General features: G+C 47.7%; 1 protein-coding gene across 3 annotated transcripts; it reads right to left on the bottom strand.

Moving 5' to 3' along the window:
• Positions 1-9457: 9457 nt before the first annotated feature.
• runx3 (RUNX family transcription factor 3) lies at positions 9458-54884 on the bottom strand. 3 transcript variants are annotated; one of them, XM_056426927.1, is made up of 7 exons: positions 54809-54884; positions 37474-37712; positions 36583-36739; positions 35166-35270; positions 23070-23216; positions 17202-17276; positions 9458-12658 (listed from the first exon to the last, which is right to left on the bottom strand). In XM_056426927.1, exons 1-7 carry the CDS (start codon positions 54864-54866, stop codon positions 12177-12179), a joined length of 1263 nt encoding a protein of 420 aa, XP_056282902.1. In that variant the 5' UTR covers positions 54867-54884; the 3' UTR covers positions 9458-12176. The 3 variants fall into 3 exon arrangements, with proteins under 3 accessions (XP_056282902.1, XP_056282903.1, XP_056282904.1); XM_056426928.1 differs by lacking the exon at positions 17202-17276; XM_056426929.1 differs by lacking the exon at positions 23070-23216.
• Between the last annotated feature and the right edge of the window lie 14395 nt (positions 54885-69279).

Below are 69279 nucleotides of genomic sequence, written 5' to 3'. Positions count from 1 at the left end.
GTAAGTCGTGCAGTGCGTGAAACGTGTCCAATGTTGCCATCCAAGTGGAGCTCATATAGTGGCGTCCATTGTGGCACCAATCCACCCCAACGGATTCTCACACACCACCGAATAACAGCCCTGGCTTATCTGCCCCGCTCCACTGCCTGCAGTCAACCAGTCAGGGTGGGTTTGCTGTGTGTGTGCTCACATTGTTTATTTTAGCCGTCATTAAATATGTGGTGGGGTGGCTTTCTGTCTCCGGGGCTCAGCGGCTACTGTGGTGGGGAGATAGGGGACTGTGGTGGTGGTGGTACCCCACCCCCACCCCTCCCCGCCCACAAAAAGCTGTCTCACCCCCTTTCCCCCTGCGTGCCACTCACCCCATGTGGGTCCTGCAGTCGCACTCTGTGGCAGGCCTGCGGTCTGCTGCGGCTGCCGGCTGGTAAAGAGGCGCACCGAGGGTTCAAGGACGCGCGCGTCAAAGAAAGGAGAGGTGCAGTCCCCCGCACGCGCCACTAGAGGGTGCTCATGCCACAGTGAGCCGCCCAAGGAGGGGGCACTCTGAACGCTGCCGGGCACTATTCTCCCGGGGTTTTTTGTTCTTATCTCCTTTACATGCTCAGCACTTTTTCACAGGAAGCACGAGGGAGTTTTTTTGTTGTTGCTTGTGCGCGCGCGTGTGTGTGCGTGCGTGTGTGTGTGAAAGGGATAAGGAGAGATGTGTGTCTTAAAGTAAGTGGTTCTAAAGACCAAAAAGGGCAACTAAATGAGTCCTCATCAGCTGTGTACTTGAGAGATATGGTGAGACATCAGGTTTTTATTGCCTCCAGGGGCCTTTGTGGAGGTTGTTTAGTCTCTTTATAAGACTACAATAGTGGCCTGTTATATTTAGTCTGCGCCGGAAAAAACTATTAGACATAAAAGACTTTGCTCTTTCAGCACCCCCCCCCCCCCCCCTCACACACACACACACACACGCCTTAGCTGCACACAGAGGAAGATTTACCTCACAGTTTATGTTGTGTTAGTGTGTCAAAGCCCGTGGCGAGTATCTGTCTGGTATGTGGTGAATTATTGCTTTGTGTGTGTGTGTGTGTGTGTGTGTGTGTGTGTGTGTGTGCATCCATGTAACACGACATGTCTGCATGTGTGTGGGTTTTCATGACCAAACTATACTCCTGTTGTTCCTTTTTTTTTCTCTTTTTTTTTTTTAAGGAATCAGGAAACGTCTGTTAGGTGTGCTGATAATCCCAGGTGTGTGTGTGTGTGTGCCTGAATGGCTTTGTGCTAAAGTGAACTAGCAGGTTCCCTTTCAGAGCCGTGCAGCATATCTAGAGGGAAAGAGAGGAGGTCTTTGAAGTTTTTGGGTTCTGCCATCCGTCTCCAGCTCGCTGGCTTTCTTTTCATGCCAGCCGCTGCAGAGGCCAGGCTCGTTAAAGAGAAACGCCCCGACGGGCTCCTCCCCGCCTTGTCGCCATGGCAAAACGACAACAGTAACTGTACGCTCACGTGACCCCTGCTGACAGTAACGCTCCTCTCTCTGGTTTGGTTTTTGGGCTTTTTGCCCCGTTGGCGATGTCTTAAAACAGGCTCAGCCCGAACAAGTGGACACGCGGTGGAAACACGCGGGCAGGGAGGCCTCGGGCCGAAAGATAACCAACGTGCAGGCCGCTGACGCTAATGGACGTCTACGCGCCCACGCTGCAGGTGCTGCCGGCCCGCCGTCCTCTGGTTACTCTCTGATCTAAACCAAAGTGTCTCCTTTACTCGCCAGCAGTCAGAGAGGATGCTGGGACATTTTGCTTGAACACTAAAGGAGGAAAGGAGGGTGAGGAGGAGGAGGAGGAGGAGGAGGGGAGATATCGATTGCCCTGAGCTGCTCCTTCATAGCCTGCGTGCATGGTTTGTGTTGGCTGAGCTCCGGCCTAATGGCTTTTAGACTTCCATTAGGTGGTTGCAGGCAGCGTGGTTTAAGTAAGTAACAAAAGGCTCTGTCAGAATGCTTTAAGCATTAATAGGACCGTCCGTGTTACCTCTCCAGCCCGTCAGCTCATCAGGAACGCACAAGACGTGATCACGAGGCCAAGAAGGCTGGTTTACTGGCGTCCTCGCCAGCGTTTCCTTGGCTTTGCTGTTCTTTGGTCAGCCTCGAGCCCGATTAGCTTTTAGTCTTTTGGGATTTCGTTTTTTCGATTGAGCAGTGAAATCCGTGGCTCACTCACCCCGTAAAAAAACCTGCGGGCTTGTGCGCAGTAAAAATAAGTCCTGACAGACGTGCGAGGAAGCGCCAGGAGTCGTGAGCGTTCGTACGGTTCACTTAACGAGGAGAGACCCACGGCTCCAGACTGGGGAAGGGGCTCCGAGGGAACGGTGCCGTTTGGGGTTGTACGGCAACAGAACCGCGCGCCTGAACCCGCCATGAAAAGGCCCAGTCTGTTGTTTATTTGTTTTTGTTTGTTTGTTGTTGAGCTGTTTGCTGTTCTGCTCCTAAAACCATCTTGTTTTTATAAAAGTTGTTTATTAGGAGCGAGGTCACTGTCGATCGCTGAGGCCTACACAATTATTGGGGAGGTTTGGCTTTGATGGCTGGATTTGGATATGCAGAGTGGCTGTGCATATCTAATATGAGCAGACACATATTCCCAGATATGCTCAAACACATGCACATATAGACTCAGACCGGATCCCATTAGCTTGGTTCCGTCTCCCCGGCCCGTGTGTTTGTGGCTCCTCTGGATATCGTGTGGTGGTCTGCCTGTCCTCACTGTGTCTCTGCAATCCCTCAAAGTCCGGGGCTTTAATCCACCGATGACCATATTTTTCCGCCGTGATGACTGTCCCCTTTGCCGGGAAGGCACCACGGTGTGTGTGTGTGTGTGTGTGTGCGCACGTGTGACATTTTTCTGGAAGAGCTCCTGTGTGTTCTCTCTGCACCGGCGCTGTGCTCCGTCTCTGCTGCCCGCATGCCCCAGAATCTTGCTTTGGTTGGAAGTGCGTCTTGTTTTTATTTCCAGCCATCATAAAGAAGACACACTCCTCTCCTGTCTCCCCATCCCGTATTAACAAGCTGTGTTTGGCCCCGGACTCACCATAACAGGCCCGCTCCGCGTTGCCTCTGGCTACAGTCAAAATCAACACCTCCTCTACCCCAGACTGAGACTTTTCAACGTACGGAAACAGTTTCCCCCCCAAACATCTGCAGGTTTCAATCTAGATCCGACTTGACGTGATGCAATAACACGCCGAATGTCACCTCCCTTTAATTTATGTGTTTAGCTGTGCATTCGTTTACAGAGCAGACCACGGGTGCCGCCTGAATATCTCGGAGCCGCTCCAAGACCATCGGATCTCCACCGGCCCTTCTTATTGGCCGGCTGCTCTCAGGTCTGCCAACTAACCAGGAAACAATCGAGGGCCAGAACAATGCGCTGGCTGCGGATCAGTAGGGCCCCGTCTCGCAGACGCTACGTCTTATTTCCTTCTTGATTACTCATGGCTGCCTGATGAGCGGCACACTCACACTCCTCTCTGTCTGCCTGTGAGAGACATCACAAAGAAAAAGGCATTTTTTGTGTGCGTGTGTGTGTGTGTGTGTGTGTGTGTGTCTGAGACTGGTTTTGATTTGGAGGCTGGAATGTCTTTGTGATAATGTCCCAAGATTGGTTGGCAGTGGGTGTGATGGATGCGGGGGAGAGAAAAGGAGACACTGGGGCGGGGGGGGGTTTAGAGTTATGATGCATTTATGCTCATGACTCGGACACGTTCAGGTGTTAGAGGCTATACATTTCGTGAATATTGTTAGGTTGGGTTTTGCTGGTGAGCTTTTCTGTGCTGATTTATGTCGGTTTCCACTGATGGCCCATAAACAGCCTTTAAACGGGGGAGTCGTGGTGCTGGCACTGACATCCAAACTGTATTACCACCCAAGCATGCAGATGGGCTGCTGTGGGCTCGGTCCCCTTCGTCCGGCCCTCAGTCGCTCCCACCACTGCTCGTTATCCCCTGCCCCCTTTCCCCGCCAGGCCGGAGGTAGGAAATCAAACCAATTACGGTTGTATTTAAAGAAAATTGGAGCAGGGCCGGAAAAGTGGAGGCATTTTCCAAAAACCACAAAAAGAAAACTGCCTTAAAATACGGAGGGACCGTGGAGCCGAGTGAAATGTCTCTGAAAACGCAAAAAAGAAATAGATTGTTTGATTTGGTGAAGAAGCAGTGGGTATCTTCTTCATTTAAATAACGCATCTCGGGGGCAGTCATGCATTTTATCAACTAAATGTCCACCAAAAAACCTCCATAACTCCTTTCAGCGTCCTCAATAATCTGTTCCCGTGAGTGAGACTGATGGTTTCTGCTTCTCTGGCGGACCAGTTTGATGGATGGTTTTTTTATGGGCCGACTGTGTTTATGTTCAGGTCTGCCGTGTCCCGCTGCGAGTTAGGTCCTCCTTTCGCTCGCTCTGCTGCTGCAGACCCTGTTGAGGTTTAGTCCAGGGCCACCGTGATGCACACACACACACACACACACACACACACACACCTGCAGGCTTCAAACTGGGGGAGGATTCTTTGCACGCGTGCCCATGATCCTTTTGGCCAGTCACAGTCTGGCGGCCATCTTTACAGCCAGAAAGCTTGTCTGAGATCAGCGTTGTAGTCGCCACCCCCTTGATCTGATGTATTCTCTTTGCTTTACCTCGCTCTCTGATCCTCCTCCTCGCTGTCATCTCTCAGGAAAACCCCCTCATTACCAGGCCCTGGATGTAAATGTTTCATTTCCCACCCACCCCACAAGTCCTCTTTGTTCCACGGGCCATTTGGCTTGTTGTATTTCAGCACTTAAAAGCAATTATTCCTAAATATGAACGCTCCCCAGCCGACGTCTCCAGACACTCACAAGATACTTTTCTTCCTTCATCTTTTCTTTGCCTCGTGGGCAAAAACAAAAGGAGGATAAATTGAGGTGTCTGGTGTCTGTAGATCAACACGCATGAGACGTCTCGCTGCTGTAACCTCACGCACACACACACCTTCACACACACTCATAACCAATGACATGCCTTTGTCCGTGCAGGTGCATGCACAGAGGAGACAAAAAACACACACACAGACACGCACTCACACACACACACACAACTGTTTACTTCACACACGCTAAAGAGTGTAAGATGAGCTCCCATTAAGGATGAAAACAAACCAGTGAGTGGGAGGTGTCCCCCGAGGAGCTCCACAGTCGCTATAGTGGAATCATGGGAACTGCCGAGCAGAGGCCTGCAGGCCTAAACACACACACACACACACACACAGACACACACTCACCTCACCTCACCTGTCGAACAATAACAATAGCCGACACTTTATTTAATGCGTGTCAGCAGAAGCTTTGTTTCATTCCGACTTGGCTTCGATTGTCTCGACGGCTCAAAGCAGCAAAGAAAGCGCCCGTGACAGGATGACTCATGGCATAAGACAGTCGAGGACACACACGTCTTGTGTTGAGTAACACTTGAAAGGAACGGGGAATGTTGTTAATGTTGTCGCTCCGACAGCCAGCCAAAGGCCAGAGGAGGCTGTCGCTCGGTGGCGCTTCACTCTTTCTTTTTCTTCTCCTTCACAGCCGACACGATGGACGGTTGACGGCTCATGTGGGACGGACACAGAACTCGGGGACAATTGAAGCCTTCCAAAGTAGAGAGTGGGAGCGAGCCAGCAGAGGACGGGCGAGCTGTTCGTGGCTGTTCGAGGTTCCCACGTGATCCGAAACAGACTCGAGCAATCATCCTCGTTTTACGTGCGTACATGGATGATGAAAAAAAAGAAAAGGAAGGGAGATAGAAAGATAGAAAGTGTGTATGTGAACCGCCTATTTTGCGTGTTCCCCTGCTTGAGCAGGAAGTGCACAGAGACCTGGTCCACAGGGATCTCCGTTTCCCCTTCTCGCCGCCTTGCTCCGCCCCCCCCCGACTCAGGACCCCGACGTGATGGGGGCGAGCCTGGCAGAGAGCTACAGTGTGTGGTGTTTATGTGCTCTCTTTATGCGTTTGTGTGTGTGTTTGTGTGTGTGTGTGTGTGTTAATTTCCGGTTTTATTGAGGAAGCAGCGTTCGCATGTACTGAACGTTATTCAGATTTTCTCTGTGAGAAAAAGAGGACAGGGAAGAAGAAGGAAGAAAAAAAAGAAGAAAAAGATTTAGTGAATTCTCATGAATCTTTATGGGAAACAACCACCATTGTTTCTGGGAATCTGCCCTCGAGAAGAACACATCTTTTGGTTCTCGGGTGCAAATGCAAAGACTAAATTAGACTTTGAGAAAGCGTGTCATTTCATTATTTCAGCCAAAGAATATTCCTAAAACACTACGAGCTATTATCCTCAAAATATCAAATGTTCTTTCATTCTCTACTAATTCAATTATGACCAGATTGGTTAGACCCAGCGCGCTGTGGTCATTATGCAACAACACGCCGTCAGGGCATCTAAATGAAAGTTAGCTGCAGTGGTCTTCGCCAGAATAGCCTCTAACCATGGTCTGGCCCACAGGTCCACCATGATGCGCTCCGTCGGGTTTCTGCGAATGAATGCATTAAGTCTTTCTTCTGGTCTCAACTCATTTACATGTTTTGGTTTCCGATGACGAGATGAGGATAACGCAGCACTTCACACACTCTGCGGGCCCTTCTTTGTTCCACTGCTCCCTCAATTAACCAACAGCTTCAGCTCTTGTAGTCGTGACTCCTAAATCTACAGTAACTCTGTGTTTGCCATTTATTCAGATCATTTCACAATCTCCGTCTCACACGCGATGGTGACCTTACGTTCGCTCTCCAGTGACCCGATAGTGGGAGATCCTCTGGGTCCGGAGCGGGGCCGGACCCCGGGCCCCACGGAGAGAGGCGCTCTCCCCACTGTGGGAACTTGCTCGTCTCTGGAGACCCCGAGCGCGGATGAGAAACCACCTTCGCTGAACGAGGAGAACCCTCTTTCTCCTCCTCTCTCTCCATCTCTCCGCATGGCGCTCCCTGTCAGCGAAGGCAGCGCTGGTCATCAGTGTGAGAACGGTTGCATCACAGCTCCCCGCCCCACCCCCACCCCTGGCCCCTGTGTTTCTCGGTCAATCTGTGGGAACCCTGATTCTGGACGGCAGCCTCTGTTCCCACCACCAAGTCTGGTTAGAAAATAGACTTCTGGTCACCCAAACCGAGCCGGTTCTAGCCCGCTCCTTCTCACGGGTTAGGGGGGAGGAGAGGTCAGCGGCTGCAGAGGAGGCCCTAATGGGTTTCGTATGCAGGTACCGCAGAATCGACACGGGATTCTACATCCATGAGAAACGAGAGGGCTTTTAAGGATTCTGTGCGCTTTCCAAAACACTCCCTCTCTGTCCATTCTCCTCAGTTTCCTGCGTCTCTTCTCGTCTGTCTCTCATTTGAATGTATAAATAGGGCTTTAATCTATCATCTTTCTGATTAATTGAAGATAAAGCGGTGTCGGGGACAACGCTCGATTTAGTCGAGAGAAAAAAGAGGAGACACTGCGCTGTTCACCAGAACCCATGATTGACTTTGCCAAAGTATTTTTGCCCTCAATGATTCTCATTGTCTTCGTCTTCCCGTTCCTGTGACGCTCACAATCATGCCCCCAGTTCTCTTTATGTTTCATCCACTTAAAAAGCAATTTTCTCGGCCGTCCCATAAACCAATTCATCATGCCGTTGACTACAATTACATCCAGACAGGCGGCCTCATCCAGGCCAGCGCTTCCCCTCTTTCCTGTAGAGTTACAGCTTTCGGAAGAAGAAGAAGAACAGCATAGCGGGGAACAGAGAGAAGAGGGGGAAGGAAAGAAAAAAAAAATGCACGACAAAGACGGAGCCAGATGAGAGCTCCTCTGCTCCCCACATGTGGACGGGAGAGTCGGGTCTCACAGAGTGTGCGAAGACAGCTGGAAAATTCCCCTGAGCTCGGCCTAATTGAAAGCTTATCTTCTTCTCTTTGTGCTTCCTGAGCGGTGGGGGATCGGAGGGGAAGAGCGACTCTTGTGATGAGACCTGGAGGAAATAGTTGGTAATGTTTAAGCAGATCTGTCGTACGCTCGGTGGAGCTCCGGCTGTCTGGGTGGAGGCTGGTGTGAGATCTGTCGGCAGGGGATTGTGTGTGTGTGTGTGTGTGTGAGTGTGTGTGAGTGTATTGTGCGTGAGTGGAAATGCTTTGAGTGTGCAGAGTTAATTGAATACAGTGTGTATCAAGGCTGTGTGTGTGTGCGTCCCGAGGCTTTGTTGTCCTGCCAACACTGCCCCCATAGAAGGCCCGGCGCAGACACAGCCGAAGCCATACAGAAAGAAAGAAAGAAAAAGAAAAGGAAAGAAAGGCGGGATAGGTTGAATGAGAGGAGGGGATGAAAGGGACGAGGAAGGAGAGTAGATGCACTACAGGAGAGGATAAAGAGGGAGAATAAAAGAGCGACTAATTTGAAGAAGGAAAAACAAAGCGTTTAGAAGTGAAAGCCCCTTTCATGGTTACAGGGACAGGTGGCATTAGTTTAAGAGGGAGGGATTGTGGGTATTGTGTGTCGGGTTAACCACATGAGACATCTGAGATCAGACCACCGCACAAGGTAGAGCATCTCAAGTGTTGAACCTCGTGGCTCGCCCTCCAACGGTCCACACGGATGCCATCAGCGCCGCGTAGATTAACGAGGGCACGCAGGCATCGCCGGGTTGAAAGAGACGGACGGCATTCCAGACCCCCCCCCCCCCCCCCCCTATTGTTTCAGACGAGTGACGACTCGCCGGCGTGCGCTAACACGGAGGCCGCCGTGCAGGGCACGCTGGATTCCTGAGCGGCGCTTTATTTACGCTCTGGGTACCACCGCGTTGACAGCCGGGGCATTTTTTTTCTCGAAACCCCAGAAAAGTCTGGGTAATGGCCAGAGAGAAGATGGCTAATGGGAGAGAAGAGGAGGATTATTAAAAGGAGGGGGGGGGGGGGGGGTGGCGTGTACCGCATGAGGCCAAAGAAGACAGCGGAAGAACAGAATTTGTTGGATCAGAATGTGCTGGCATCAAATCGGGTCCCACGAATGTTTATTACGTTTTTTTATTTATTTATTATTTTATTTTCCCGCTCGTTCGTCAGTCGATGTGACGGTGACGGGATGAGATGATTCACACCCTGCGCCTCCACGTTTAATGTTTTCACGCTCGACACCTGCGCCCTGTTAAACCAGGGGCATTGAATGTAGAAATTAACTGTTATGGTACGCAATAATTTTTTTAATAGTAAATCGAATAAAGTTGAAGAATGTGGCCGTAAATGCTGAAGCTAAATCTAACGTTGGTGTGATTTTTCTCGAGAGGGCGCCTTTTAAAAGTGGAAAGAAAAAAAACGATGTCTTGTCATAGCTCTCTCCTGGAGTTTCTTTAAACGTGTAAAAAAAAAAAGTATTCCCTTTTGTTAAATAAACAGCAGCTGTGAAGACAAAAGTGAGACACATGTTTTTTAATTAAAATGATTAAAAACTACATTATCCGCAAACTTTACAAGCACTCGATATGGAAGCATAAACGATGCCATTACATACATAGATGAGATTCTTAAATTAACATATCAGTTTTCAGATGTACATGCTTTGAGCTTAAAAAGGAAAAATGAAAGGAGCAAGATGAATTAACATGTCGGTATATGAAAAGGAAAAACAATAGAGAAAATAAAACGTAACATTGTGCTCTTTAATCCAATAACAATGACATCACTTGTACATTTTGGCGCCCTAGTTTTGCATAAAGAAAGATATCGGAGATCAATCCAGACTCCGTTTGCCGAACCTCGTTCCCATCATCACCCTGACAGTATCACAGGCAGTTGTGAAGATCTTTGGTTTTTTTACTTTTTAAGGAACCACACACGTTTTACAAAGTCCACGCGTGGTTTCTCTAGCTGCATGATTGTTGCCCATAATAAAGAAAGGTCCTCTCCTCAGGGAGACATGCTGCTCCTCCACATCAACAGGAGACAGGAGCGAGACGTCGTTACTGATTGTTTCTCATAAGAAAAAGGGAATTAAGGCAAAGGGTCTTTATTTGAGCTCTACAAAACCATACATTCCTTTTTTTCTTGTTTTTTTTTTAACCTGAGCTGTAAGTACAAGCCTTTTTGGATCACTATTCACTTTGAAATTAAATCTCACTTTTTGTAGCAACTAAATCTTTCCAAGTCATGGACACTTGTGGAAGTGTTTTTTCTTTTTAAAGGAGATATCAGACACCTGATAGCAGCTGAAAATGCTTTCACACAGCTCATCTGTGCCGGCGTATGAATTATTGGCAGAGCCATGAGCCTCTGGCACCGCTGATCAGTAAATTAGACCCAAAAAGAGAGAATCAGGGCCATAAAGGCTTCAAAGCGCTCACTGATTTGACAGAACAAAGGGACCTGTGCACAACAAGGGAAGTTTTTTTTTCTTTTTCTTTTCTTTTTTTGCATAACTGCCCTTGGTGCTGGTAAGAAGATACCACTCTGACCCCACCTCCTCCTATCCCTTCATCCTCACACTCCTCCTCCTCCAGGAATAGAGGGATCACATGGTTAACTGCAGGGGAAAGGCCCTTAGGACGGGGGGAATGTGCACACACACACACCTGTGGTGCAGGAATGTGTGTGTGGGTGGGTGGGTGTATGTCATTAATATCATTATTAATTACTTGGGGAAGGATTTGTTCAAAGGGAAACTTAAAGTGTGTTCAGCAGATCAAGTGAAGGAATATGTTTTAGTTAGGAAGAGTTTTAGATATTTGTAAATACATAACCAAAAAACAAAAACAAAAATGAAAACTCAAACATAGTGCAAAAATTAAGCAAATGGCTTATTTAGCGCAGGAAGGCAATGAGGGAACTCGTTTAAAGGATTAGGGCTGCAGATACACCATCTCACGAACAGACTCTGGTGGGCGTGGTTCATAAGGAATAAAGGTTTTTAGTGCATCAAAGCTACATTGGAAGACAAAATAATTACATTAAAGGCTTTTTGTTTTTTTCATAATTTAGTCGCAATATATTACACAGATTCCAAATTTATACTTAACAACAAAATAAGGCATATTTACTGCATACATATATATATATATATACATATACATATATATATATATAAAAAGGAAAGGTAGAGAGAAATGCTTACGGATTTTTGGGTATATGCGCACATTTCCTCACAATTTGGCTCAAATAAATATCAAAAGTAAGTCATCCAGTTCAAAAATACCAGACCAGAACTCAACCTTTTTTTCCCCTCTTTTTTCATTTTTTTTCAGAAAGGGCTTGGGTAAGAAATGTAAGGAAAAAGTAAAAGAGTAGAGACGCAACAGGACTGAAATATTCCTGCAGGAAAAAAAGAGACCAATAACTACCCCTCTGCGTTAGTCTTTACATTCCTCCGTCGTCCGGTCGCAATGATGACGCAGCAGAGGAGGATTAATATCTTAAACCTGTCGAAAAGGCTCTTCTCTCAAATCGAGTGGGCACACACGCGGCACCGGAGGCTATTGTGTCCATTTGGATAATAAATTAGGCATCGAAGGTACCGCACGAGAGCCGTGAGCACGGGGACCAGACCCGGTGCAACTGAAGAGGTTTACACAAACACAATATTCAACTCCCGTGCCTCACGAAGGATGTCGGAGTCGCTCGGGGAGGCATCGGAAACATCGGACTGCTCTTCTGCTCCGTCCGTTTGACGAGTGCCTGCTGCTGTTTTCCAGTTCATCAGCTGCACTGATTGATCAAACCGCCATTGTCTTTTTGTTCTTTTGTCTTTTACTGAGTACCTGTTTGGCTCAAATGATCCTGAAATGGGACTATATGGCATCTCCGGGTTTACCAACGTCTATTTACAGTTTCGGACTTCTTAACTTCTCTGGCTTTTGTAGTCCTGTTTTCGTGTGTGTGTGTTTGTTAGTGCAGGAGTTTTCTCAAATTGTACAAAATACACAGAAGTCTCGCGAGAGTTGGTAGAACAGAGAGTCTCGAGTCTTTGAAGCGAGTGCCGGAGAACTAAAAGACAAACATGCAGCATTTCTATTTATTTAATTAGTTTTGCTTCTTTTTTTGGGGGGGGCTTTCGGTGTTCATGTTTTTTTTTGTTCATCGTCCTCTTTACTTTTCCTCCCTCACCTCTCCTGCACCCTGTGATTGTCTAGGCGCCCGTCAGTCAGTACGGCCTCCACACGGACTCATCCAAGCGGCCCGAGGTGCTCATGGTGGTGGGGGAGTTGCTGTGGCTGCCGTCGGCCTCCACGCCCTCGCTCTGGTTGTTCAGCCCCGGGTTCATCAGGCTGTTGGTGCCTCCGGGGCCCGTGGCCCCCGAGCAGGACAGCAGGCGGGTGGGGGAGCGCTCGCCCCCGGTGTTCCCCGGCGCCACCATGGAGAACTGGTAGGATCCAGAGCCCGTGCCGTAATACAGGTAGGAGTTGGACTGGAAGTTCTGGCTTTGGTTGTTTGAGTAGGGCGGCGGCAGATAGGTGTGGTATCGAGAGGAGGCTGACATGCTGAGGCCGCTGATGCCGCTGCTGGAGGTGTTGGTGGAGTAAGGGAAGGCCCCCGGGTAGTGCATGCGAGGGTCTGAGAAGCGGGGGTCCGTCAGCGGCGACAGAGACGGGAAGGTGGTCCTCTGGTTGAAGAGGTCGGTCGTCCCTGGAGGCACAAAGAGAGAAGAAGGACAAGGTTGAGTCCACCGACATTCAGCCGTGAATGAAAACTGCTGCTGTGATTATGAAACAAGGCCCCCCCCCCCCCCCATCTCCACAACAGCAAATCTCTCCAAACCCACAATTCAGAGCTCGGATTTCCTGCGATACGTCTGTTCATTGCTCAAAGTAATGAACTGAGACATTTTTTGCTTAATAACAGTCATCAAGCAGTGACAGCCCATCATCCCACAGTCCCGCGCTCAGGCCCGATATGAACAGGCCCCCTCGCCACATCCCTCAAAACCTCTCCTTCAAAAGGAGAGCGACGTACGTTACCGCGTCTCTCGATGAAGAGAGGCATTGTCGGTTCTGTGGGGTGTTTTGTATAAACACAGACGGCTTGTTGCTCTGATGTGCAATTCATAAATCATAGTTGGAGGCAGACGGTCCCAATCGAAGACAGTCGGGGAGACAAGGAAAAAGGAAAAAGGGGAAAAAAAGCGAAGGGATAGACACAAAGAGGGAAAATAACCTAGAAAGTGTGTTCCTCCGCTCTGATGGGTATCGCAGTCCAAGAGCTGTCAGAGTTAACTGCTAGGTGTAATCTCACAGGTAACAGAGCACTGTGAGCCCGGCTGTTCGGACTTCAATTTCACTGCACACTCACTAATTTACTCAGCTGACAAAGGGGGAAAAAAGGGAAATGGCTCCGGGGTTCGACTTGGCAGCTTGCTTTTTCTAAAATATCGGGACGCGACTGTCAAAAAAACGTAGTTCCTTCTCCTCTAACTTATATGAACCCATTCACAGTTCTGCAGGATACCCACGTAACTCAGAAGGTATATTATCTTTCATCTATTTATTGCACCACATTACAATGATCGCTTTGTGGTGTGACAAGTCAGACGTGTCGTGTCTTGAGGGTGAGGGGGGGCTCATGCTCATGACACTCGAGATATTTCTGGAGAACAAACGCTCATATACTTTAAACGCCCCGAACCTGGCTGTACAGTATGAGTTCCTGTCAGCACACACACACACACACACACACACCTCCTTCCACACCTGCTGCTTGTAACCACACACACACACAAATACAGACACACACACACACCTCCGTCCATGGTCATTTGTTTGTCGGCCTGCAGCATTCATGGGTGCACATGACTGCAAGTGTAAAATGTGGATTTGGATGGCAGAGAAAAGAAAGCTTGTATTTGTGAAAAAGCAAGCGCTTGCACGCCATCGCCCCGAGGGGGGAGAATGCCAAAATTGCGTGCCACAGTCTTGTTGAAATGTCTTTTCCCTATGTCTGGAGAACTGGGTCCATTTTCAGCTGCAACAAAAAAAAAACTGTTCCTTTGCAATTTCCATGGCCCATGCTATACTCTTTCTTTCTTTTTTCTTTTTTAGGTTGCAACAACACACTTCTGCAGTTGAATTTCCTCTTCTTTTTGGAATGAGGGAGTTTGGTGGTGGTGGGGGGGCTGTTTCTTTTTCCAGAGTCTACCCGGCACCGGAGTCGGGCTCCGTATCTGATTTCACGCGAGGAAAATCCGAGCCTTCAGCTGCTGTTGATTCGGGTGAAGTGGAGTCGGCCCACTAATTCCTACCGGACTCTCTCTCTCTCTCTGTCTGTCTGTCTGTCTTTACTAAATGTAGGTGGGGGGGGGGGGGGGGAGGGACTCGATGGTTCTGGCTCTGCCGCGGGCCCACCCCGCTTTATGATCTCCATTTAATTGGAGGCGGTGGGAACGTGTTGGCTAAACTGCGGTGGGGATCGGCTCCTGTGTTCTGTCAGGGGAAACTGGACCGGACACTTATCACAACACCTTAATGGGCCGGTGCCGTATCAAGCAGTTGGCTCTTCGCCAAGAGGAGCCTGCTATACCAGCTCCCAAAAAACCCCTCCTCTCTCCAGTACAGTAGCTCCCTCTGGAGGAGAGGCCTGAACAAACTGTGTTGTAATTGAGAAGCAGAGTTTCGCCGTCTGCTTTTCCTCCTCCTTAAGCATGTTGCATACCTTACTGCGTCCCCACCCTCCCCCACCCAGTATAAGTACAGGCCTCGCTGTTGTGGCTGTGGTCACAGCGGTGTATCTTTGGCACGAGACCCTCTTCCTGACCGAGCCTCGTCGTAGCTGCCTGTAACCTCTGCGGCCCGAAAACCACACATGATCTCCATTAGGCTCATCTGAAACGTGTTGACTAAATTGCAGGGACAGGAGAGGGGATGGACCCCAGAGGGCGAGCTGGCACGGCCCGCTGTCTGTGATGTTCCCCGTCTACGTAGCGGGGAGCTGGGAATCGGGGCTTTTATAGAGAACATAGTGTTCCAGCGCTCCCTTTCCTCCTCTAGCGCTCCAGCACAGCGCCACGCACTTATTTTAATTCTGCAACACCAAGGGCGGAGTCGTCCTCCTCTTCCTCTCCGCTCGGCTCGAGAAGTCCACTAGTCCACAGTCAAGCGTGTAACCCAGATACGAGAGGAGGTTTTGTCTCATTTGCGTACGGGAGAAACTGATTTTGGTTGTTAACATAAGGGCAAGTTTGAGGCGGTCATGTCTGTGTGCGTCATAGTGCGCGGGAGTTATATGTGTGTGTGTGTGTGTGTGTGCGTGTCCGCATGTGGTGGACCTGGCGATGGGGAGATGCAAATACAGGCGCTCACCTGTGAAATGTTTACTCAGGCTGGATGCAAACTGTGACGGCCGGCGCCCAGGGAATGGTGTCTCAGGCAAATAAGTGGAGCGGAGGAAACGAGAGAGAGAGAGGCCCCCGACCACGGCGGTGCGCCGAGATTGTTTTTTTCCTCCCGGCGTTCGCCGAAGAAGCACAGGGGGTGGGTGGGGGGTGGGGGGGGTGGCAGCTCCTCTCCGATCCACGAGCGATCCTCTTTGATTCACTGACCGGTTTGGGCAGTTTTTTTTTCTTCTCTGAACGGCGCCCGCCAAGAGGATGAGCGGTTAGTGTTGATGAACAGGGCGATGACGACGAGGCAACTCGACGCCCCCCCGGTGGAGCTGCAGCGCGCATGGGGGGGGAGCGGGGTGGGGGCCCGAATAATAGGAGACCCAAATGAACACAAATGATCTCCAGGTGCTTGTTTAAGCGCCACGGCTTTGGGGCCGGAGCATCGTGTCGAATGCAAATGAGCATCACCTCTGTACTGTGGCACCACGGTCAACAGCCCCGCAGCCTCGGCCTTGTTGGGCCCTTCATCATGTGAGCGCAGAGGGTTTTGCATGTCGCCGACTTGTGACATGCAACACAAGCCCGGGTAGAGGAGGCTTGTGATCACAGAGAGAAACCTGAGATTTTCCTAATGCGTCGACACGCACACACACGGCGGCGTGATTAATACGTTTGTTTGTTACGTAAATTATTTTTCTGTGAGAGATATGATACTTCCTCGCGAAGCCGCTGAGGCGGTGTGTGTTTTGCTGACCCTGGACTGCGTGCGCTGTTATTGTAAGGATAAAGGCATTTGACTACAAGTAGCATCGACATTTATCACACTGTCTTACAACTCGGACACGTTTTTCCGTACGACCCGGCGTTCCCAGTTTGAGGCGGCGAGGCCCCGGACATGTGCTTTTACTATCCATCGCGGTCGATCACATTTTTTTCACATCCTCGTGAACGTTTTGCTCTGCAGTGAAACGCCTCGCACAAGCAGTAACACATGTAAATATGTACTGCCCATATCTCGGTACTCTGCTCCAGGCGTTGTGTTATTTAAAAAAAATGTTTTTTATTCTTTCAACTGTGTGTGTGTGTGTGTGTGTGTGTGTGTGTGTGTGTGTGTGTGTGTGTGTGTGTGTGTGTGTGTGTGTGTGTGTGTGTGTGTGTGTCCTCAGCCGATGACTGGCGCAGTGTGCTGGTTTCCGGGAACAGGAGACAGATAGGAGACGGAGGCGGCTGTTGGACAGCAGCAATGATCCAAATCTCCAAGAAACAAATGAAAGAAAGAGGGAGTGTGAGAGAAAGAAGAAGAAGAAGAAGAAGAAGAAGAAGAAAGGAGGCACGGTGGTGGCTCTTGAGGAATGTTCCGGGGTGTAGTAGTGCCCTCCGGGCAAAACGAAAAACAGACTCCAAAATTGTCACACCAAATGGCACACCCTGTGCGGTGCCAGTTTTTCCCGCTTCTCCGATTGAGCATTGTTTGCTTTCATTTAAAAAGGTGCCAGCAGTGTACTTCAAGTGCCCCACTTTTAAAAAAAGGTGTGAAAGCTTTGGCGGCGCACAGAGCCTCAATTATCTCGCATTTGGTAATTAAGCCAACTGCTTGTTATGGACCTCGCCCCTCGCCGCCGCTCTTTGATTGGCACGCGCGGGATGATTTCGCCTCGGCGACTACCGAGCACACTTTAAAACAACTTTCTCGAAACAAACAAAAGAAAATAGAGGCCGCAGGCGAACGCGCTTCACATTCGATTTGCCGTCAGACTGGAACAGCCGCGCTTCACTCCAGGGAAAAAAAGGTCAAAAGAAGAGGCTTGAAAAAGGTACACAGACGTCAGGAAGAAGGGCAGTGCAGTGTCTCACCTGGCCATGGTCTCAGGTCCTCTTCCACCTTGCATGTCTTCAGAGCGGGGCTGTCCATTTGCTCCTGCCACAGGGCTGGTGTAACACACAATATGAACAATAGGTAAGCACTAGGATCTGCTTATTAGGAATAAGTCAGTGGAGTTTGTGCAGGAATGCAAAATCTTTCTTGTGGAACTCAAAAATCAATGTGCGGCTTGTCCTGTATATGTGAACAGGGTGAGGAAGTCACTGCCTGCACCATAGAAATCTCGAGCACGATCCAAAAACACCTCCCCGTGACACTTGTCAAAACGGTCTTGACATCTGTCGGCCGGGAGATGCGTCTTCCTGTTACAGGTTGGCCTCTGCTGACTGAGCAGCCAGGATTGGGAAAGCGGAGGGGTGGCTTTTTCTCACCAGAGTGAGACCAGGGCCTGGAAAAACATGCTCGATGGGTGCATGGGAGATATTTTTGGGTCTCTCTGGCCCCGAGACACCGGAGGGGCCCGCGGAGACCTGTGAAGCGCAGGACACTCGCTCGCCTGTCGGGAAGCGGAGGAGGGTTCGCGGACCGGCTGGCCCGCCGCGTGGGACCCTGCCTCACACTCCACGGCCACACCGCAGGAGGGCCGACGCAAACGGGGCGCTGTTTGCTCTCAGGTCTGAGACGGTGCAGTTGTTCTTGCTCTGTGGACGCGGGTCAGTCCGCGAGCCTCTGAACACGCTTCCAGAGCTTCTGTTCCTCAAAGGCGGATCCGCGTTGAGGAAGACACGAACCGGCATCCTATAGAGGCAACTTTCTTTTTCTTCACTCTGCTTTTTGAACGACCGCAGCAGTCGGCCATGTGGTATCACTGTGACTCTAAATGCCCTTCGCTGTTGAGATACCGCAATACAGTAACTCCTAACCTCCTGTAGTGGCAATTAGGATGGAGAGGGATGCCAGAAGCAGAGAAGGGTTGTGGGTTGGGGGGGGGGGGGGGGGGTTCACCTATAGCCGCACTGGGCTCCGCATGTGTAAGATCTATGCTTCCCCTGGAGCTCCTCCACTTCCTCTGCAAAGACCCAAATCAGCACTCAGTCACCGAGAGGTCCCGCACTATACCTCACAATGGCAAATTCTTACACATAAATGGCCTTATTCAGAAGGGCTCGCGAGCAGCTGGTGCGATTCGCTCAAGAAAATAAACATTTCCTTCAAATATTTTGATTGGCCAGCAGACAACGTCAATACCAGGGGCACAGATTACCCCTGTTAATAAGAGGGCTGGCTCCCCCTGGGCGGGGCCAAGGAGCGGGGCGGCGCCGGGGCGGCGACTGCGTCACTAATAAGCAGCTTTGGGGTGGTGCCAGTGATAGTTCTTTCTTTTTTTTGGGGGGGGGGGGGGGTCACACACACAAATAAACGCATGCACTACTAGTGTAGATGAAAGAGCGGACATTTGAGCCAAAATGGCGTCCGTCCTCGTGACTCCGGATCCAGCAGCGCCTCTGAGACATACATGTAAAGCGCTTGGCGTAATGAAGCGTGTCATTGAGACACAGTGAATGCCGGTCCTTGTGCCGGCTTCCTGTTTCGCTTAGGCCTTAGGCGTCTCAACGGGGAGAGAATGTGAGAGAGCAGGCAGGACAGAAAGAAAGACGCCAGCGAGGGAAGGAGGGAGAAAGGAAGCGTGTTAGAGAGGGGAGGAACACGGCCTTGGCTCAGCTATGTGGGACATTTGATATGTCTTTTGAGCCCTCACTTATAACGTGAGCAAAAACAAACACATGGGGCTGAAAAATCCTATGTTCTCTTTGAGAGCGTCGTCCTCCCACCCTTCCCCTCTCCACAGACTCAATAGAGACTGTTCATGGCACACATGTAGTTTCTGTAATTGCTGAAATGTAAAACTCAGCCGGACTCTGATGTGAAATTATAACTTACACAAACAGTTGAGTCTGGTAAAAAGCAACTCGCTCTCACTTCTCTTTTTCTCTCTCTTTCTTTTTTTTCTGCCAAGAAGGCGGCTTCAAAAGATTTTTTGGGGGGTGGGGGGGGGGGGGGTCGAAGAACAAAAACATTTTCAGTTTAAATTATTCATCTCAGGGTCACAAAAAGAGTGTAACCACAAGTGAAGCTTTCAGGCACCATAACAAATAAACTCCGCAGCAGCCATTGACATATTATGTAAATAGTGGAGAGCAGAAGTAAAAGTGTCCAAAGGACTGGTCCAGATTTCTGCTCCTTTTGGTTGTATTGGCCTCAGAGGGCCCGCGTCCTGCTCGGGTTTGGCAGAAATCAGCATGAAACCCAACGAGCGTGACGGCTCTACTCTAAAGTCCACACCACAGCTACCTGACGGTGCTAATTTCCTGTCTCGCGCTGGCTTCTAATTGGCTGATCATGTCATTCTGGATGTGTGAATTAGTGTGAGGCTCTCGGCCGCGGCGGTAGCAGAGTGCCGCCTCGAACCTGGGGGGGCCGGGCCGGCTTGTTTATGTGGTGTAAACAGTGTGGTCACTGTGGACGGGGCGGGAGGGGCTCGGCTGCAAACAGGACTTTCTCAAAGTTAAGTCCGGACAACAGGGCCCGAGCACGGCGGCGGCAGACGAGGAAGTGGCGTTGATAGAAATGGTTTTCTTTTTTTTTTTTAAATATGACTGGGATGTCTATGTGTACAGACTGTAAAGCCCTCTGAGGCAAATTTGTAATTTGTGATAATGGGCTATACAAAATAAACTGAATATAAACAAATAAAAAACTTGGAGGATTTTTTTTTATACATCTGCAAGATTCTACTGACCTTATTGTATTAACTATCACCACAAAGGTCACACAGTCAAAGAGACAGGCACTCACACTCTGCTGGGCCCTCATCAAAGCATCGAGCACTTGACTTGATGGCGTGACGCTATGCTAGCATCCGATACTCATCTCCAGAGGGGAACACACAGGTGTTGGAACAAATAACATGTTAAACGATACCACCTCAAAAGTGGCAGTGACTTTTTTATTTGGATGATTCAATTGATACTTTATTACCCCACCCCCTCCACCTCCTCCCCCTCCCCTCTCACTGTTAAAAGCCATTTAAGTTGAAGGAGCCGCTTTCGTCTGGGCGGTCTGTTAGAGGCTGTGCCAGAGGGGCTTGTTGAGTTTTGTCTGCATTTAAATATGTAACGACGTAAAACTGGAATCCGTTCTCCACTTTGAAGAAAGTCAGATTTTTCTATCATCGGTTGGGCTTTCCTTCGAGCGTGGAAAGAGCCGTGTGTTATAAACGCAAAGTCACAGTCAGACGTTAAAGGACAAACTCCAAACAGAAGAATAAAATAAAAAACTGCCACCCACAAACACGTAGTACACACACCTCGCTGGAGGTTTTGAAAACCAGAATAACAATTTAGTACTTAATTATCAGAGTGTTAGATTTGCTTCACTGCACTGGTGGAACCGCACATTTGGAACCACACACACACACACACACACCATCGCTCCACCCCTCGCTGAGAATCATTCCACATGTCTAGCAGGCTCACCTGTGGCCACAGGAGAACAAAAACAAGCAGCGAATGCAGCGCTCAGGATTCCTGTCACTGCATGCACTGTAATGAGCTCTTAATTACCCTGTCTGTCTGGGGCACTAGCGGAGAACTTGCAACACTAGCACACAATCGTGTGTGTGTGTGCGTGTGTGTGTGTGCGTGTGTGCGTATGTGCTTTGTGTTTTTAATGTGCCTATGGTGCAATGGAGATTTAGGAATCCAAGGTAGCATTGACTAGATGTCTGGAGACGTGTCTTAATTGTTGACAAGAAAACTGAGACGGTGTTTCATTGCTCAGACAACAATATGGAGCAAGGAGGCTTTAGGAGGAGATGACGCCGTCTTATTTTTTTTATTTTTTTTCTAGCCGTCTTCAAAAAGGATAAACACACGTTTCCAGCCCCCGGATTATGGGAAAAACATCTTTTGTAACAGCGAGGCGGGAATCCGTGTAATTATATCGTGTTGATGGGAGATCTATCACCCGGCAATTCCCAAACAAACAAACCCCGGGATTTAACGTATCTGCAAAATACAACAGCGTCTGGCAGGGCGGCCAAAAGCAGAGACGTGTGTGCCGTTGATATGTAAACACCTCGCTGTGTCTCTGAATGGGATTCATTACAACACGTCTATTTATGTTTGTGCTTCGCTCCTCATGCCGCGGCGGTGTTGTCCGCGCGATCCAAACACGCATACGGGGAGCGCCCGGCGCGGCGAGGTGGGCGGGACGAGGGCCCTCTGCTCTGTTATTTAATTATTTTACCGCTCCTGCCCTGCGGTATGCCGTCATGACGGTAATACCACAGATTAAGGTGTGCGGTTTTTTACAGCCCTTCCCCTCGTCTGTCTCACACACTTCTCGTAGGCGGCCTCCAGTCCCTGGCAGCTGTAGTGTCAAGCTCAAGGCCTTTATCGTCTCTGACAGCTCCAACTCATGTTAAAGTATTGTGTCTGCTCATTGGTGGACGTACTGTACGTGTGTGTGTGTGTGTGTGTGTGTGTGTGTGTGTATGTTGCACCATTGCAGGCCTTTGAAGCCTGTGACGCTTTAATTCTCGCCTTAATCCCGTGCGAGGCAGACGAGAGCAGAGCAAAGAGCTCCCCTACGTCTGCTGTCTGGACCAAGTCTGTACACCTCTCCCATGTGCCCCCCCCCCCTCCTCCTCCCACCCCCGCCCCCTTTCATTCAAGTCAGCCCTCAGAAACTTAAATCTCCCAGTATAAGCCTAGCCGCAGGGGGCTTTTTATTGGCAGACGACCGACAGAGCTCACGCCAAACTCAAACCCATCAGAAAAGGATCACCACAGTGGCCGTATTGTGTTGATGCTCCGCCGTGCTTATGTTCCACGCACGCCGGGCGGCGGGGGTTTCTAAAATGGCTGAAATGTTCTCTCCTCTGTACAGGCAGTGCGAGGGAAGAAAAAAAAATCAATATCAACGGTCAGTAAGGACATGGGGGGGTGGAGTGGGAGTGGGGGGGGGGAAGAGACCCCGTGTTCTCGGCAGTCAGCGGCGAGATAGGCCCATGCCGGTGACTCAGCGCCGGCTGAGCCGAGCACAAGGTCAAACACTGGTGAGCGGCTGCGATACACACTGATAGGTCCACCCACACACGGCCCAGAGCTCCCAAACAAGGCCTCCCCGTACACAGCGGCGTGCTGATACAAAGGTAATGAGATTCATTAGCTAGCATGAGAACTAGAGAGTGGGTGGGAGAGGAGGGCACACTGTGTGTGGCTGTGCGTGTGTACGCGTGTGTGTGTGTGTGTGCGTGTGTTTAGTCTGTATCCTGCTGACTTATGACGGAGAGTGAACACTCATCCTCACTCCAAGCATCACCCACGCAGCCGTCCACACACACACACACACACTTCCCCTTCCCACACATTCGACCAGTCTGAGAGTGACGTGATTGCCAAGGTAGCGGGCGGCTGTTAAATTCCTGAGGCTGTAGCGGAGGAGGCTACAGCATGCAGGCCAGGAGCTGGGCTGGCAGCACCCGCCGTGCCACCCGGCCACAGACTCAACCCTGCAGGCTGGGGGGCCCCGACCCACCAACGCAGGGCACCCGGGAACAACAAACTGACACGAGCTTCCCATCGGACGGCCAACACACATAGCAGCCCCAATGAAGGGGCACATGAAGCGCCTCTGGCTGAGTTTACCGCTCGGTGAACGACACACGCCGTGTGGATGTTCACAGGTGGTGCATTACTTACCCCTCCGTGCAAATAAAAACAAAATGTGTTTGTTATGTTGAAGGAGCGATTAACTTAGTCATGGCGGTCGATGCGAGCGGACTCGGCGGTGTAGGGTGTCGGCTGCGCGTGGTTGTCTGTATCAGCGGTCCTCACCTTGTGTGGTGCTTAGGTGGGTTTGGTGGATGGGGCGGGGGTTATTGTTCACCGGGCCTATCCGCATAGACCGCTGGTAGCGCTCGATCTCTGACAGCCTGTCCGAGAACTGCATCTTCTGGGGGTCTTCTATCTTCACCCTGTGCCCTGAAACAGCGACATGAGGAGGACGGGTAAGAGAGAAATCAAGGACTTGCCAATTTGACCACCGACACAACCAGGCGGCACAAGATGACGCTCGTATGTTTCCAGCGTTTCACAAAAACAATAACAAGAGTCCAATTGTGAAACCTTTTCGCCTCGTCCACATTTCTTGGCAGTTTCTAACGTCCTGGCAAAAATATAAACTAATCTTCTCCTGTCTAAATTCAACGTAGACTGTGAAGACTATTAATATCGTCCACTGTCATTCACGAGCACTCACACAGGATCAAATTATACTGTATAGGGGAAGGGAGGAGTCACTGTCACCATGTTTTCAGCTTGCAAACACAAAAATATTATTAGAATGTTAGCGGACCTTGACATACATCGACTAGACACTAAGTGTTACCCAAACTGCACCTGCTGCCGCGTCATCCCAGATAACGAGAGCATAAGTGGTTGAAAATAATTGTTGGAGGAATTCTGTTTTCCCGGAGCCTAAAGCACAAGAAATGATGAACTATGAGTTGTGACATTAGGCACCTCTATGAACTGCTGAAGCTAAGTGATCTTTATCTTGGCACCCTACTTTAAAAAAAACAAAGAGACACACACACACACACACACATTCAGTTCTGACTGACACAGCACTTAGTCACCACCCAGACGAGGCTACCAGACCATGTAGTCATCAGTCTTAAACATAACGGCGAAAGAAAGAGAAAGACAGCTTTTGTAGGTGTGAGAGAGAGAGTGTGTAAGTGTGTGTATGTGTGTGTGTGTGTGTGTGTGTGTGTGTGTGTGTGTGCAGGATGTGAGAATAAGTGAGGCATATCTGCTGCATCTCTTTTTATCCAGACCACGGAAAACTAACCAACACACTTAGGGCCCTTACCACTTTGATGTCCCGTTCAGGGAGATGGTAACACAAAACCTCTGTCCATGCCTTTTATATAGACACACATGTTCTTACACACACACACACACATACTGTACATGTGAGCACACGTAAAGATGACAGACGTGAGTCCGGATGAGGGCTATGCCTCTAATGGGAGGAAGAGATTTTAATGTAACTATCAATGCACCAAAACTGTGTGTGAACCAGCATGTATACATTCTGTGGTTTTCTCCCTGGCATCTCTACAGAGTAGCCTAATGTGAAGTAATGGCTGGATTTGAATATTTTATCACTATATAAAGGGGGCAAGGCAGACGGACCAATATGGATTTTGCCCGTCCTTTCTCTCCATTGACCCATGGGCAATATATCTTCCCTCGGAGGCTGACCCATGGGTAAAGTTTGCTCTCATTTACCGCTCTGTCCATTTGTTTGTGCCCACCGCCTCCCCTCCGTCCTCTCTTTAAGAACTGTATAGAAACATCTGGCACTGACATCCCCCAACACACACACACACACACACACACACACACGCAGACAGATGCACAAAGGGTACGCGGTCGGCGCATCGATGCCCAGACACAATGGCAGTTACTGTCCACCAAACCCCTACGGTCCAAAGCCAAAGTACATCACAGAATGCCACTATTTCTTTATTCACACCCACTAATCTACAGATGTATTGCACTTTACGTGTGTGAGTGTTTGTGTGTCAAAGAAAGTGAAACGTCTGAGCAGAGACGGCGACGCTGCTTTCCAGTTGTTTGTTTTCCCGAGCATTAAGGACGCTGGACGCCAAAGGAAAGGACGGTGTGTCTCTGTGTGTGTGTGTGTGTGTGTGTGTGTGTGTCTGTGTACTCAGAAACATGGGTGGACACACGCCGGCACAAACTCTGCAATATCTTTTTGTATTCACACTCACATGTGGCCAGTCTGCCTTCTCTTTAAACACTGAAGGAAGGAATGAAGGTCTGCGTTCTCCCTCTCCCTCTCACACTCTCTCTCTTTCACACACACACACACACACACACACACACACAGACAGACACACACGCTCCATCACCCACATAGACACTGTGGCTACTGTCTGCTCCAGGCCAGAGCAGGGGCGGCCAGGGGAAGCAGCCCTCCAAATATAGCCCCTATATGTGTCCTTGTGTAGTTATTAAGAGATTTACACCACCTCAAACGGCTGAGGTCAGGGAAACGATACATCCCACCGCTCTCTGGTCGGAAAAAAAAAAGACAAGACGGCAGGGAAAAAGCGATAATTGGTCCGTTTTTTCTGCGGCCAGTGGTGGTCTAAGATGAATCGGCTGGCTCTTTGGGGATGAAAGTGATCATTCAGCTGCCCACAAACACACACACACACACACTCGAGCCTGTATCTGTGGATCCCGTGGCCCAGTTCCAGTTGGCAGGGACGCACGGCGCTCAGCGACACACTGTCCGGAGCCTCCAGTAGGGGGTTTAGTGGGCTGTGAATCTTTTTCTTCTTTTGGAGGAGCGGAAGCCCGGGGCTCATTAACCCCGGAGGCCACAGTCGCTGTTAACACCACTAATCAACCGGGGGGGGGGGGGCTCGAAACTTTATTTTCCCCGTCCACGCTGTTGTCCCCCTGTGCCTTTGTTTGATCGAAAGGAGGGCAGCACTCACACATACCTCCTCTCATCCTCTGGATGTGCGTTCCATGATAGGCAAGTTTAGATTAGATTTATTTGAGAGGCTCGCTTTGATGATAAAGAAAACACAACTATTGAGACATTATCTTCTTCTTTTTACGACTGTTTAGTCCTGAATTGTACCTTCTTGTGTGTTCTTGTGAAGTTCTTGCGAAGTGCAACTGTTCCTGATTTAAAGGGCTATTAAGAAATGAACGATACACTTTTTGCCTCTTCATTTCTCTCCTGCACATTGCCAGCGTTATTCACGCTAGAAAAGTTTTTTTTCCGCACCATCTAAATCAATTTAATCTCTGCAAGACATCGTCAAAAACACTCAACCCGCATCTTCCGGCGATACCTCACGTTAATGCGCTCTCTTTGGCCAGTTGACCCGGTGTGTAGCCACAGTGTGTCAGCGCCGACCGCCAACATTTGACTTCTACTCTGCCGGTCCGGGGGCCAGAGGGGTGCCAGCGCTCCACACCGGCCCCATTTCAGAGGGGTTTTTGTGGTCGGATGAATATTTAATGTGTCAGGGTGCACTTAGGAGAGAATGCCCTTGTTTTTCTCTCTATGATATCATAACCACAAGATAGAGCTGGGAGATGGGGGCCAATGCACACATGAGGCCTAAACAGCAGCGCTCATTAAGCACCCGGAGCCGAAATGGATGCTAAAGGTTGTAGATTTACTAGCCTCCTTTCAGAGTAGCGGTCGCATCATCTGAAAGCATTATGGAAGTCTACGAAGAACAAATAAAAACCGTGATATTAAAATGTCTGGTATTAACGACGTACTGAGAGGGGACGGCTGTGTTGTGAAGAAATGGGTGTGCCGTTCTAAGCCCTGCTTTGTTTTGTGTGTGTGTGTGTGTGTGTGTGTGTGTGTGAATGAGTGCCTTTTTATTTTCTGATAGTGTTTTATTTTTGCTGCAGAATAACTTGACATGTTACTCTCTTGCTCCCGGAGCTTTGCACGCACATCAGAGTGCAAGCGCTGTGAAAAGTGCGAACGCCATTTTTCTTGACGTTGCCCCCCCGGCACAACCCCACGGAGCCGTGCCCAGCGCCTTCCACTCCCCTATCAGCTCAGCCTAGAGACAGTATTTGCTCAGTGAGGTGACAGCCAGGCCTTCAGCGCCGACGCCACAGCTGAATGATCACCCAATACGACCTGCTCCCCCCCCCCCCCACATATTTTTTTCTCTCCTCTCTTTCTCTCTGTCTGCCTCCGTCTCCATTGAAAGAAACATATGTTCCCGTCCAAAGGGACACACATTAAACACAAGCTCTTTTTAGTAAATGGCTGGGCGCTTTTTCACGGGCAAAGTGAAACTCTATCCGGACAGCAAAGGGCAGTACGTGCTTTGGCCCCGGCCCAAGCCTGCACTGAATGTATTTGAAGTGTAAATATTTGTATTCAGCGTATAAATGGACTCGATAGGCCCCCGATAACAGACTAGAATTGATCTGGAGTGCATGCATCTCGCTTAACGCTGAAAACTATGTCTGGGCCGTTAAGTCTCTGTGCGCTATATCCTTACACACACACACACACAACATGTCTGGGTCGTTTCAGAAGAATTTGAGAGTCTAATATGAAGGCTGCCTGAGATGGCCGCCTTCTGTAGCTCATAAAATGTTTGAATATTGTCGCGGCGGTGAGTCAAATCAGTCGCACCACAACTTCAAATGCGCCTCGCTTTGCTCTTGAGAGTTAAGTGTCGAAAAAGAAGGGGCCGGACGAGAGCAGCCGGCTTATCTGACTCTTGGATCCTCGCAGTGCGATGTGGGGCGACGGTTGAACTCCTTGCCTGCGAGCAGACTTCCGCTTGCCCTCAACAGACGCTGGGGACGTTTCAACATCAGTTGAGCAAAGACTAGTACACCTGTCTTCCTCTTCCTCTTCCTCCTCGCGAGCAGACCTGAAGCCCCAACGTTCTCGCTCACACCCTGCTTCCTTCTGCCACTCGTACACTTCCCTTATCTGTCGCTTTGTTCCTGGCACCCGGAGCGCAGCTCAGAAGCATCTCTGCAGCAGGGCGTTTTTGTGTGTGTGTTTTTTTGCCACCAGTGTTTCCCAAGGCCACCAATCACACCGCTGGGTATTTACAGTGGGACGAATCAAAGTTCTCGTTTTGAGGCTGACCCTGAAGGATGTGGGTTTCACCCTCGGCTGGTGATTGTGGCTGTCTCGTCTGGGCCTAAAGGAGTCGGTGCTAGCCGCACGCAGACATTACACTACTTCACGACGCTCATTTACATAACACGCTCGTAACTGTCACTATGAATGCGTTACGTTTTAACAGCTAAATCATTATCAGGGATCGGATGCAAATAAAGTGAGTCGAGGTGTCATAAACTTGGCAGCACCTAATACACTGCCAAATGGGGGTTTTGTGGAAATATTATTTCCATCTTATCCTTCAGCTGGGGGGTCAGCAAGTGTTTTGGCACTCTTTTATCAGTTTCACCCTCTCTGACCACAGCCGGGGGAGCGTCTGGCCCCCGAGGGTGATGCGTCGGCCTCTCTCTGGGGACATCAGCAGTGTGAAAACCCCCCTCGCAGAGCTGAAAACAAGCTGCTCACAGCGGAAGTTGCTACATGAGACTGTTTGAGCAAAGAGCGCAGCCTTCCTTTTCTGATAAGAGGATAAAGCTCTTTGCATGTGTCTGTTTATGTGTGTGTGGGCGCGTGGGCGTGTGTGTGTGTGTGTGTGGAACAGAAGCAGTGCCGCACAAGGACAGCCCCACAGCCAAGCAGGTTGAGGCAGGCAAAGAGGATGAAGGGGTGCCTAAAGAAGGCCCACTGCACCCGGATTATCTAACTATACAGCGAGGCCCGTAGCACATTGAGAGCAATCATCCCTCTTTTGTCCCTCCATTCCACACATGTGTGTGCGTGCACGCGTGCATGTGTGTGTCTGTGTGTGTAACTGTCTTCCACTCTGGAGTTGAGACGTGTCGGGCTTGATGTGGCTGTTTTCCAGCTGTTTTTTTTGTCTGCTTTCCTGCAGACTTGATAGATTCCACCAGTGCTGCTACTTGTGCTGCTCCTGGCCGAGCACAGAAGGCCTGTGTGGCTCCGGTGACCGCTCGCATTAAAGCAATAAGCTGCTTTGCATTTTGTTTTCTTTTGACATTTTTTTGTTTTTTTATCTCTAATGGCGACTGGGGTTGTTGTGCGTCGGCGGCCGTGGACATGATTGCGCGTCTACGTGGTAGTCGGGTTGTTCTGAGCAGCAAGGCACCGGGGGAAAGGCGGGGGCCTCGCAAGGCTGTGGGAAAGGAGAGCAAGCTGCTGTTGTCACACATCAATCCGACGCCGGCAGATGTGTCAAAACGGCTTCGCTTTCACACCTTCGTGCACGCTAGCTCCGTCACGACGATGTGCAGCGAGCGTGCCCCGAAACACGCACACAGTTACGCAGAATGAGGATTTATATTTGTCGGTGGGTCAAAGCAAACGTGTGAAATGTGTGAATTTTTCCAGCGTGTAAGCTGGCGACATATTTGACTCTCAGTACTTTCTCTCGGGTCGTCGTGATGCGAGTGGACTGCTACGGCCGTGTGGAGGTCTCAAAAGATCGACCTCTTTGTTTCTGTGATGTTTCCAAGGCTTCCCTCTGTGTTTACACAGAGGATTATAACTTCCTCCGCTCCTGGAAGCAAAAGAAAGATCTCGCTACACCTATTATTTGCTCACTGTTCCTAACCATTAAGGCCTGAAGAAATAAATATCCCCAAACCGCAGGGTGGTTGCACACAGCGACTTTTCCAGTAACCAGCAGGTGCCTTCTTCCCACAAACCCCCTCCAAACACAGAAACCTGGTTTATTGTTACAATGCAGCGGTGGAGAAAATATTCCTCCCCTCATGGGCCATTTATTTTTTTCGAAATGCAAAACCGAACTTTTATTGAATTACGGCTGAAAGGTCGTAATGGCTCCCTGCCCTATGGGTCAGTGTAAACAAGGAAGAGTGAGCACACACAGAGTGGGCATTTGACTTCCCTTCATAGGTAGGTAAACAGGAAAGACGCTTGGCCGGCGAGTGGAGAGAGGGAGAGGCGACGTCGGCCGAGCTCCTCGGCGATTCTGAGAAAATGTGTTCTACTTGCATCATCGAGGGTGAATTAGAAGCACTGTCTGGGGCCTTGTACACACTGCTGTGCTATCTGGCGTCAGCAAATACAGGGTGGAAATGTTTGTCTGAGTGGAAAAAAGAAAGGGCATTACGCCCCGAGGCTATTGTGTTTATGTGTGTGTGTGTGTGTGTGTGTGTCATCATCTGGCCCGAGGAAGGAACATCGCGCTGCTTAAAAATGTCAGACAATGGTCTTGTGTTTTACTGTTTGACTGTTTTTAAACTTGTGCTTTGACGCTGCAGCGACATGCCGACCAGCAAACGGATGCGGCGAGGGGAGAAGAGGAGAAAAGTGTCATTAATAGACTTTGATTTGTTGATATCTCAGTTTAGCTTTGGTATTTAGACTAATTAGCTCTGCTTTCACAGGAAAGCCAAAGTACAAAAGCCTAAGTAGGATTACCAACAGCTGTGTGTGTGTGCGTGTGTGTGTGTGTGTCTAGCCCTCAAAGGGAGTTGGCCTCAGAGCTTCTCGATGTGGTTAAGGTGGCAACAGTGGTCAAAGAGCTTTCATCTCAGTCCTTTATTTACCCTCCCACAACAAAATTTGATTATATTACAGATGCTTTCATGTCTGTTGAATCACGCTTTAATGACTCTGACTCCAACATAAAAAGACAGAAAGACGCCAGGCAAAATAATCAACGGCAGAGTGCAGTTGGTTGTCTCTATTACGTGGACGTCTTGCACAACTCCCCAAAGGAAACTGTCCTCCTCCGCCGACCATCGCGAGCCTCGGGCCTCAGATTGACGTTCCTCTTTCTAATCCGTCCTATTTCATAGGCAACGCCGCATTCCAGCGGATTTATCAGTCGGCCAATGTTTGCTCTGCTTCTAATCGCTGATCGTAGGAAGCGTCTGGAGTGATCCCAGGGAGGAGGAACGTCACGGTCCTCGAGTCACGGAAGACACCGCGGAGCGTCGTTTCTCCGAAAAATACATCAAATCTTTAGCCGTCTATCAGTGGTATCGGGTCAGACTGATCGCTTCTACCAAAATCATGAAAGGGTTGGTCATGAGCTTGGCTGTTGAGATTAATCGTGTGTGTGTGTGTGTGTGAGATCGGGCGTGCGTAGGCCACTATGTCTCCAGGTAATACATCTGGGAGTCAGTTCAGGAAAGCACCCAGCATCACAAGTGCCACTGGTTTCCTCCCCTGGCACTGGTACACCTGTAGGCCTTCCTTTCAAAGACACCCGTCTCCATTTCCAAACATCAAAGTTGCCTTTTGAGAGGGCAAATGGCACCGAGGGCGAGCCTTTCATGTGATTTGTGGAGCGAGGGCGTGGCCCGTGGGGGGGTTTTGGGGTGGGGGGGACTTAAAGAGATGGATGCACCTGGCAGGTGTATGAGCTGAACACGCGCGCACGCAAATGCACACGCACCGACGCGCACGCCGCCTTTCTGTTTACTACACCGAGAGACTGCAATATCACAGGGAAAATAACACAGCAAATGTCATTGTTTGTCTATTTGCATACTTTGTACAGTCTGTGTGCCAAATGCAAATAGAATCAACCCGCCAACGCCAACATATGCAACCCCCGCCGCTCCGACTGCCCCCCCCCCCTCACCACCACCGCCGCCCCACGCCTGCCATTCTCCTCCCTGGAGCTCTGTGAACACACCCAGCCGAGTAAATAGAGGCAACAAAACACGACAGCACTTGATTTGGGTGGATGTGTGGGCCCGTGGGTGGGGAGGTGTGTGAGCTCTCGCTGAATGCATGCAGGTGTACACGGTATAATTGGGTTAGCGGTTTGGGTGTATTCATGTGTATCGTTTTCAAAACTCATCAGACAAATTGCAGCCCGGAGTTCACGACAACAGACTTCCACATCCTCGAGATCCAACAACCGTCTTCTCGTTTCTGTTTCGCCACCAGACCTCAGGGTGCATGACCTCATCCCGAACTGGATCAAAAGAAGTATTGCTTTCTAATTGCCCGATCAGTGTGATTCAGCGTCACACATAGAGGCTCAAGATCAGAGTGTGATGTTCACACACACACACACACACACTGCAGCTTTGAGTCCTCACATATTCACAAACAAGTACATGTTTTTATGCTCTAATTTCACTCCCCAATCCCCCCCCACCCACACACACACACACACATTTCAAGGTCTGCACATCTATATTTGTTTTTCTACACATTTAAATACTACAAATAGTACTAATTATTTACACCCACACACTCACCCACACACACAGAGTGTAAACTATATCTGAACATCATCTCACAAGCTCAAAATATTTCAGACTCCCTTTTTTTGATCTCTCTGGCCCAGCCTGACCTGCGGTGAGTTCATCTTTTCTTCCTGGGGACTGATTCAATTCAGGTCGAGAGATACGGAAATACAACCCCCCCCCCACCCCGAGGGTAAATAGGCAGGGGCTGATGTCATATGTAAGTGAGGGAGTGAGACGAGCACCAAAAATATAGTCGTGGGATTAATTGGTGAGCGCAACAGGGAGGGCCTCGACACTCAAGTCATCTGCTTTCCTGTTTCTGTCTTTTTTAGCGCAGCAGGCTGTATCTCTCTCTCTCTTTCTCTCTCGCCCTCCCTCCCTTCTCTTGTTTGTGTCAGAGTTGGAGCGAGCGTTTTCAGTTGCAACAGTTGGTTTTGCAGTTTGTCCTCAGCAGAAGTTTGATAGTGTAGTATGACAGATATATCAGGGGGAGGGGGAGAGAAGGGGAAGGGGGGGGGGGGGTATGGTGACGAATGCCGGATGTGTGATGAGGAAATCAGCAGCAACAGAGACAAAAATACTGAGCTGAACATTTAGCCTACTTTCTGTTGAGGAACAGAATGCTGTTTGTGTCATGTTCATATCCATTTAAATGTGTGTGTGTGTGTGTGTGTGTGTGTGTGTGTGTGTGTGTGTGTGTGTGTGTGTGTGTGTGTGTGAGTCTATCATACGGCTCAAGTGTTTTCCGAGGGCATGGTGTCCTTTGTTACTTTGCCACTAGCAAGCCGCCGCCGCAGTCCCGTCCGTCAGGTTCAGTAAACATGAATAAAACCTCCTCCCTCTGTGCCAAGTCCTGCCGCGGCTCGGCTGGCAGCCGCGCAAACGGCCCCGCAGACAGGTGAGCCCGGCGGGGTGTCTGCACTCCGGCTCTGACGAAGCACAGGCGACATTGTGAAGCAACCGTCTCTTGAGAATTAGATTTGTAATAAAAGAATGTCATTAGTTTTATGTGCTTGGCATTTGGCTCCGGCTCTAAATGACAAACCGCCAATAGTACGTTGTGTCTTGTGGTTAGAGGACAATCTGATTAATTAGATGGCCCTAATGACGTCTGAATGGTAGCGTGTGTGAGCCGACATGATAATAGGCTCTTAGCATGTCTTCTTCTATAAGAGAGGTCCTTTATCTCTTCTCCTAACTGGTTTCTGTTTTGAGGGGACGAGGAACTGGAACTGGGCTCAAAGGCGTTTAAAAAACAAATATAATGAGTTAAATAAAGCCACGTATTCTATTAACTGGGATCAGCTTTTTTATCTTCCTGGTTGAGGCCGGGTCTGTTTTCACTGCAGAGTAACAAACACACTCTGGTTCCAGGGGGTGGGGGGTGAAGGGGCTTTCTCTCCATATTGTAATACATATGATGCTTTTTTTCATTTCAATCTTTTTTATCTATGAATCCGCCTGAGCTGAAATGTATTTTCTGTCATCCTACGAATTCTCTCGGCACCGTGTAGCAGATTTTAATGGAGCCCTAAATTCCTCCAGCCCTATATTAAACAGTGTCACTTTATAGCAGCCAGCGCCGGTGTAAAAGTAGCACGGCCACGCTGACGCCTCCGCTGGAGCTGCAACATGTTGACAGACGGACGGGAGACAACCTTGATGCACGCAGTTATTTCAGGCTGAGGCGCCGGCAGATGCACATGAGAATGCATTTATGCACACACATGTGAAGACTTTTTTTTCTCCCTTTTTTTCTTCAAACAAAAGACGATCCAATTGAAACCATCCACACACACACACACACACGTACGGTGTTTATAATTATCCTCCTCCTTTGCAGTCACTGTTCTCTTTAATGCCTCTGCAAATAGCATCCAGTCTGACCGGAGTTGGGGGGAGGGGGGGGGGGTGATGCCCCTCTTTCTGTGCCCCTTGGCTCCCTCTCTGCCAGCCATACCCCGCCCGCCCCTCCCTCTCATGTGGCACTTGCTACCACTCTCTCTCTCCCCCTGTGGTCTGTTTTGACTGGGCTAAATCCACCCTGTCCCGAAAAGCCCCCCCCCCCTAGATCATGAAACCCATAGCCACCCCGTCCGGCAGGCCCTGAGCATGCACACGGCCCCCGCCCCATGTGAGTAACGCCGTCCATCACACCAGCCGCATTAAACCACACGAGAATGGAGCTGCGGCTGAGCGGTGGCGCTAACGGCTTTAGCACGCCATGCCAGGCCCAACTGTGTCAAATCAACAGGACACGTATGTGGTCGGTCAGGTAGATCGACCCCCTATGACCAGCACTCGGGAAGGTATAGGGCGAGGAGGAGAGGGGGGGAGGGGATTCGACTGAGCTGAGCCACCTGCGGCTTGGAGACTCACTCAGCTCCTCTTAGTGGTCTTGGGTTATGCCTTAATATGCTTTACAGTTTCCTATAGGCCCGTCCCTGTGCCCCTGCTGCACACACACACACTCACACACACACACACACACACACACAAACCTGCACTACTATACTTGCGAGGACGATGCACTGCCCTATATTCATTCTCTGGAGGCTTAACCATAACCGCTACATGTCTAACCCCACTCTTATTTTCTAATCTTAACCCCAAAACCAAGTCTTAACCCCAAAATATATCTAGTGGAAACCCGATTTTGGCACATGTGATCGTGTGAACAGATTTAAAAAAAATGTTGTATACCTCCTTCGGTGTGATGAACGCAAAACTCACAAGCACACAAATCACAGATCATCAGATACGCTCACAGTGTTGGATTTTTCTGCACCATCTGCATATGACACATGCAGTATAGTTCTTTTAGCATGTAAAGATACCAAATCCCACCCCCCCCCTTACACATGCTCTTTCAGGAACAGGAATAGCTGCATCTAACTGGCTGGCTCTGCAACATTCTCATCACCCAACAATGCGTTTTTAGTTAGAACAATATAGCGTTGGTGTGTGTGTGTGTGTGTGTGTGTGTGTGTGTGTGTGTGTGTGTGTGTGTGTGCGTGTATGCGTGCGTGCGTGCGTCCGTGTACTCACTCCGCGGTTCTCGGGGTCCATCCACGGTGACTTTGATGGCGCGGTGGTAAGTGGCCACCTGTGGCGGCCCGGTGAGCACCGTGATGGTCAGCGTGAAGCTCTTCCCTGCAGCACAAGCGTGGTCGTGAGGGTTATGACGTCATTTCATGTTAATGTCTGCAAACTATTTTTGTTGTCTCTGGCTCGTATAACAATACTTCGCTTGTTCAACCTCAAATCATCACCGGATTTATGTTCCGCCGCAGCCTTTGAATTACGGCGGGGGAGAGAGAAAAGAAGACGAAAAAAAGAAGAAGAAGAAAAAAAGGAGAAGAGGCATGGACCACCTCTATTGATGGCCGGGTATGATTTAGATTATTAAGACGATGCGTTCCAGATCGCCCGACAGGCCGGATAGTTTATTGTTCGACAAGGAGCAGGATGTGCACCCGGGAGGCCGGTCCATGCAGCCGGTCCGGTGCTCGTCTGCGGCACCGAGAGTGTTTACAAAAACAAAAAGAAACCGCGTGGGAGGAAAGAAGAAAGAGAAGAACCCTCGAGTTCTTGAGGCTACTTCTTCTTTTTTATTTTATTTTTTATTTTATTTGGACACCTCTTTCCTATTCATCAAATAACAGCTATTTTGTTAAATTAAAATTAATTATAAACGGCTATAAAGAGGCTCCCGATTTTAGGCTTAAAAAATTACATATAAATTATTTTTTATTTCAGGACATTTAGTCTAATATTATTTGATGTACATATATATAATACAACACAAATAAATATTGCTCAACGGGCCCATTGACCACAACATTACATTATTTCCCTTTTAAATACAGCACACAATATAAATATTGCATTTTATAGGTGGGGATTATTCGACAAGTCGCAACGTGAATTGTTTTCTTTTTATTTATTTATTTATTTACACCACGTGGATAATCACTTATATTCCCCTGGATTAATACAACTCGCGACATGTTCACCGTGACGCAGGCCAGATGTTTCGGATGACACCCATCACGGACCTCAGAATGAGGGCACCCGCCGTGCTCCAACTAAATGATTCCAGATCCGCACTTTTAATAACAATCTTTATAAAGGCAGCCGAGATCAGACAAATACTTTAAACGTCATATTAAATGAGAATACGCGTGTCCTATGTGTGCGCGTCTGTGCAACATAAACGGGGTCACATGCAGACGTCTCGTATTTATTTAAAACATTTATTAAGAAATAATAGCACGCTGTCAGTTGTCAGTCGTTATCCACTTAGACCCCGTGACGCATGACGCATAATACATTATTATATGCGCGTTTACAAATGATGCTGCAAATGGCATTACAATCAGTGAGCCGTTCTTTCATTATGTGTGTGTGTGTGTGTGTGTGTGTGTGTGTGTGTGTGTGTGTGTGTGAGTGGGGGGGGGCTCACCTCGTCCGCTCCTGCCCACGAAGCGCAGGTCGTTGAAGCGGGCCACCTGGTTCTTCAGCACCGCGGAGGCGTTCCTCAGCTCGGCCGAGTAGTTCTCGTCGTTCCCGGCCATCACGGTGACCAGAGTCCCGTCGGGCACGTCACCCAGAGCCACGACCTTCACGGGGGAGACACGGGCGGTCACTCTTGGTCACCGAACCGAACACACACACACACGCACAAACACACGCGCACACACGCAAACACGCACACGCACACTGCGCGGTGTAAACCGCATCCGACTCCCATAATATTAAGCAGGAAATTCCTCAACATTTCACGAGTAACTTAATACATATTATATCTGTGGGGTTAGCTCGAAGACCCTCCACTGTAGATAAATTACGTTTAAAAATACATTACATGTATCATTGTTATTTATTTTCTTCTTCTCATCGGATATAATCAAAATATATTTATTATTAACACGAGGCCCAACTATAAAGCACACAACTCATAGAGGCAATAATACAGAAAAATAAAATAATACAAAATGTAATTCAGGTCTATTTGTTCAGTCATCTTGTAATTCCAGACCTCTCATTTGTAATAATTTATAATCAGATTAAGGATGCTAATACTCTGGATGGAGCCGTTTGAAGCCAATGTCAGCATATTAACCCATACTGTTTAATAATTTAATATTCCACACAAATAAAAATAAACAACACAAACCAACGATCAAAACGTCCAGCGCTATTTATGTCAAACAAATGGTTTCCTCAATAAAATGTATCTGGTTGTTCTTAAATCATTTAAGACGTGTTCACCTCTCTCCACAGTAAGAAACCCACAGTGTGCGTCATCAGAATAAAAATATAATGAAGAAAAATTAGAAGCCATGTGTCTTGCCTTGAACGCCACGGGGAGCGTCTTGTTGCACCTCCAGTGAGACGGCAGGACGGAGCAGAGGAAGTTGGGGCTGTCGGTCCGGACCAGCTCGCCGGCGTGGTCCGCCAGGACGTCCACCACGTTCCTGGTGTCGGATCTTGACCTGAGGGGGCCCGGGGTGGCCATGGCCCCGTTGACGTCTCCGAGTTTACAGGGGAAGGACGTGGAGGGCGGCGTGAACCGTCTGGTGGTGGGCGACTCTACGGGAATATGCATCACAACAGTTTTGGGTCAGTGCCACCTGACCGGGTTGTATCAGCAGCGCGGGACTCTTTGGGAGTTCAGTTCTGTTAGTTCTCCAGACGCTGGTGGTCTCACGAGTCCACTGAGCGCAGAGGATGGAGGCGAGAGCGCGCCGGGTCAGAGTGAAGAGAGCCTCGCGACCTTAAACTATAATCTGGGATGGCGCTAGATCATCTGCTCAGGATGCGACAGCCAGAGGAGCCTCGGGGTCGCTCTGTGTGGGACACACCTCATCAGATAAGGCAAAAAACAAAAAGTGTCTCTGGTCTTATATCGGCGCTCTTGATGGACCGCTGTGCTCTTACTTTGAAATCTCAAATTGAGTAAGAGAAACTTCTACAGTAGTGATTGCCGAGCAGTGGCGATGCGTCGGCAGTGATCGGGTAATCCAGCCGCGGCGCAGAAAGTTCGACAATCCAGTGGACTGGCTCCCTCGACTCAACGTTTTTTAAATAATGATAAATGAATCGACTGATCAGCCAAACTTTGCCAGACGCCTCTCCGGATCTCACCAGACTTCCTCTGGAATCAAACACAATGTGTTTACAGCGCACTGCGGAGCATCAGTGTCCTTTTTCTCGCGTAAAAGTTCTCTCAACTTTTATCTTGGTTGGATCTCTCCCTCCTCGCGCCAGCCGACGTCACTGTGTTGCCACACGGAGAGGTTCCGTCGCTCCACAAAGTCCCAGAAAGTTTATCCTTCAGCGCAGAGCTCGTGTGGCGCAAAGCAGGAGGAGCCGCGAGGCTGGACGGAGTGCAGAGTGCAGCGATATTATTTTACCCGAGTCATTTTAGTGTTTGGTGGTTGGGAGTGTGGAGAGGGTTTCCACCAATCAACCGGCTGGGTTGGGCTTTCACCGGGCCAATCAAAACTCCCGGGTGCTCCTTCCTCAAGCCCCGTGCTGTTGTCCCACGCACACGCACACTCACAAACACTCACTGACACACACACGAGCTGAATTATTGATACATATCTGTGCTTTTCTCTCTGCTCTTTTTTTGTCAGACTGACGTTAACGCGATGCAGGCAGAACATTAGGAGATAGTGAGTTAAAAGAAAGGACTCGTTTAAAAAATATATAATTTTTTTTACAGAGCTCTGCACCAATATATTATTTTGTCATTTTTAATAATAATTTAAAACATACGCACCGTTGTTATCAAATAAATAAATTATACTTGTATAACATATCCAACGTGGTGGATTAAAACTTTCCATAATCTAATATAGTTTAGCGCAAAGCAACCTCTGTGTTGTTTTATAATTATCGGCATTACGTGGACTCAGTTTAATTGATCAAATTATATATATATAAAGTGCACCTTAATTCCTGACACTCTCTGTCACAACGTTCTTCTGTTTAATTAATATAAGAAAGGCGTTACACTGCAGAGGCCTGCGGTTGTGCTCTCACTTATTCCGTTTTGAAAAGCGATTATATTTGTCAGGCGGCTTCATGCCTCCTCTCCTCTCACTTTCAATCTTTCATCAAGTGCTAATTATTAGGCGGCAGGTAGAGATGCTAATCACTCTAAGTGGCGGAGCGGCATTAATAAGATAATTAAAGCAAACATAAGCAAATAGGTTTCCTCTACATCAAAAGACACAACGGAGCCTAATGACTCTGTCTGCGCGCGCGTGCCAGATTATGAATTCACAAGAAACCTGAAATGATAGGAGCGTCACCTCAGATGACGGCACGCCCTGCAGAGCCGCCGCCGCCGCCGTCATGCGGCTTTCAGACGCTAGTTGGCGCGTTTGCCTTTTGAATCGGTCTGTGAGGCTGCAGAGAGAAATACACTGCTATGTGTGAGGATGGACACCCGAATGAATTAAAGTATCGTACGTTAAACGAATATATATGTGTGAATGAAAGAAGCAATAAACTATTTTTTTACATTTTGTGTCGAGTTTTTTTTTTATTGGCCCGAAGGACGATAATCTGTAACATTGTTGATACACTAAATGATTATGAAAGCGCTGACATTTATTCGTTAAATAACCAACACGTGATGGACTGAGGTCATGTCCTTTTCTAAATTTAGAGGATTCATTAATTTGTATTGTGTCTGTTGCAGATTATCAGACGAGGCTTCATATAACAAGTCACATGTCGGGTCAGTGAGCACTGACAGTTAATTATCGATTAGGATAATAAACATTATTCTGAAAGATTTTGGGATGTTGACTGCCGCAGAAATTTATTTCAAAATTCTTGATTACAAATAATAAAAATGGTTCGAAGACAAAAATCAAATAATGATGTATATTAATTTACAAAAACAGGACATTTGCATTATAAGAAATATTGAACAAGACGTGGATTTTTTTCTTCCGTCGAAGCGCATATTAAAATGCATCCAATCAATCGATGTTTGATGTTTAATAATCATTTATTCTCGCGTGCCGCGGTTTTTAAGTTGTTTACTTGCATGAGAATAAATTAGGTGCCGTTAAGTGGCTCGAGGAGTCATCGGAGTGGCTGCGCATGCTGCCTTAATTTTCCCACATTGCACTAAAACAGACTGCAGAGAGACAGAGATGGAGATAGAGGGTTTAAAAAGTTTTAAAAAGGGAAATTCCTTGTTCCAGGAAAAAATTATTTGTACAAATGCAAAAATATATAATTCATCTATAGTGCAGATCTCTTGCCATCAGATCTTTTTTGGGGTAATTTGTGTAATACCCTGATAATCCTGTGTGCCTGTTGCTTGCTATTTTGGTGATCTATAGTTTAGTGGCATCTGGTGACTTAACAATTACAATTAATTTTTTTAATCACAATTTTATCACTAGAAATGATGCACAAATTCTGCAGATGAAGCCTTTATCTTTATGACTTCAGCACAACATGGACTCTTACTTTGAAAGGGTACTGGGGGAAATACCTCATGACCCCAATGCTTAATGAGTTTAGGTTTAGCTTCTCAAATCACACCGGCTCATTCCACAGCTGAACTTGAACCCGTCCACACAGCAACAGCTAGACCCCCACTATCCTCACTGCAAACACATTAAATAAGAATAATGAGCTCTGATCAGATCAGCTATCATGCCGTATCTATTTTGAGTGCAGCTCGACTGGGACAATGATGATGCCGGTGATATTTTAGTCGTCCTCCTGAGTTCATCATTATTAATATGTGACCGCCCTCCTCAGCCGTATAGTGAGTGCTCCGTGCGCCTGTCACATTTAGACCTCCACATCTCAACATGCAGTTTCTACAGTTTCAGCCGCACAGGCCTCGAGGACGCAGCCCGCCGTGCCCCTGAACGATTTTTAATGATCCGGGTGGGTTGAGCCTGAAATCAAGACAGAACTCGTGGAGGACATGTGAAACCCCTGCGCCCACCTCAAATGGGCCTCAGCACATATAGGATTCTTACCATTGAAGGTTAAAAAGAAAATGGATCCTATGCGGATAGACATCGAGATATCACATCACTGTTAAGTGAAAACGTGTGAGTGAGAGGTCGCCTTCAAGCCTGTGTGCTAACGGCCTGGATCTCAATGGACGCTCACAACCCCAAAAAAAGGTTCCCTACCCCGGTCCAACGGTTCTACGTAGGACCGGAACAAAGAGTTGAGAAATGATGCATCCTTGGAGTCCTTATACTGAGACAGCACTTCTTCCTGTGTGTGAATGAAACCAAAGGGAACATTTACTTTAGGTCATGTATGTAATGAGTCACATTGGAGAGGCTAATATGAGTGTGATGCCCATTACCATGAAACCGCTGCAAGCCTTTGGGGTGTGTAAAACTGCCTCTAAATGCCACCCACACGGTCTTCATGCCACTTAAAAGTCACTTTGAAGACGAGGGCCGTCTCCGACACGTGGAGACCCTTTCAAGGTTTTTCATCTTTTTTAAATTTTCTTTTCCTGAATATGATCTATTAGCCTGCGTAAACTCCCGGGCTATTTTCAGACACGCATATATATACGCCTTTGGATGGGTAGCTATTCATTTGGAAAAGGGGTCTACGGGGGCAATTAGAAATAGTTTGAGGTTCGGCAATGACATAAGACAAAGATTTCTATCTTTAGAGGAGCTGTGGCGGTCACACATTTCTGTACATTCACAAATTACAGGGCAAGCTTTGGCCCTCAACCCACCGAATGCATTCCTTCCGAAAAGTGTCTGCTCAAATTTCAGCCGGGGGTTTTCTGCTCGGTGGAAATATGAGTGTTGTGAATGGACGGCTTCTATGAAATGCAGTTTTATTCCTCTCGGATTAAATTAGCTCTACTTTAGGGCTCTGGGTTTTTTTTTTGTATGAATGATGAATTCTGCGGTGGCTGTGGAACGCCAGGCTTGTTTACCCTTCCCTCCTCTTTTTTTATTTTTTTGGAGACGTTGCTCGCTATGAAATGGACTTTTTCCTGCTTGATATGACAAGAGTGTCTGTGATTAGACTTCCAAGCATGATGTAAGGCACCGAAGCCATTTGTGCCCGTCCCCTCAAAGCCAACTCGTATTCTAGCGTTGGAGTGTTTATATACACAAGTATATGGAGAAACTTTTAAACAACAGTCAGTGGGTACAGACTGTTTGGGTTGTTGGGCTCTCGCTGCTCTGATGCCTGATTCTCTCGAATTTTGATTACTTAATCTGTCAGCACATCACAATTGGTGGTCATTTATGTCCATTTCGATGTTCAGACAAGAAAATAGGAAACACATTGAACAATCTCCATCATCTGAATTTGTGTGTTGTTTTTTTCCCCCCTCCATCATAGGAGTGTCAGGACTTTATCCTTGAAGAAGTTTAGGAGTATTAATTATCCTAAAAGAGGATAGTGACATTCCCAAAGCCCAACAGCTAATTGCTTTGTAAGCGTGATGAGTTGAGATGCAGCGGTAACCAGAGGAGACAATGAGCCCATTCAGCTCATGCATCTTTAATATTCTGCTTACATTTTTATAAAAGGTGCAGATCGGAGCCGAGGGCTTATAAAAGCCCCCTGAATCAATTGAGCTGCGTAATGGCTGCTGGGGGACAACTCCAACTGCATTTTTATATCAGTCCGCTGAATGTAAATGGACTTCTTAAAGACTGCATTCATGTTTCAGACGTACCAGGCGTGTGTTCATTTTGTTCACTTCATATTGAATTCATTACGGGATGAGTTTGGTAGCGATGCCGTTTGATGTCCTCCGATCCTCTAGAGCAGTGAGAGTAACACAATTTAACACTATTCGCACTATTTAATGCTTTATACTTCTACCTGAACACATTTCAGAGGAAATTATTGGACTTTTTACTGCATTATATTTATTTGACAGTTTAAGCTACTAGTTCAAATTCAGATTATGGTTTTCATTGAGAAAAAAATATGATAAACCTATTAAATGCAACACATTAAGATTAAAATAGTGGTTTGCAGTATTTTGTGTTTTATTTCAACTGTTATAGAAAAATTAGTTGTTAGCAGTTCCACCAAAGAAAGATTCCCCTCTAATCTTCTCGGTATGTAACATAATAACACTGTCATTTCAAAAAAGGAGAAATAACACAAATGAAGTGTTTAACACAACACAAATAAAGTGCACACTTTGTTAATTCAGGAAACTCTTCTTCTGGTATGACCATTAGCACGTGGTGGCTAATGTTAGCTCACTTCAGCTCGATGTTCCTGTGTAACTGACATTACTGAGTCAGGTATATGTTTGCTTCACCATTATTGTCCTGTCGTCGTCCCCCTTGAAGTGGGCCGTTCTCACTATGCACGATGGGCGCTTCTACTGCCCTCCACCATCAGGCTGTGTCAGCGATTCCTGATGTTTTTTAGTTTTTTTCCTGGGTTTACCTTTACATTATATTCCGCGGCACCATGTGCTTTTCACTGCGCTTCATAAGCCGTAAAACATAAAAACAATGGAGAGAGAATCTACATAAGCCTTTTTATAAAATGTCATATTGTCCTTTTTTAAAATTATCTAACCCTAGCCCTTTTAATTAGTGAACACATACTTATCGGACCAATATATTGTTTATAATTCTTCATGAAACATTCAGACAAAAGCTATGATGTATACATATTGAAATAATAATTTAACGAGCAATAATAATGGTCCAAAGTCATTTTAAATTGTAGACCTTCAGTGTTCTTGGAGGACCCTCAAACCAAATACCTCCACGGACATTTGACACCCAGCAGCAATTAAAACAAAACAATAATGATAGCTGATACAGGTTGTAGTACTGTGGCCCCTTACTGCACATTTAGCTGTGAAAGATTGTTTACTTGTTTACTTTTAAGCATATTGCACAACCAAACATACCTTTTTTTTATTTTATTACCCCAAAATCACTCCCTGCTTTCCTGCATGCTCAAAGGCCCAGTGAGACGCTGATGGGTTCACTGTGATCGGCGTACGGGAGGGGCGGGGGGGGGGGTCGTGGTCAGGCCCCCTTCTTGTCCTTTCAGTGACAGTTCAATGGCACACACCACACCCCAAGGGAGGGGGGGGGGGGGGGGGGCTCGCCGTAAACCCCAGTGTCACGTTCGCTCCGCCCTCACATCATCCGTCGGGTACACTCACCCAACGATGACAGTCAGCAGTCTGTGATGTGGTTCCCCGGCCTGTTTATTCTTTGGAAACCCACTAAAAGTAGCATTGGATGGAAAGCTCACCAGAAGGCCCCGGTGCTATTATAGGAGCACTTTGGGTCGAGTTTTGATCTGGTGGGTTTTGTAAATAGGGCCCTGCCTTGCTGCGGGGCACCACTTTTGGGCTTCATTGTTTAGTGTGACCTGAGGGAAGCTTTTTGATATCCAGGGTGATTTGTAACCTGGAACCAAATGTAAAGTCCAAAATTGATATGACTTGTGGCGTCGAGGGTCGTGTACTTCACAAAGACGTCAGTGTTTTCATAAAGTTGACGATGACGGACATATACGGAATGTACCCTGCTCTACTTTTCGTCATTTCACTGAAGTACAGATTGTATTTTTTTTGCCACGGTCATTATTTACCCCTAAAAGTCTGCATAACTTTACAATCTAAACGAGTCCAATAAATACGTCAACTCCCCCATTTTATTTCAGATGTGGTTTTTAGTGTGAGCTATAATCATTTCTCATCTATCTTTGTTTTTGTGTCTTGTCTGTCTATTTGTGTGTAACACACACACACACACACTCATCCACAAACACACACAAACTCTGCTCTGTTTCTCCTTTTTCTAGCGAGAGCTTCTGATGCAAGGACGGCAATCTGTAATCTGTAGTAATTGCATGTTGCAGAAAAACATTTTTCCGTTGCGGTAATCGCTGCAATATGTGCAGTTGCGTTGCCAAAGTGACAGCACCCCCACCCCTACACACACACACACACCCTATAGACACACACTGGCAGCACCCCCACCCCCTACACACACACACACACACACAACTATAATAAATTGGAGGCTGCTACTGGCTTAGAGACGAGGACATAGAGACAAGCAAGTATAGTATTGTCACACACTTGCAAATGGTAAGCACATGCATACCCACACACCCACACACCCACACACACACAAACAAACACTCACACCTGCGGAGCTGTCACACTGCATTCACCTATACTGCACAAGATTTACAGTTCCTGCCAGTGACAGTTTAACTGCCGTGCAGCCCCGGTGCCAGAGCCCAGCTGCCACACACAGATCAGCAGAATCTCTCACACCAACTCGCTCTCTGTGTTCCTTTGTTAACAGCTATCGCGACGCAGACGCTTCAAATGAAACATCAACACTAATCCCCTAATGTTCCTTGTGAACACGTCGGAGGAGTCATTTGTCAGAGTTCCTGCTGATCAGTGGAAGTTGCAGCCACATTAAATGTCGGGAGCGTGGTGACGGTCTGTGGCTGAACCCTCGATGCATATTTATCAAACCATTGTCGACCATTTCACCGCCCCGACACCAGCGGCTGTACTCGAGTGGACTGCGGCGCGGGTTTATGAGGTCATCACCACCGTGGGAGACCGGGTGAAAGCCGTGGTGTGTGTTGAAGAAGGCCGCACACACACGTCTCGCTTTCTCCTCTCAAAGCCTCTGCAAACAATCTCTCTCTCTCTCTCTCTCTTCCTGTCAATGCAGCTCAGCAGCGCTGCACATTTATGGTCTCATTATCCAGCGCGTCGTCGCCCCCTTCTTGCCCGACAGAGCCCCCAAAAGATGTCTGCCCAGTTGAGCTTTCTTATGTTGCACTCGTCGACGTGTAACCACACACACCTAGCATAAGGACAAGTAATGCTCAGAGACATTTATAGACACACAGCGAGACACTAAGATTGCAACCAGACCGCGTGTGCAAAGCTTTTCCTCTCTGGGCGGCTCCTCTCGACTGCTGAAGCCATCCAACCTCCCAGCAGCTGAACTTCCCCGTGTCTCGAATGGAGTCGCTCTGTCAGATCAAACGGCTCGCACTGACGAGGAGAGGAGACAGATCGCAGCGCTGGAAGCCTTCTCAGTCTGACGGCCCGAACACGTTTGACTGGCGACGCAGCCTGCGTGTGCTCGAGCATCGCTGGAGACGCACAGCGCAAATATAGTAGCGCCATCAGGGAGGCGGAGAGAGGGGGGGGGGGGGGGTGAATAGCGGGTTGGGGGTTAGGGAGAAAATAAGTTGTGAGGCGTCGCTCTCACACAAAGGCAGAAAGCCCCCACAGCTCGGCCTTTTTCTCAAAATGAAATCGCATGTGAGTTGAATATTAGGAAGTGCGCATGGCTTCCAGCAACCACCGAGCCATTATGGCAGAGCCTGTAAACCACATTTTCACCATCAGACAATGCCCCTTTGTGCATGTTGTGTGGCTGTCCCCTTCTCGCTGGAGCCCGAAGAGAAGCAATACCCATTGAAAAAAAAAGAGAAGAACTGCAGAGATTAGCACGAAGACGTGAGGGAAAGTGATGAAGATGAAGTGTCAGTTTTAGATCTCTGGTTAATTAGTGGCAGTCGTGTCAGGAGGGGCGAGCAGGGCAGTCTGCCCTCATTTAGCCCCATGGCGAGGGGGACCTTTGATGTGGTCGCACACGGAATGCTGTTGTTCATTCCTCTCGGCAACAAAAGCCACATGTTTTTATTTTTTGAGACGAGGTCCTTGTTACTTTGGACTACGGAGGAACGCGGTGAGATATGTAACGCATGCGATGAAGGGCTTGAACGCTAACCAGCAAAAAACACGTCGCTGAGGTCTCTGCCAACAGGCACTGGGCCGAACGTATTGTTCTGAGCTGCATTGTGTCTTAACACCTCTGCATAGCCTTTTGTAAACGCACTCAAGCACACAGCATGTCCACGTTTACAACTTTCCATGCATTGTCGTCGATTGTCCCTTTCAACTCCTTTCATCACCGTTGAGGGACTCTTTGTACAGGGGTCATTCCAGGTTCTGTCACACTCATTCAAGTCCAAATGGACTTCAAAAGCCCCCAAAGATTGAATTTGCATTTATTTTTTCCTCTTCCGAAGGGGTTCGGCCTCCCGAGCACCATGTGACCAGATTCGAGCAGGAAACCCGGCGCTGGTTTCCTGACAAATGTCCGTGCCACTTTCCTTAACTCTTGGAAAAGTACCCGTTTGGCCCTCAGGGCCTTTCATCGTGAGGAAACAAGGGTGTGGCGACTCTCGGCCTGCAAGCTAAGGAGCTCAGGAGAGAACTTCGACGCATGCCATTGTCATACTTCATAACGTCTGAGTCCCAGACATTTGCACAGTCACTAATTATTGATTCCAAAGTCTATAAAAAAAATAAAAAAAAAAAAGCTTCTTCAAAAGCCAACAAGCTTTTGTGCAGCTTTTCTGCAGAGACTCACTGTGCTGCATGCAACTCTGTTTCTGTGATGTCTTTGGGCTTTATTCCCAGCTCTAGATTAAGCTAAAACTAATTGGGGGCTAAAACGTATTTTCAAAGGAGCCCTCCGTTCAAATCATTGCTTGAGTCGAGGACTCGAGTTAATTGGAGTCCGGGAAACCACCCGTGTGTCCGAAGTGACTGAATGTTTCCTCTCATCATCTCCATCGCTAATCGGCAGTGGCGTTGCCCGTGTGCAGTTAGCACCCCGGCCACGTGGAGCTAGCATGGTGAGGCAGGACTTTCCCCTTTTTTGACTCAGAGCCCGAGGCGTCCATCGAGGCTTTGCTGTAACTGCACACTAATCCCCTGATTGCTGTGTTGAGGCTCGGGACGTCGCTGCTCCACGTCAAGGCGGCCGCGGCTAACGACGAGCTAATGACACGACGATGACAGGGAGCGTTTGTAAACCAAATCAGCAGCCTGGAGCCTGGCTGCCTGGTGATTAGGTTAATCAAACTCTGTACCGACTGAATGACTGGCTCGCCGTCTGCCTCTTATGTCATCACACTGATTAAAGGGGAGAAGTTGCGTTCAAGTCCGTCGGGCCCTTCTAACACAAACGTCTTTCTGCCAGGTTGGCAGTGTTCGACGGCTAGCTGGCATGCTAAAAGATGCTGAGTCGTCATGTTGAGGACCGACTTTTAACGTGACAAAATGTGTGAGGAGGCTGTTACTTAAACTGTGATATAAATCTGTAACAATTCATGTTTAACAGCAACAGTCAAGCTTCTGAGTGCAACTGATGAGAGAGCCCCTCATGCACAGAGATGTTGTGACAGTGGATTTAACGAGGTTGTAGAACCCAAGCTAGCACAGTGTCTAGTCGTCGGTTAAATATATATTTTAAGTACAAGAAAGAAATGGCACCTTTAATGAAATCAGGAACACAGCCCCTGATATTTTTCAGTGAAGTCCTCTGCTGTTTAGTCACCATGAAGGCAAGTCTGCTGCACTAAGGCACCGGGAGACCATATGTTAGTCCTGACCAGCTATTACGGTGAGGTCACACAGCATTTAGAGAGGGAAAACGTCACGGTCATCATGTTGACATGCACTGCGCCTCTCTGACTCAGCATGGGGGACTTTATGTGTGTGTGTAGGTGTGTGTGTGTACATGTAGCTTTGCGTGCGCGTGACGTACAGTTCAGCTCGTGACGGCTGCGTCTGCAACCGTGAGAAGAGTGTGTGCAGCAGACGGAGTGACCTCACAGGAGACAGACGATGGAGAAGACATGGAGGGGCCACTGCTGCTGCACAGCTGAGGGGGAATCCCTGGCATGGTGTTTCCTCCCGAGCCAATACAGAAGTGAGCAGCTATGGAGAAAGTGCACGCTCGCTAAAGTTTACTCCAGGGCGAAAAACCTGCTGCAATACAGGGGTGGTGGATCATTTTGTAAGTTTGGCGTGATTTTTGAGGATTTGAGAAAATTTATATCCACTTAATTTTTTTTGTTGGACAGATTAGTTAGGGAGCTTGAGAGATGTCGGTCGGTAGATTATGTGACCTTTGGAAAGAACCAGGCGAGCAGTTTCCCCCTATTTTTGCCCGTTATGCTAAGCTAAGTGGCTAGTGGTTCATCTTAAACTGACATATGCTAAATATAAAATTGGTATCAATGAATAGATCAGCAAGTGAGCCAGTAAGCTCATGTCCCGACATGTCAACCTGGTCCTTCACTGGTTTTTAGTAGCAACATAAATGATGATGCTCTAATAATTTGCATCCCTCTTCTGCAGAGTCGAAAAGCACAATTAGGTGGTTCATGACTGATGCAGGCAGCCTAGTCATCTATTTGCCCTCCCCAATGAATAGGCCAAGAGAAAAACTCAAATCCCATTTTTGAAATGATTTCCACAAACATCAATTCCCTGCAGTTAAAGTTATGTTTGAGGGGAATGAAGAAGCAACCCAATTGTTATTGCAGCAACGCCAATTGACTATATGTAAGCAAGTTTAAATAATAATCGGGGAAAATAGAGAATCAGAAAACATTTCTTAGCCGGCAGCCTCTCACATCCTATCATTATCTGCTTTTTTCCTCTACCATAATTAAGTTTTTTTCTTTTCTTTATTGCTTATGGGAAGAGGGATAGACTATAAGGATGTTTTGAGAGTGATTAAAGTCGCTCATTATGACGTTTTAGTCTGGAAGACGGATATTTTGTCCATGAAAAACATTCCTTTTAATCCTTTGATGGGGACAGAGTGAGTTCCTCTGGGCTTTAGATTTTTGCTAAACCTTCACACATGATGGAATAAAACACTCTGTTCCTCCGCTGTTCCATCTTGTGTAAAAAAAGAGTTTCTTCTCTGCTGATATGTTTCTGAACATGTGGGATCTCCATAAGTTTGAGTCATTTTATGTGCTGCCGACCAAACCCATGCCCGCCCATTAAAGTAATTTGTGGCTAGGAATTCAACTGTAATGTTAAAAACAAAAGTGCACGGCAATCGACGCTGTGCTTAGTCACAGACACTTTTGGCTTTTCCTCCCTCTCGCTGCAACAGAAAGGATGTTGTTGACAACATCTGGTTAACGGTACAGGGAGGGGTCTAAACAATAAGTCTTCTTCATCTGAGTCAAACTCAGGTCACAGCTCTCTCTAATTGTAGCCAGAGTTACTAAAACAAACTAAACCTGTGATGACACAAATGTTTCATGTCAGGCTTTACGTTCAATTGTTTACCTTATTCTGCAGCTTTGCCGAAAATTTCAGGCAAATTCCATATACCCGCATAACTGCTGCATAAATTTAGGTTAATAATACATAAATTAGCTAACAATAATACTCGTGTTTTTTTCTGCAACCCCAGCCGTACCATGTAATAAGCTGTGGGGCCGGCCTGCGGTTTAGGGCGTAGGTTTAAAACAAAATTAAGAAACAGAAAATTGAGAGAAAGGCCGTTCCTTAATTTAGTCGTCCGCCGTGCAGGACGCATGAGCTCATGAAGAGTCTGATATTATGACCGTGAGGTTTAATCGTTTTACCGTAAGCGTTCCTATGAAATGTTATCAGCTCGTAAGTGGAGCAAATGAACCGTTAACAAGTGAATCATAGTAAAGTACTTTCTTAAAAAATCAAACAAACTAATTTTACGCTGTGTTCATTTCCACCTCGTTATCCAATTACGCACGCGGTTGTCAATGTCGGCATATTCTCCTGCCAGCATGTAGTCGGTTCCTGCATGTTTAGATTTTTCTTCTTTTCTTCATCAGACGCTCCCAGTTAATGTGGCTGGTCTAGACTTTGTGAATTCCTCTCTCGTTACTTTGGTTATATTTGGACACAAATGTCCAAATATGCCGAAAGTAATGTCACACGTAGGATTCCCAAGCGCCACTCTCACATCACAGAGTTTAACACTAAGTCTGGGTGAACTTTGTTAAAAGGGGAGACACCGAGCCATCTCCCCGCCTACCTGCCTTCATGACGCACCGATGGGGTTGCTTGTTGAAAGAAGTTGCTCAACCTTTCAGAACACCCCCCCCCCCCCCCTCACTGTGTAAGAAAAACCTGCACATCATAAATCTATAATATCAGATTGGCTGAAAACAACCTGGCCCCATGCGGTTGCTCGTCGACCACCAGAAAATTGTATTTACTACTACACTTAGCGCGACGTTAACCTTGACCAACGCAGCGCCGAGCGTGGCGGTTCGAGCCAAATGTGCACAAGGGCGAAGGCGGGTCGGGGATTAGTCGACCACACAATCAGCACGCCCCTCTGCACATTCTTACCTGGAAGCCATCTGACTGTGGCAACCCCTGAACGTGTTCCCCATGAAGGCGTGTTGACAGACGGTGAAAACGGCGAGACGGACCAAAAAGTAAATAAGTACCTCTAAAAACGTTTACAGCCCCTAATCAAGTCCAGAGCGTCCCCCCTCCCCCCCCCCCCCCCATACAATACGCCTTCAATTTTATAAATAGATATTATACTCTGCTAAATTGGAGACAGGGTTGTGTCGCTCTGTGGCCGTCATGAGTTTTCTATTATTTGCTTTCGCTCTAGAATATTGAAACTCTGAATATCTGGTTACAGATTCCATCCCCGGCTCAGCCAGTTTTCATGTTCCGGCGTCACTCCGGGGCCTCGCACTCTCAGCAGGAATGGGCTCCAATCAAGCATGTTCATTGAAGAGTGTGTGTGTGTGTGTTTCCTCTCCATTTGACTTGTTATTAATAACTTCACTAGAGGCCAGCCATGTGTTCTGTCAAATTTATAGCCTTCTTTCTTTCTTGAGCTACTGTATAGCGCCTTTTTTATTTGTCAGCGGTTCTTAGCTTGAAGTTGGTCCCGACTTTTATCCCCTGTGAATGATTCATCCCGATGCATTCCTCTCACACTGTGCATGTGTCGCTTTTCTCCGTCGTAGAACAAACCAGACCACCTCCCGGAATCCTCCAGAATAACCTCGCCACACAAGCCCTCACTTCCATTCATGCGGCGCAATAAGCCAAACGTATAAAACCATTCCCACCCAAATAAACCAGGAGCCCCCTTTCTCTGCCGCAAAAGGTGCCGACTCCCAAAAAAGCATCTTAAAAAATAAATAAAAATGGACTCCTGTATAAAGCCTGCGGGGAACACAGCGTTCTAATCCCAGCTGCTATAAACCAGGTAGCCCACCTGACGCAGACACCGCCCGTGTATCAGGATCGGAAAACTCAGTAAAGTTTATACGGCTCTGCTTCACAGGGGGAAGTCCAGTTTTATTCTCCTTTTTTGTGGCCTTTTTTATGTTTACGCGTCAGAGAAAAGCTGCTTTCTGGTTAAATGGCGGTGCTGCCGTGTGAGGGCGAGCAGGTGTATAGCCTCACTGTGGTTATTATCAGTCCACTGCAGCAGCGCCGTGAGTCTGCATCAGATTAACGCCTCATGATGCAGAGCTCTCCTCCTCCGTCTCTCTTTCCTCCTCTCAGAACACATATCAGAATATTAGCTGTTTTCTTTTGTGCTCAGTGCCAAATTGGACGCCATGAGAACGACATGGTCGCTCCGTCTGCTCCCTTTGTGACTCGGTGTGTCCGTGTCATATGTCATACATGTGCGTGTGTGTGTGTGTCTCTTCCCGAGCTTGAGCGTAGGACTGAGGTTTCTGAGGTGAGGCGTCCTCTCGCTTCTCACGGGAAGTGCATCTGATGTTGCACATCACGCGCTGACATGTGATCTCTGTCTGCAGTGAGAGAGGCGGCCAGCAACGTAAAACACAACGACACCTACAGCACAGCATCGTGTGTGTGTTGCCCTTGTGTTTTGTTGTTGTTGTTGTTGTTGTTGTTGTACATCAAATTCCAAGTTTGCACCACGGAAAGAAAGATGTTAAGAGTTTAATTTGAATGAGACATTTTACAATTTTTAATTCAGGAACTTTTAATTGAAAAGTATTTTCTTTCTGTTTCTTCAAGTGAGCGACATGTTTCCTGCCTTCTGAAGAGATGAGACATTATTTCCACAAGCTTCACGTCGCACGGTATTAAAGTCAGAGCTCGGGGAGCCAGACGTTTAACAGTCTCCTTGATTTTCTGAAAACCGTTCCTCTTAATTTCAGTTTGATTTGAGTCAAAAAAAATAGAGAACGTGCCAAATTGCTTTGCCTGTGTAATGCAAGTTGTTAAATGAACCACTGGGGTATTTTGCTTACATGAGGTAGTCCCGATTTGAAACGCTTTCAGATTGAACTGCCGTATTTAATGACTCTTTGCCTTTGTTCTCCCGCAGTTCAGTTTCAGTCTCCTGACAGAACGCATTGTAAAAGGATATTGCATATTCACTAATGATTTCCAATGGATTATTACAGCTTTAAATGCTTGTCTTCTTTCCCCCTCTTGACCTACTGCCTCACATCCCGTCTCGCTGCGCTGGTGCAGGCTTCAAAATAAAAAATCAGGCGGCCCGAGAGCGCATTACGTTCGAGGTTAGGACGGCTCTCGAGCCTGATGGACGCATGAAACCTGAAGGCACGCGCTCATCTGTAAACAGTGAGGAGAGATGAAGGGATGCACATCCAGCGGTTCTAGGGAAGAAAAGGGGATGCGGGGGGAGGGGAGGGGGGCACGGCCTGAGCCTTGAGGAAACTATAAATGCCTGGGTTTCTGTAGAAGCTGCACACTGGAACATCATCCCCTGTCACTGCGGTTCCACTTAGGATATCAGAGGATTGTTCTCATGTGAGGCCCAGATGTATGTGTGTGTGTGTGTGTGTGTGTGTGTGTGTGTGTGTGTGTGTGTGTGTGAGGCTCCAGAGATCTTAAAATATACTCTGCAAACAATTAGGAGCTGGTAGTGCTTCTCCTGTGGTTGTCTCTAATTAACACTGCAACAAGGCCTTAATTGGGAAGGAGATTTTTTTTTTTTTTCCTTCTGTCTTTCGGTGTCGCAGCGGGAACAACCGAGTCCCTCGGCACGCCAAGTTCAAGACAGACTGCTTCACGTTTGTGTTTATCGCCACTCACAGGAATAAAGCCAAAGTATTACAGTTGGAATAAGGTACAAGTTTCGAGCCTCTTCCCCACACTTAAGAGCTGCACTGTTTGCAAGTGAAAGCCGTCTGATTGGAATCGCCATGGCAACAAATGGCTTCCTTGTTGAGGCTGGCGTTGAGCGTCGCCAAGTATAGTGCACTCACCTCACCACACAGACCAAAAGTACCTCCTGGAAGTAAAGCAGAGTGAGAGAGTCTAATATGTTTGTTTTCTTTCCTCTTTGCTCTTTTATTGTATTGCCTGCCGTGTTCCGGTAAAGGGCCCGGTCACATGGAGCCTCCGAGCTCGTGTTCTCACAGAGAGAGCGCCGACTTCCACTTGATAATGAATGTCTGTGGTGAGAATCCCATTATGGCGCTACTCCATCAAGCCTACAGAAAACACAGGAGCGCAGGAGGCGAAGCCATTTAAGGGCCATATTAGTCAACTTGATGAGGGCTTCTGTGCAAATGATATCCTCCCTCAGCACATGAGCGAGTGTGTGTGGACGTGAGAGACAAATGCGTTCGAGAAGCGCCCGTCTCTCACACAACAACGTGGTCACGACGCTGACGTTTTACTTCTTTCTTTTTTTTCTTCTTCTTTAAATTGTCTTTTTTTGTGTCAAACGAAACCAGTTGTCAAAACTAACAACGCTGTGTATGTGGACAGAGGTGTGAGATGGTGATGGGAGAGGGAGGAGGAGGAGAGGGGGGGGGGGGTCAGCGCTCACCTCTGAGTAGACTGCTGCTGTAGTTGGAGAAGGAGTCAAAGATGCTGTTTGATGCCATTTCAAGGAGAGCCAGAACGGCGTGGAGCGATCTCCACCGACCTTGGGAGGAGAAAACACACAAGTATGAGATTAAGAGTCAGAGAGAAGAGAGGAGGACAAAACTCCTGGAGCTCGGAGTCCGTTTGCAACCAAGAATCTAGGGTTTGTGACCACCGCAGGAATCCCAAGCCACAAGCCTGCAGAGAGAGAGAGAGAGAGCAGCAGCAGCAGCAGCTTGTGTTCGCGGCAGCAGCTTGAGAGAGGAGAAGAAGAGAAAGAAAACAAGAAACTGTGAAGAGATGGCAGTTTCCAGAATGCGAGAAAAAATGAAAGAAACAGTTTCATCCGAGATGACGGCGGCGTTTGGGTCTCCAGGTGTGGCGGTGGACTCACCAGGAGCCCTGCGGGGTGGTGGCAGCGGGGTCGGCGGAGGAGGGCTGGGCTTTGTGGTCCTGGATCACACGGCGGGCTGAGGGTCTGAGGTTAGCCAGCGAGCTGGATGGCGTGGTCTGCCTTTCTCTTTCTCCTCCACGACGGTGGTGGCCTGAGTGCAGCGTCAATGCTAGTAAAAGGCTAAAAAGCCACAGTCTATCTGCATCCTCCTCGCCATCCTCCACACAGAGACGCACACACACTCCCCTCCGTGAGTGGTGGAGCCCACGTCACGTGAGGTCACCGGGCCTCTCCCTCTCACCCTCCCACCCTCTCACCCTCCCTCCCACTCCTATCGTCTTCGCTTTATTTATTTCATTTCTCTGGTTCCTCTGCGTCGCTTTTTTTTCTTTCTTCACTTTCCATGCTTCTCCCTCTCCGACTCGCCGTCTTCGCTCTCACTTCTCATTGGCCATCCGAAGTTTTTTTGGAAACATTCTATTTTCTTTTGAGTTCAAACCGGGCTGCGGCTTCCAGAGGTTTGCAGATCTCCGTGGAAGAGCCGGAGAGGCATTCAGATTACGTTGAAGCCAAACGCACCCGAAAAAAAAGAGAGGAGAGAACGGGAGTGAATGAGAAAGAGAGGGATTGAGGGACAGCCGTGGCTTCGGCCGCTGCCGGGAGGCAGGAAAGTGACGGGCTAACTGCTGAAGAGCACCGAGCTTGTTGTTCAGTGAGCATGTGTGTCCTGTTCAGGTTTTATTGTTTGTCTGACTCAGAAGAGTCGGTGGTTTGGGGCCTGCACATCCTCCACCCGCCCACCGCCTGAGCGTCTCGCAGTCTTTCCTCATTAGAAGCACGATGCCGGTCGCTCGCCTCCATCCCTCGCGTAGTCGTTCTTCCTTTGGCGCTCTCCCACTCTGTTTTTATATTTAATTTGAACTCATAACCCCCCCCCCAATTTTTTTTTTATTAAAAAAAAAATTCAGTTCAGGTTCACTTGGCTTTGCCGAGAAACATTTACTTTTAAAAGGTGAGTGTTTTTTCTGATTCATATTGCAAAAGGAAACGACAAAGACAAACACGTCAGTATTCGTGGCCTTCCCTCCCCGAGCCATTTCACCTGATTGTGGTTTTAACTTTCTTCCTTTTCTCAGCCTGAGACGTGACTTTTTGTCTTTCCTCTCTACTTTTTATTCCATTTATTTCAACATTTCTCCTGCAGTTTGTGAGTGAAACAGGAAATGATTCACGATGCATCAGATTCATACGGGACCGAACTGAGAGGAGACAGACTGTTTGTTGTGGTGCTGATAACCAGACGATCTCGCAGTGCTCCGAGCATTTAGTACGTGTGCTTGTGTTTACGCCATCCTGTGTGTGTGTGTGTGTGTGTGTGTTAGTGCACAAATCACTGACATTTGCTAACCTGTGGTAGCCACACTTCCTCTCTCCTGTCTCTCAGTGACACACTCACCATGTCTGGCCACGGGACAACAGACCCAAACCACCGTCTGGTCACTCATGTGACCCCAATACGTTCCTTATAAACCTGTGTGTGTATGTGTGTGAGTGTGAGTGAGTGCAGGGTTCTGTCCCGTTACTGCTTCAAACTGTGTGTGATGTCAGCCCACATAGTCCTCTGCTAATTTCTGGACTGCCCGGACCACAGCATATGTTTGTATGTGTATATACAGTACTATGTTCTGAGTGTGTGTGTGTGTGTGTGTGTGTGTCTGAGAGAGAGAGTTTGCTACTCTTGCTGGTAGCCCGCACTGCCCTGTAAATGAGCAGTTGCCGTTGAGTTAGGCGGCAGCGTGGGCTAAATGACACGGCGTGTCGGCAAGTGTGGCCGAACGCTGAGGCCACAGCCGCGGCCCCAGAGCTTTTATCAGTCCGTCCGTGCGGCCACGACGGGCCTCGGCCGTAACCTCACACGCGGCGAGGCTTCCTCTTCTCACACCTCCGCCGCCTCCCGACATGGCCTCGGCCCCGGCCTGCCGGCCCGGGGACAGACTGCAGCTGAGCGGGAGGCACGGCAGGCCCGCTGGGACACCGAGTCCTCCGAGTCCTTCTTCAGCTTCAGATGCAAACGGGTTAGTTTGATGACGTTCTCCTCAGGTCGGCTACATTCGGAGTGCAGGGCCTCCTCTGGGTTCTGGTGCGGTCTCATCTGCGTTTGTTTAGAAAGCGGGGTTCGCTTGAGAGAGCGATAAAGAGAGAGAGAGAGAGAGCAACGTGCTGGTTGCACAGCACAGGGCCCTGTGCTTGTTTGAGTTTATCATCGTTCTTTTTCTTTTTTTACGTGCATGTGTTTGTGCAAGTGTGACATGTTGCTGGTAATAATTCATGTTGTTTTGCTTCTCACATATAATCTCGGTAGAGTGTATTTCTCCGTTCGCCGTGCCGACTGTTTCGGATTATTGTCAATTTCCTTATTTGTGTCCATGTTGTGGTGGGAGACGTTGCGTCTGGATTTTCGACGAGGAATAGAGGAAAGCTAAACAGACGCGGGACCATCCCACAGCGTTGCGCAACAATGGGAATTGGCTCCATTGTGTAGTCCAAACTCGACATTTGAAGAAAGGCGGTGCAGCGGAGGGCTCTTTCTCTCCGCTCTCGGGCCCGCTCCCTGTTTTTTCTTCTTTGTCTAGGTAAACATCTGCTTCATGTTTTGAAATGTATCTCATGGCTTTGCACTGCCCATGACCGTGAGGGGAAAATAGTCTGAAGATCATTGTGGCCGTCTTTCACTCAATTCTTTTTTCTTTTTTCCCCTGCCCAGGCCTTGTTTATCAAGCCCCTGTATTTAAGCTTAATATAACTCCTGTTTTGCTGAGAAAACTGTGGTGGTTTAATCACTGTCAGTGGTCCTACGCCTCTCGGGTGTGGCTCGCGAGGCAAAAAGGACCCAGTGCGGTCGCGCGTCCAGCTGCAAAGGGGCTTATTTTGTGGTCTAAAAATTGCAGGCTTCCCCATGTGTTCCCTATAAACGTGGAATGCAGCGTGGGACTTGAGGAGGCTTTTATAATGAAGTGGCCGTCATTGCATCAAACACCACGGCGCTGCCTGCCTCGAGGACAGGCCCTGGGAGACGTTTCTTTGGGGGGGTTCTGCACACACGGGTCCAATGTCCTACCTGCTCACTCACACCTCATACTGCCCATTTTCTTTTAATCACATTAAACCGCTCAGTCCATTGACGTATGGCCCTGTCCACTCACAGGACACCTTAGTCCTACTCTTGTGATTTATAACATCGCATATAACTCATATTGATGCGGGACGGACACTTTTAACAGTTCTCAAGCTGATTCTCTTTTTACAAGCATCGGCCCCCTCAAATACAAATAAAAAGTATATATATATATACACATAAGTAGAATGTGTAAATTCAGCTTGTCGGAACTTTAAAAAAAGTTGCAGCTGTACGAGAAATGACTTCACTGTTACCGTCTCAGCATTGATCTGTGTGTGTGTGTGTGTGTGTGTGTGTGTGTGTGTGTGTGTCTACATGTGCCTGTGTTGTTGTTGTCATTGTGAGCGAGGCACTCCCATGCAGTGGTTTTAGCGCGCAGGATCACGGTTGGAAGTGATCGCCGGGCACATTATTTATTGATCGGCTCCAGCAGACATGGAGACTTGACCGTGGCGACCACACGGAGACGAGGGGAGCCGCGTGGTCGCCACACAACTTCGCCGGAGCTCCCGAGGATAGCCGGTGTGACCTGTGGCGGGGCCCAGAGCACCGTGGGGCTGCGATGGACCGTCACAGATCAGTGCTGCGTCGAGATTCAAGTTCACGATTAAAGTACACGACCTCGCGACAGCTGCCGGGTTCCTTCACGGCACCTGCTGCGGCTCCTCATGCACACTGACCATGGCTACAGGTAGTAAAACCAAACTCTTCCTGTTATTCAGAGAGCGTGCCGACACCGACACCGAGCAGCCCTAACCCAACCACCGGCAATGAGCTCTGTAGGCTCAGTCCACAAGTTATGGCTGTCTCATAGTTCTTCCTGTAGCTTATGAAACATAAATAGATTAGTGCCATCATTTAAGTCTTCAATTTGTCTGTCCTCGATTTAGAGGAACAAGTTCATTAATAATGTGCTTTAAACTTTAGATTTTGCACTGGTAGCTAAGAAATGTATCTGATATACACATTTATCTATTAATAAGTATCATTGTCCAACTCATAGCAGGTTGAGAAAACAGCTGCACAAGAGAAGTTGTTTCAACCCAGTATTTTAAGGCGAGTTAACTTGCATGAATTGTATTTATTTCAAGTAAACCTAATAGAAATTATTTATTTATTTAGATTATTTACATGTTTTTTTTAACCTTTGTCAGACTTTTTAGAATCAACTTGACTGTCAGATCCATTGAGTTGTTTGAGGAATCTGAGATGTCCTCTGTTCCCTGTATGTGTGTGTGTGTGTGTGTGTGTTACACAGCACATCCCTGTGTTCATGTGTGGGCTGACAAGAAGCAGCATGTGTGACGTGTGTGTCACTCTGAAAATCAAATCATGGAGAAGCGCCATGAATCAAACTCAACATTGGGCGCCGGATGTTTTTTTGTCCCATGTTTTGTTTCACAATGCTCATCGCGTTGTGCCCGTGTGCTGCTGTGAGCCGCTCGTCTTCACCAGGGTGCTTCATCCACACTCTGAGGTGCACACAGGCACCACATCAACAACACAGCAGCACAGAGGATGAAGTGCTGCAGCCTCACATAAAAGCACCTGAGACCTCAGTTACCCCAAATGCCCCAATGCTCACACACACACACACACACACACACACACACACACACACACACACACACACACACACACACACACACACACACAGCTCAGCCCCAACCAAACCAGAATAGAGGAGACCTCGGTCTTGCCACAAACCCAACGGATCCCAATTACCTCAGTGCATCATCGGGATCTTTTGAGCAAACACAGGTGGAATGCTGCAGCGTCACCCCCCACACACACACACACACACACACACACACACACTATTCGATCAAATGTAGCTTGTGTGAAATGCATTTTTTCTTCTCACAGTTTAGAATGTCAGAGCGCTACTCTCTCACCATTTTACTGTTACCTGCTGTCTACGTGCGTGCGTCTATGTCTGTATATGTTTGTGTGTGTGTGTGTGTGTGTGTGTTGTGCACACGTGCTTCCTGTGGTTCAGATGTGGGTTTTGGATGTGACAGACGAGCCTGCTAGTCTGTGGGGCCGGATGTTCCTCTCCAGCAGATGCACAGCGGTTTACTGAGAGCGTGCGTCGTGAAACAGTCACATGTCCAGTTACATTTAGAATAAATATAATTACTGAAATATCATCAACAAAGTAAAGTATCTCAAAGAAAATTATGAAAGTTGACTTTTATTTTAAAAGTTAATTATATATTTTGTATGTAAAGTATTAATTTAAAAAGAAACTAGTCACCGGGGCACTCAAGTAAAGTTTAAGTACCTCAAACTTGTACTTGCTGTAACTCTTGTGATGTCTGGATGATAAAAGGTGTAACAACTTGTACCTTATTGAGTTGTTTTTGTTATTCAGTGTCATGCAGACGGAGTAACAATCAGAGCACATGAGAGATAACATGAGAGTTACGCATGACTAGTGTGTGTGTGTGTGTGTGTGTGTGTGTGTGTGATAAGTAAATATGGTCAGACCAAATTAGCAGAGCGGTTTATTATTTGTTCACATCTAAAACAAACAAAAAGACAAAATAAAAATCCACTTCTAACACCTCAAAAATGAAAGTATTTATACAAATATTGGTGTTACTCATCAAAACTTTTGTATCGTCCGACCGAACGGATCTATTTCAGGTGATAACTGTAACTCTGTGAGACACAAATCTACCTGCGACATTAGTACCTTTAAAGCTGCTGCCACCAAATTTTGGCAACGTGACATCTGCATTATGTGAATTTAAATATGAAGTGGATATCCTTCCACTTCATTACCAGCAGGTATAAAGGGCATTTTTATCTTCCCCAAGAATCCCGTGACCCATGGGCAACATCGAAACCATACTTTTAAACCATCACTCTGCTCCTGATTTCGGCATGTATGTGTGCATGTGTGCATGTGTGTGTGTGTGTGTGTGTGTGTGTGTGTGTGTGTGCAGCAGTGACCTGCTTTCATTTGTCAGCCCACACATCTCAGTACCTCGGTGGGTTTTGCTGACCTAGAACAGAGAGAGGGGGGCTCAGGAAACTCACTGCTAACTTTGAGCGTGTGCTTGTCTGCATGTGTGTGTGTGTGTGTCCGCGTAACAGTAAATGTAGGCATATGTGCGAAAGCTTTTTACAGTCTTTTAAAAGCCGGTAACATAATAGCGCACTCCATTTTTCTCCAAAATGTCTTTCTCACTTTCTCTTCCCCCCTCCCTCACGCTGCCCCTCTTTCATTTGTCTCTCTCTTTGACAAATAGGGGCGACGTCCATTAGGATGCTTTATGAGGTGATGCTGACATGGGGCACTCTTGACGGCCCCTAACACTGTCTCAACTCCCCAAACACACACGCACGCACACACACACACACACACACACACACACTCCCTGTTCATCCTCTGTGCTCTTTAATATTTGCTCTTTGTCATTCATCCATTGCAATGCGTGTGCCTGCGCTGTGTGTGTGTGTGTGTGTGTGTGTGTGTGTGCAGCTTAACCCCTCGGCTCTGGCGGGCCCTCCTCACTCAGTCGAGAACCAGACTCAGCAGACGCTACATGTGTCTGATCTATGATCCAGGGCTGGCTTTTATTCTGAGGGAGACATACAGTGTTTCCTTTGTGGGAGGGGAGTGTGTGTGTGTGTGTGTGTGTGTGTGTGTGTGTGTGTGTGTGTGCGTGCGTGCGCGTGAGGGGTGTGTGCTGCTCTTAATGAAGGCCACTCAGGGCGGCCTCTCCCCCGGCCTCTAATGCATCCCAGGCCCCCCGGACTTGCTGGCAGGCAGGATGACTGGTGGGGCTCGAGGGTGCACACCAGCCGAGCGGGTCCGCGGCACCGACCCGCTTCCCGCCGCTCTCTCCCGCCGCTCTCGAGACATACATGCAACCGAGTGGCCGTGGGTTCAAAAGGCAGCTCGAGGCAGTTTCTAATGAATCTCCCGCTCAGACGGATGTTCGATACGGGAGCGGCTCCTCGGGCCCTCGCACGGAGCGCCGCTGCTCACAGGTGGAACCGCAGCCTCGATGCATCAGCGATGGGTCTGGGTCCAATTTACGCTCGAAACGTCACTTGCAGATAATTAAAGACATGTTCACGGGAGCACAGTGGGCAGACTATTTGGTTCTGTCTAAATTCACTCCTATGAAAACATTTAGAAATGTTTGTTTTACACAAAAATAGAAATGTGTATAACTACATCCCCTCAATAAACAGTCAATATAATAAAATAGTAGCAAACAAATGCATTTACTCCCGTTTGAGTAGGCCTATTGTTGTTTTAATGAAACTACAGAAGCTGTTTTAGAGACTTTTTTAAAGTAAGTTTAAAAAAGTGACTTTTAAGATTTGCATCTTTAATTAAAAAGGGAAAGCAACTCATAATTGAGCTGTCACGCCCTCGCTCAGGTTCTAATAAGTTTCTTAAATATCTCCAAACCCTGGACTCCTAAACATGTTTAGGCTCTGTTTTTAATATTTAAATGTGTTTTTTATATTTAAATGTCAGCCCATTGTCTTCGATGACTTACATTACATGTATACCACTCTCTGTTCTTACTAGGCATTTATGTTCATATGCAGCAATAATAAATGAGTAGCTGGGATCGTGTGCCGGCTAAAACGTCTCCAAACAGGTGGTCCACTAAGAGGCTCGGTTTAAATAAATGATACTCGTTGATTGTCACATCTGCTCGGGGTTTCAGAGCTTAACGAGCGAGGAGCAAAGTGAAAATGAGAAAGTTGTGAGTATCCTCGCTGGTGGTGTGGTTTTAACACCTCGGGTCTAGAACATAAAGTCAGTGATAACGAGCTGCAGTGATGCCGAGGGAGGAGCATCAGGGGCCTTCCTGACGCTCTCCGAACGGGCCCTAAACATTTACAACGAGGATCCTGGCTTAGGAGGGATTGAGGAAACCTCTCATAGCAACGAGGAACAGAAATGTTTAGCTGAGTGAGGACGTGCAGTTTTCCTTTCAAGAGGTGCTATTGGTGGCACTTTTTACATTTTTTTAAAGCATTCTTTGTGATGATGGGCAGCAAAATCCATCTGTCAGTTCTCAGAGTTTTGTTTCTATTCAGACGTGTGATGGTCATTTATCAATATTATGTATCATCTGCTGAATAAAGAGTATGCTGCAGGTCTACTTGTGCAGTATTCATGTGCCGATAGTTGTTATAATAGTTTTGTAGATTAAAGGAAATTAAAATCTCTTAAAGTAACATTATGAAACAATTGTACCTTAAAATAACAGCTTGAAAAAAATTGTGCCGATACAATGACTTTTAATATGGCGATTTGCGTCTCCACCATTGCCATCGGGGGTCTGTGGGGAAATAACTCCGCTATGTAGGATTCTGGAGCCGCCCGATCCGGGGCGGATGTACTTCGACCTGCTTTCCGGCAGTGATTACGCAATGTTATATAGTTCCACTCCACGCTCGCAGCTACAGTATAAGGGTAGCTTTTTTATGTAGCTTTTTGGTGTTGTCAACAATATTGTATTCGATCGCACGTACTCCACATTCAAACATTTAGAAAACAACGTATATAGGCTGAAAACGCGATCGGTATTTCATCTTAACTAAATGTTGTCATTCTTTTGGTTATGTTGTAACAATTCGCCCTTAGCAACTCAATCAAGGGGGAAAGGTACAATACGCAAAAAATAAAGGGAATGGGCGGATCTGCGAGTTCTCTCTGCTCAAATGGTCGTAAAAGAAAAACACACAGTCGATATGCGGAAACCCAAATGTTATTATATTAAATCAAATTCAATGCATCTGCAAGCCCCCAAAATGAACACATACACTACAAACAATCAAATCCCACTCAAAACGAAGTATAATCCCCGGATCCCGACAGTCCCAAAGTCTTTGCAGTCCCCCCAAACAAAAGTAAATGACTGCACGCGCACACACACCCCCCTCCCCCCAAAAGCCGGCAAACAGCTGACCGACCAGGCGGAAACGTGGCGAGGCGCCGCGTTCAATCCCCGCGCTACTTCACCCTAGTCCGGTAGGTGCTGGGCCCAGTTCAGTGTTCCTGCGCAGTCTTCGTATTAGTGATCCCGCCCGTTGGTATAAATCCAAAATAGAAACAGTCGCCGGATTGCTTCTACCGGGCTGCATCTATCGTAACTGGGTATTTACGACACTGAAATAAACGTTAAATACCTCAAAAACTGAAGGGGTCGCTAAAGGGAAAAAACTACATAATGGGGCTTTAACCACTGAACACTGTCGCATTTTTCCAGTTGTCAAATATCTTATTGTTGTGATCACTTTCATTTGCATCTCTAATGAAGTCGACCAAAAACATGAACCCGGCTCGATCTGACCAGCAGCGTTTCATTACCTCAGTCATTAATGTCAGATTACCCCTCCCTCTTCGGTCTGTCCACCATGTTCTCCTCTGCTCAAGGAGGTCGGAGCTCTCTGTAGGCTACGATGCTTTTTGAATAACTTAGTCATCAGAAAAATACATTTTATGACCAGGAGCAACTCTTTGAACTTTCTTTGAATGAATGGGGCCGTATCATTTTTATGAATCCAGCCCCTGATCTTTGTTATATCGAAACATATAAAAAATGATGAGTAGGCATGTAGAAATGAGGAAGGTAGACATCCTGGTTTGAGCCAGCGTGTGTGTGTGTGTGTGTGTGTGTGTCATTATTGCAACACTGGCAAACATGTCCACTGTATCTATCCTGTGATCTATACCAGCTATACCTTGTTTATCTGTGGGTGTCCCTACAGCTGCCTGCCTGTATTTAACTGTTTGTCACCTTTGCTAGTTGGGAACGAAAATACCCAAATTCTTCAAATATATAAAATGCCTCACTGCTAGAATGCATGATGATGATCCAACCATTATAAAAGAGTGAGACATATTATTGATATGAATATTCTCTATAATCTAATGTGTATTTCTATTTACATGTTCCATGAAACACATGGCAGCACTTTGGTGGAATTGTTCAGTTTTGAACACAACATTGTGATGTTTCCCACGTTCAACGCTGAAAATAGGTCTAGAGGTTGCTGGGTTGTTCTGTAACAGACACACACACACACACACACACACACACACAAATACACATACACACACACTGACACCCAGGCTGTGAGACTCCCACTGCCCTTGCATTGCTCCACCTATATACAACACATGGCAAGGCTTTGAGGGAAACAGGTGCTTTTTGCATCTTCTTCCTGAGAAATCTTTTGAAAAGCCAAAGTGTGCATCTTTCGGTACTCGAGTGCAGCGCGCTGCATGTGTGTCTCTGTCTGTCTGGGAGCGGCTGTACAGCCAGGTGCTCGCTGACATACTGGGGCTTTGTGGTTGTGGTTGGTGGCTTGCTTGCTGTGCAGACAACCGAGAAAAGACGGCCTCTTTTTTTTCATTCTCCATATTTCTATCTGCGTGCTTGCATGCGAGCGTGTGTGCGTGAATATCACGAAAATACAATGTCTATTCTATATCGCTCACAGGCTGACGCGCGTGACAAGACCAGGGGGATTTGGTTTCCGTTGTTATTTGAGTGCGTGCGAGTGTGTCCGCGTTCGGTGCAGTCTGCCAGTTTGCGTTTGTAACCTGTTTGTTTGTTTTTTAACGGGAGCCATCGATTCTTACATCTTTCTTCATGCTTTTTTTTGAGCCGTGAAAGTGTCAAATGCAACGGGAACACGCTGCGGACACGACGTCCTCTGCGCTGTTGTCATGTTAAAGTCTACCCGTGCTGTAGAAACACAGCAGAAGCGACATATTAGAAGATGTAGCTCCGGCTTCATCAAAAGGCCTCGTTCCAAGCCACACGAGGAGCTCGTTGTGGGCTCACTACAAAGCAAACAGTGGCTGAGGATGGGAGTAGATAGCGCTCTGCCACTCCGGCCGCAGCCTTGCCTCAGGACTCATGGCGGCGTCACATGACGCCTGAGGTGGATATGACTGCGGCCTAAAAGGCTGGAAAGCAGAGCTGTGGGAACATGACAATGCCACTGCTGTGATAAAGCTCGGCTAACCAGCACTCAAACACCGTGCGCATAGCTTTAATCATGTGGTGAAATACTTAACTCATATTGATTGTGACTGAATTTCAGCTCATCGCGAGGCATCGCCCACTAATCAGGAATGATTTTGAGTCACATGCGTCTGATAAGTGGCTACAACTTGTATTTGAATTGCCTTTCTTTCTGTTTTTTGGGGGGGGTCTTTTTTTAGGGAAATGTAGACTTTCTACCGATGAGTGATGCACTACCACACTCAGGAGAACATTAAGTGACTCCTCATTCTTCTGCTTTAATACAAGGCAGAATATTTGTCTGCAATACCACGCAAACAATTTTAATCGGAAGCACTTCACGAAGCAGCGAGAATCTTTTGTTGTACACACAGAGAGAGAAAGAGACACCAGGAAGGAGGCCGACACCGCCGCAGAACAGGACACATGTTGCCACATTCTCACGGTGTTGGTTAGCCAAACCTCCTTACCCAGAACTCCTGGTGAGATTCTGCTAAGTTGAGTCATCTCTCTTCAGGCTTCGGCTTCACACACACACACACCACGATGCACTATCTGAGTCACACGGATGAAGCTCTTAGACCTGCACACACATACCGGGACACAGATTTAGCCATCGTCCTGATTGGGTTGATTGGAAATTTTCATTTTCCTTTCAGTTTGAAGCTTCAGGAGACACAAGTAGAAACAAAGGGCCTGTAAACAGATATTCATGTGTCGCGGCGACCCACTCGCGTTGGTCAATTGTTACTTATGATTTCGCAAAAGACTAAAGGTGTCAGGAGCCGGAGAGAGATTTGACCGAAATGCCAACAACGTTTCAACAGAAGATTTATTCCTTTAGAGAAACCAGGTCAACATGAACTAACATGAACTGACCACCCACATGAACTAAAATGTACGAACCCACACTGGGGAATGAGAAACTGGACTCGTTTAAGGCCTAAAAACCTTTTTATTCAGAAAGGCATTTTTCACTTTTAGTTGACTTTTATGACTTGTTTCAAATATTCCTTTGTTATAATAGTTTTAACTATGTACTGGCTCTGTGGCACTCTGAGATTTTTGGATGAAGAGTGTCTAACAAATCCATTATTATTATTATTATTATTAATATTAAATAAACAGGAAAGGTGCAGGTGATTGGACACTGGGGAACGAGACACAGGTGGACACAATGAGGGCGGGGCTAGCAATCACACAGGTGGAAACAATCAGGAACAGGGCAGACAATCACAGGGACAGGAAGTCCAGGGAAACAGAGACACGAGAGACGGGGACTTCAAAATAAGACACAAAAACTCCGGATCATGACAAAAGGTGATTTTCTACAAACCCACACACACACGCCCACCCATACACACCGTTCCACTACAACGTCAACCTATCTCGTAGTGAGTCGCCGCTGTTGTGATTCATGTGCGTATGGGAATGACTCGTCCTGCCGTTGCATCACGAGCAGCGTGTGAGCTGCTGCAGTAGGAACAGTTTGGTTTGATTGTAGCGTACAAAAACACCAGCTGCACATCGCACACTTAAAACAAGATATGTGTTCGCATAACGTCTGGAACGCGAACATTTGCTCACATTTCACGGCTCTCTTTTGTCCTCGTCCGAGGCCGCTGTCACAGTTAAACAATGGAAAAGAATGAAATATGCATTTCGACGGCGATATTCATCATTTGAAGCCCGAATCCTCCGTTAAAATAAGCCACAATATACAGAATATTCACGATGGAATGTCGCCGACCTTTCACCGTTTGAAACTTTTGCTTATAAAATGACGATATATTGGAGGATAGGGTTTCCTCGCTGGAGCGTGTGCGTGAATGTGTTTTGGGTTTGTTTGTTATGTGCAGAGTGCAGACCTGCCTGTTGAGTGAAATCAGAGACAGGTTGGCATGGGGAAGACTTGCCTTGGCACGGCTCCGGCCGCAGACGGGCTCCGGTACGAGTTTACAGTATCGCTCGCCTCTCTGTGGCTTCACGACTCCGCTGCTCGGAGAAAGACTTAAACCATGCGACAGGCATGCACATTCCCACAGCCGCCGAGCAGGGCTGCTCTTATGGTTGCTTAACATTTACACTTGGCTACTTACTTGGCACCCTGATATTTCAGCAGCTTCCTTTTTCCCCCTCCCTTCCTCTTCAGAGAAGTCCAAACTTCATTGTGTGCTTTGAACACGGGAGCTGTGGTCGTCTCTCATCTTTCAGCCCGGCTGACCTCAAAGGTCAAAGGTGATCAGTGAGTGCATATTTCTTTATGATTGTTTATCCCGCAGAAGGCTTTTCACAATAAAAGTCCCAGCAGTTTCTCTCCCTCCATCGAGAGCCTGTGAATTTTGATTGGTAGACTAGAATTAAACATGTTGAATTGTTTGCTTTCCTTCGGGCGGCACAAGTATAGTGGAGCGACTCAAAGTTGACATAATCAGGGTTGTTGAAGCCAACGGTCAACAACCTGGAGCGATAGATATGAATCACCACATCCAACACTTGTCCTGTCACAAAGTCTTTAGAAGGAGGTTTCCATTATGCTAATGAGGAAAGTAAACCTGTTTTCAAACCCACGTCTGCCACACCGAGCCGTGGTGTGGTCGTTAGAGACGTGCTGCATTTCTACAAGTCTGCATATCATGGTGTACTCTGTGTCTGAAGGCCAAACACGCCATGTGTCCTGCATGTTAACTGAGAGTCGGTAGTTTCAGTTTGGTCTGTTGAGGAACTCCTGAGGAAAATGAGTCATCACAATTACACATCACACCGGCTGCATCGTTTCTTTTATATAATTTCTTTCAGAGAGGGGGGTTCAACTCCCACGTCTGTTCGCAGTGTGTTGTGTCTGC

The sequence above is a fragment of the Pseudoliparis swirei genome, chromosome 11 (assembly GCF_029220125.1).
Source record: "Pseudoliparis swirei isolate HS2019 ecotype Mariana Trench chromosome 11, NWPU_hadal_v1, whole genome shotgun sequence".
Lineage (NCBI taxonomy): Eukaryota > Metazoa > Chordata > Actinopteri > Perciformes > Liparidae > Pseudoliparis > Pseudoliparis swirei.
The sequence above is the reverse complement of the archived record's forward strand: the minus strand, read 5'-3'. Positions and strand labels throughout refer to the sequence as shown.

Coding starts and splice junctions, on each gene's coding strand:
- runx3 (XM_056426927.1), bottom strand. CDS start 54,866: ATGGCATCAAACAGCATCTTTGACTCCTTCTCCAACTACAGCAGCAGT. Junction 35,271..36,582: donor CGTGGGCAGGAGCGGACGAG/GTGAGCCCCCCC, acceptor CTTGTGCTGCAG/GGAAGAGCTTCACGCTGACC. Junction 17,277..23,069: donor CCACCTAAGCACCACACAAG/GTGAGGACCGCT, acceptor GTGTTACACCAG/CCCTGTGGCAGGAGCAAATG.